At 33.3% G+C, this 72,089-nt stretch overlaps 7 protein-coding genes across 7 annotated transcripts in view; all 7 read left to right on the top strand.

Annotated features, from left to right (window-relative positions):
* The window catches only part of LOC128128086 (mannose/glucose-specific lectin-like), a 1,397-nt gene extending 359 nt beyond the window's left edge, over positions 1–1,038 (top strand). The window contains exons 2-3 of the mRNA XM_052766888.1: positions 23–472; positions 589–1,038. Of these exons, the coding sequence (XP_052622848.1) occupies positions 23–472; positions 589–840 (702 nt within the window). The 3' untranslated portion in view covers positions 841–1,038. The remainder of the gene's footprint in view (positions 1–22; positions 473–588) is intronic.
* A 10,292-nt stretch (positions 1,039–11,330) lies between these two features.
* Positions 11,331–12,728, top strand: LOC128128102 (mannose/glucose-specific lectin-like). Its single transcript, XM_052766922.1, has 3 exons — positions 11,331–11,620; positions 11,713–12,162; positions 12,279–12,728. The coding sequence occupies exons 1-3, from the start codon at positions 11,381–11,383 to the stop codon at positions 12,528–12,530; spliced, it is 942 nt and encodes a 313-aa protein (XP_052622882.1). The 5' UTR covers positions 11,331–11,380; the 3' UTR covers positions 12,531–12,728.
* Positions 12,729–23,014: 10,286 nt separating this feature from the next.
* Positions 23,015–24,412, top strand: LOC128128078 (mannose/glucose-specific lectin-like). The gene is made up of 3 exons (XM_052766879.1): positions 23,015–23,304; positions 23,397–23,846; positions 23,963–24,412. Exons 1-3 carry the CDS (start codon positions 23,065–23,067, stop codon positions 24,212–24,214), a joined length of 942 nt encoding a protein of 313 aa, XP_052622839.1. The 5' UTR covers positions 23,015–23,064; the 3' UTR covers positions 24,215–24,412.
* A 10,293-nt stretch (positions 24,413–34,705) lies between these two features.
* LOC111918592 (mannose/glucose-specific lectin) lies at positions 34,706–36,103 on the top strand. Its single transcript, XM_023914236.3, has 3 exons — positions 34,706–34,995; positions 35,088–35,537; positions 35,654–36,103. The coding sequence occupies exons 1-3, from the start codon at positions 34,756–34,758 to the stop codon at positions 35,903–35,905; spliced, it is 942 nt and encodes a 313-aa protein (XP_023770004.1). The 5' UTR covers positions 34,706–34,755; the 3' UTR covers positions 35,906–36,103.
* A 10,295-nt stretch (positions 36,104–46,398) lies between these two features.
* LOC128128085 (mannose/glucose-specific lectin-like) lies at positions 46,399–47,796 on the top strand. The gene is made up of 3 exons (XM_052766887.1): positions 46,399–46,688; positions 46,781–47,230; positions 47,347–47,796. The coding sequence occupies exons 1-3, from the start codon at positions 46,449–46,451 to the stop codon at positions 47,596–47,598; spliced, it is 942 nt and encodes a 313-aa protein (XP_052622847.1). The 5' UTR covers positions 46,399–46,448; the 3' UTR covers positions 47,599–47,796.
* A 10,291-nt stretch (positions 47,797–58,087) lies between these two features.
* LOC128128079 (mannose/glucose-specific lectin-like) lies at positions 58,088–59,485 on the top strand. The gene is made up of 3 exons (XM_052766881.1): positions 58,088–58,377; positions 58,470–58,919; positions 59,036–59,485. The coding sequence occupies exons 1-3, from the start codon at positions 58,138–58,140 to the stop codon at positions 59,285–59,287; spliced, it is 942 nt and encodes a 313-aa protein (XP_052622841.1). The 5' UTR covers positions 58,088–58,137; the 3' UTR covers positions 59,288–59,485.
* Positions 59,486–69,778: 10,293 nt separating this feature from the next.
* Positions 69,779–71,176, top strand: LOC128128083 (mannose/glucose-specific lectin-like). Its single transcript, XM_052766885.1, has 3 exons — positions 69,779–70,068; positions 70,161–70,610; positions 70,727–71,176. Exons 1-3 carry the CDS (start codon positions 69,829–69,831, stop codon positions 70,976–70,978), a joined length of 942 nt encoding a protein of 313 aa, XP_052622845.1. The 5' UTR covers positions 69,779–69,828; the 3' UTR covers positions 70,979–71,176.
* Positions 71,177–72,089: the final 913 nt, after the last annotated feature.

Here is a 72,089-nt window from a genome sequence, read left to right on the forward strand (position 1 = left end):
ATATTCTTGGTGGATTAATCAGGTACACTTTGAGGGTGATGAGGAAATAACTGAGGTTGGTGGAGCCATTGGTAATCGAGGGGGTAATCTAGTAATTTCATTACTATCTTTTAAGACAAACAAGAGGACATATGGACCTTTTGGTTGTGCAACTGAAAATGTTTTTTCTTTACCATGGCACAAAGGCTCATTAGTTGGGTTTTATGGGCTTGCTGGCTATTATATTGATGCCATTGGTGTGTATCTCAAAGCCTTTGAGAATATCATACAGGTTGGAACATGGGGAAAAACTGAACCTGGAAGTCCACAAAATGTTTGGTCATTCCAACTTGAGAAAAATCATCATTTGAAGAAGATAACCATTGATCATGGTGATCTTATATACTCTCTCATGTTCACCACACAATGTGGAAGCTTAACACAAACTACTGAAACCTTTGGTGGTTGGAACGGTGGAGACACAGTTTCTGAGGTAAACAATTCATAAATATATATTCTTCAACTTATTTTTTTATGATTGATATAACATGTCTTTTAATATTCTTAGTTATCTTTAATTGACATGTTTAATTTTTCATTCATGGTTAGATAATATTTGAAAGGGATGAGGAAATAACTGGCATTTGTGGAACAAGTGCATTATCAAGGGGAAGTGTTGCTGGATTGCCTATAATATCATCAATATCATTCACCACAAACAAGAAAACTCATGGACCTTTTGGTAATGTAAGAGGGACTCCTTTCCCTGTATCATGGGATGTTGGTTCTTTTGTTGGATTTTATGGGCTTGCTGGCTATTATATCGATAACATTGGTGTGTATTTGAAAGCCTGCAAGTGAGATAAGGACAAAATAACCTTTGAAATATGTATGTACTATGAAATAAGGAACATATAACCCTTTGAGGTTATGATGTCTATTCGAAGGTTACTGGCTATCACTACGTTTGTTATGTTGCTTTGTGTTTTATTGTTCGGAAAGGACACCATGTACTGATCATGATGATATCATATGGTCTATCATGCTATTTCAAATAAATATATGCAAATAAATTATCTATGAAGGATGCTTCCATCAAGACCCAATCCATATCATGCTACCACTTTGGTTTCCTTATATCATTGGTTACAATATAGTTTTTTTTCGATGAAAAATGAACGAGTATGTAACAATAAACATTTTTCTTAGTTAGAAGAGTTTGTAAAACCAGATCAAAGTGAAGTCACAACCAATCTAAATCTTTATATGATTTTATAATGTGAAATAACACCTCAAATTAAAGGAAATCAGAAATAACAATAATAAATAAAACAACCAATATTAGCGACAGACACACTGAGATTTATATGTAAAACCTAAAATACCATGGGCAGTAGATCTAGAATTCGATGGTATTGGAACATATAGTTTATTAACTGAATGTCTTGATCATAGAAACGTGATACACAATGATTAAATACCAAAGGACTTAACAAACTAAGCTAAAAATTAGGAATAAGATAAATACATATACTATCAATATCCTATCATATCTTGTATTTCCCCTTAAGACGAAACTTGCTCTTTATGCCCATCTTTCCAAGAAGAAACTTAAATTGATTCCTTCCAAGTCCTTTTCAAAACCTTTGGTTAACAGGTCAGCAACCTGCCTTTTGTTGTCGATCTTCATTAATGTGATTTCTTGAGAAGCAACCCTTTCACGAACAAAAAAAAAACAGTCCGTTTCAACATGTTTTATGCGTTCATAAAACATAGGGTTGTTACCAATATGACGGACAACCTAGTTGTCGCAAAACAAAACTGTTGGGCAGCTAATGACAATCTGGAGTCCTTAAGGATCCATCTAACCCACAAAATTTCACTCACAACAGATGCCATAACTCGATAACCAAAATGTACATCCTCTAACTCAAAACTAACCCATCTAAAGGCTTTGATGCTAAAGGATTTATCAAGTTGTGTCTTTGTTTCTTGAATCCGGTCTAGATTATTTCCAGCTATAATAACATCATCCATGTAAATTAAAATGACAGTTCACAAGAATGTGTACTCAATCCCTTAGTCCTTCACTTGACTTCACATATACATGTGAACAAGGAACTAGTCTTAATTTTCCAAAGATGAAAATTTCTCATTCATCATGCTGTACAACTTGCATGATTCCAAGTTTCGGTCCAATTGAAACTTGGATGATGAGGATCTTTCTTTATTTGGTAAATTTAGACATTACCACAAATGAAAGAATCAATTTCATATTTCCACTCTTCCTATTAATGGAATCATATAAGCAACAATTTTTTTTCCCTCAAATGCCATTGTAAGGATATTTTAAAATAAATAAAATCATCATTTTTTTCCTTTTATTTTAAAAACTTTGCGGAAAAACTATCCTTACAATGCAAAAGAGCATGAAAACTATGTTGTTATCTGTTCCTAAGAAATATATCAGAACTCCTAAGAAGTAGCTCAAGAATCCGATCTTCAAACTATGCGATAGAAATCCATCTACGCGATCAGATTCAACATATTCTTTCTTTAAGTTTCTTCATTTTTCTTTGATTCTTAAAACATCAACATGTGACCCAGTCACATCATGTATCAAGAATCTCAGAATAGAAACTTAGCAGAGTTAGATAGTGGACTTTACCTGAAGTAGAGTCGAACTTATTGACTTTAACATCCTTAGGTAAAATTTGGCAGCTTCGCAAGTAATACCCCTTCCTTTGGCAATATAAACATATCGAGCCTTTGGTAATGGTACCGGTACTATCACAGACTTATCTTTTCTCTTTACCATTTGGTCAACCAAGTTGACTATGGCCGATCCCTTTCCATTGGGAAGAGAATGTTTTTTCTGGAGTTCCAATGTCATCATTGTCAATGTCCATAAAGTTTTAGGAAGTTGATCTTAGCAAATAGATGAGATCATTAAGGGTCTTGTCATAGTCTGTTTCATAGGGGTCCCAAAGGAACTCACTATGTGACTTAGAAAGTGATTGAACATCCAACTTTCTTAAGACTTTGACACCCAACTCTCCCGACTTGTCAATATGTGACTTCATCTCGTAGATGTGATCACACCTAGACCTTGCGTTGCCAATAGGGCTTGAGTGACCTTGAACTTGTGGGTTAGGGAGAATAATTGGAGGAGGTGGAGAAAGTGAAGTTCCAAGAGATTTGGGAAGATCATAGATGTCTGAACTAGACATCTTTTGGGAGATATTCAAGATAGTTGATCTAAAGTCCTTAATATAACACCCAATATGAAATATTAAGGCTAGGACCCAACACAATATTTTATAACTCGGAAGAGGGATGCCGTAATCCAAGCTATAAAATATTTAAAGGTAGGTGAATGACGATTCACCAATTTCCACCATGAAAAACGAAATAATTATTAGGTTTTTAATTGGATTTGAAACTCCTAGATCTTTTAAGATTCATTGAACTGTGCAATGGCACGTTTCAATCTCGAGTGTGCCCTTCAGGTTTTGTGACTGGGATGCCGAGGATCACAAAACAAGGTGTGAATATCCATGCAAATATACTTGGTACCCTTAATATTTACCCCTCAATTGATGTGCCGGTTAACCACACACGCTCCATCGATACTATGATAAATATTAACTTACCCTTTTCCTACCTTGTTAAATAAGAGTTAGTGTTTCGGTTAACCACACACGCTCCACTAACCGACTTAAACAAAGTGCAAAGTGTAATTTCATGGATTAGCACCTTATTCACATTTTCCTAAAGTAACTAAGATTGGGAATTATAAAAAACATTTAGTTACTTTATATTTATCATTAATACTTTTAATGAAGGGAGAACTATAGTCCTTGTCCTACCCGTTCGGCTAACGACCCTCCACTGGTCAAGGAAGTGGTGGGTGAGAGTGGACACCCATTAAACTGCCATTTTATAGGCAGTAACCTTATACCCCCTTATAGACTGGCTTCGTGAATGAGGCCTACTAACGGTAAGACTGACTTGCTCTTATACATATATAAATATTATTAACTTATAATATTATAAAGTATAAGGGTTGAATTTTAACTCTTTAAAATTCTAAGGGCTTAACTTGGAATTAAAGTATTCATAAAAGCAAACTTTTCAAATTCCAAAACTTGAGGGCAAGTTTTGAAACTATCCAAAACTCTTGGATTTTTATAACTTATGATTTTTAATTAAAACTTTAAAACTTTTAATGAAGAGACTCTTGGACATCCATAACTTGAGGACAAGTTATGGAGCCATAAAAACTATTTATACGGAAAGACTCTTCATTTTTTTGTAACCTAAGGCATTTTTATGAGTTTTTAAGATTCATAAATGTGACTTTTCATATGACTTGAGGACAAGTTACAAAAACACATTTTATGAACAACTTTTAGATTAATTTGGATTGAAAACTACTAACACATATTTTTCATTAATCTAAAAAATAACTCATAAAACAAGGTAATCCAAAAAAAAACTTTTGGATTCCATAACTTATGGAGTTTAATGTTTCTTTTATGATGAAACTTTTCGTGTTCCATAACATAAGAACAAGTTATGGAATTCTTTAAAACATTAAGACCAAGTTTTGTAACTCTATAAAAAACTTTGAATCAATTTTTTTTAAAAACTTTTCATATCCATAACTTATGGAGGTTTCAAAAAACTCTTTATATCAAACTTTTAAAACTAATAAAATAATCATATAATTTTATCTTTTACTAAATTTGACCTAATTCAACTCATATAGCAAATGTTTCAAATTTTACAAATAATTAATTTTTCACAAAAACAAGTAATTATATTAAAAAATGACAAACGTCATGTTTTTTTTTTCCTTTTTTTTTCAACTTTGAATATAAAACATTTTCATTAATATAACAGAAAACAACTCATGGCTCTGATACCACTGTTGGGTTTTGAGCATTCTAACACTCCTAAGTGTACATGCAACCCTAAATACCTTGGATCTATGTTTTTTCTATTATACATGCAAATATGAATATTCCAAGGTATTACCCTAACTAGGATACAATCTTTTGATACTTGAATAATAAACTAGATAGAAATACATACCTTGTTGATGTAGCTTAACTTCATGAAGCTCGAGAGCCTAGTGCCCCAAGTGTGACACCTCAAATGGTTCACACAACATCATCAACACTTGTAATAACCATGAAAAGAAGATACTTCATGCTGAAATTGGCTAGCCCTCATATAAGTATCACTAGTGCCAATTTCTTGAGCTAAAGGGGTCTTTATATAGTGTGGCTATTAATGTTACACCATGTAACTCATGACTTTACCCATTCCTTATGCTCCATGGTTTTTAACCTCCATGGAGTATCCATGGGTCACCACATGGGTTAAACCCAACATAAGGAATCTTGGATCATAAGCCCACATATATAAGAATTAACGATTTTCACAATCAATCCCCATATATTTAATTAGTCTCTTTTGATCACTAAATTAAGTCAAAATTAATTCTTGATCAATACTAATTAAATAACATGATTTCATATTAATATATTAGAACTTATAATATATTAATATGTCACAAATGTCCTCTTGTCACAAACGGTCTATCCAAATGTTTCGATGCCATACAACCCAAATGGACCATGCCGAGTCAGGTCAAGTACATACCAATTATAATTATGGACTTAGACACTAATCCAACAATAAACTAACCCTATTAATCTTCAGCCTCCACCCCTCTAAACCCTAGAAATCGTCTTATACCATTCATAGGGGCATTTTGAGCTTATGAAGTCCATTTTTGGAGAGTTTGGCCCATTTTCAAGAAGGTGGAGTTAATGCAAAGATGGAGATCAAGAAGAAGCTTATGGATCTGGCTTTTATGACTCATTTTCAGCTTGATGAAGGTATAAAGCTCTGAACTTGACCATTGAATGCTTAGATCTATTATGTTGGGTTTTTGGATCTTTTGGTCCCAAGAATGGAGCTTTATGGTTCCAAATCTGTTTTTAGGTTTAGGGTTGCTACCCTTGGTGCTAACTAAGTCCCTAAGGCACAAAGTCGCCATCTTGGAGTTATTAATGGATTCATTCAAGAGTTATGGTCATTTTCATGGAAGTAGATTGTTATACTTTGATTTTCGGTTCATGTGGGTCATATAAGTCACCAAGTCAGTGACTTTATGGATTAAGACGTTAGGTACAACTTAGATCTGTAATATGGTCCCTTGGTTTGAAGCATTAAGCACTCAATGGATTTTGTGCATCAACTGTTTGTATGCTGGGCGTACAATGTAGTACGCCGCGCGTAGAACCCTTTTGCCCAGCACGCGAAGCATACAGAAAAGGTACGTTGGGCGTACGCTCTCAGGAGGTATTGGGCCTCTGTGGACTTCGGACCATTAGGACCTAATGGTTTTGGGCATGGATTTGCTGATAGTTGGGCCCATTGGCCCTTGTGGCCCAATATAGAAATGGACTTCGCATTATGGGCTTCAGTTTGGGCCAATTTGTGGACTAGGTTGTTTTGGGCCTTCATAGGCCAATTGGGTCAGGATTATTGACTAAGGAAAATATTGGGCTTTAGTATAAGGTCCATTAGAAAGGTTTAGGCCTAATTTGGAAAACTGGGCCATTGATGGTTTTATGGAAATTATAATGTTGGGCTTTTATTTTGGGTTTGGGCCTTAGTTTTGGATCATATTGGGTCATGGGTAAAATGGTCATTTTACCCCATGCATGGATTAAGGAGTATGGTATGGGGCCAATTGCTAATTTGGGCATATTGATTGAAGTGGTTGCTCGGGAAACTGGTAGGGCAGAAACTAAGGCATTCATGCAGTAAGCTTCTGCAGTGTGAGGTGAGTCTTTTCACCATACCAACGGGTCAAAGGCACGAAAGCCGACCCATTTTATGTTATGTGGTACACTAGCTATAGTAGAGATATGTGGTATGATAGTTAGCTTTATGCTAAGTGGTATGCTAGTGGTTATATGATATGTGTTATGCTAGTTGTCTTTGTGATACTTGCATGGAAGACCCCAGGGGGGAGCCCGTGGCATTAGATGTAAGACCATGTGGGGTAGCCCATGACATTGGATGTAAGACAATGTGGGGTAGCCCGTCGATGTAAGACCATGTGGGGTAGCCCATGGCATTCCTAGGTAAAGACCATGTTTGGTAGCCCATGGCATCCTTACAGGTTTATGTATGCATGACTTATGTGATATATGTAACTTTTATAGCTAATATGGTATGTGTTATTTGGATTGTGTATGGGGTATGCTCTGAGCGACTCACTAAGCTTTGTGCTTACGGTTTAGAGTTTTGGTTTCAGGTATCATCGATTTGGAAATGAAGAGTTCGGATTGATCGTAGTGCACACACCCATGATTTCCGCAATGAATGATTTTGAGATGACCTCTGATAAATGTTTTACTTAATGATGATTTGAAATGTTTGAAATAAATGGTATTAATGTTTTAGCTATATTAAAAATGAAATTTTTACCCTTGATTTTTGGGTCGTTACAAGTTGGTATCGGAGCCTTGGTTTGAGGGATTCGGGGATACCTTTGGGTGTGTCTGAACTCAAACTGAGGATCTGTAAGGTTTTAAAAAAATTTCAAAAATTTTCAAAAGAAAATGTTTTCAAGAAAAAGGTTTTCTAAGACTAGAAAGGGTGTAGTGCATGCAATCAACTGAGCTCAAGTAAATTTCCCCAGGATACCCACATTTTTTATCTGTTATGATTTGATTATGAATATGTGAATCGCATGCTAGTTAGGGCTAGGGGAGATGCCTGTATATGTTGTATGAGTTTGTAGACTTGCATGCTAGTGCTGAGTAATCAACAATAGGTTGGCCTGATATGTGATGCTTGTAGCCATGAGGATATTGGATGTCACGCTGGAATGAGAATGATAATTGGTATTTGTAACTGCAATATGTATGTTTTGAAAATTATATACGGTTAGGATCTTATAGCCATGAAGGATAAAACTCATGCACTTTTCTAGAATCCATATGGCCTCACCTAAACTACTATTGTATTGATTTGTTTGTCATCAGTCAATCATTTTTTATATGAACACAACAATTGGTTTTCCATTTACATACTTTTAAGTATACTGTAATAAGGTGTTCAACACGTAATTTGAATATCTTATAATACTTGTAACATAAATTTATATGAGATATGGACTACATGAACGGTGTTGAGTTCAAAATGATGTTAACATCATTGTTTTATGACAAATAATTGGTTATAGAGGACTTCGATCATTAGTTTTACGGAGTATAATGCATTTATTTCTATTCATAACTTGAACCAACAAAATTTCAAATTTTTAGTGAAATAGTAAAAAGAGTTGAAGTAAAAAAAATAGGAATTTTTTCATAATTTGAACGAAAATAATAAGATTTTTCTGGAGATAACAGGGTAAAGTATTTTACTATACTTACTTTACCGGTAAAAAAAGATTGATTTGAATTTTTTTGTCCGATAATCAAAATTTTTTTGTTAACAAAATAAAATTTGGAAGTTCTTCATTCTGAAGACTTCCCAAAAGATAGTATATGAATGATTTAACTTTAATTTGGTAGATTTTTCATAGTCCATTGATATAATGCTATAATGAGAACCAATGAAAGTAAGATTCTTTAAAAGAAAGTATAACCGATCCATTGTTTTTACATCGGTCAATCACATAAATATAACATGAGTTGATAAAGGTTATTGATAAGTCCCAAAAGGAACTTAATAGATGGGAAGCAAATTTCTTGTCAATGGTGGTAGACTCACACTTATCAAATCCGTCGACATATCTCTCACTTTCTACTTCGTCTTTTCATTTTAAGCCCCACTAAAATTTTTCAGCATCCTTGAAAGTATTAGACAAAATGTCTTTTGGGTTGTCGAAGATCATAGTAAAAAATGTGTGTTGGATTAAATGGAGCATTACTTTTGGCAAAAAATAATGATGGATCGAACAATTTGCACATTGATAGCCTTATTGGAGCGAACAATGATTTCCTTGCGACATGGAAATAGAGATTTTTGTGTGAAAGAAACTCAATGTATTACTTAGTGAATAACATAACGTGCAACGTGGCAGAAAAAGTCACATTCATATAGGTAAAATTTGGAGTAATCTGTTATCTGGTGGTTCCCTTCTAAATGAAAGCATCTATTTTGAGTATTCCATCATGAATCAATTATAAAATTTACATAGCACAAACATTAATATCAAAATCACATGTACGAAGATGTTGTTCAATAAAGCCAAAATCGAGTTATGATTCTGAATCGTTAGCACATTCATACTCTATTTTAAGGGTAAATAGCACAAAAAACACTCTTTTTACACAGATATTCGATTTTGACATCGTGTTTTTTTTTTGTGTCAATTTTGACACTGTATTTTCCAATTTGTTACAATTCTGACCACTTGACCGGTTAATCAGTTTACATGCTGACGTGGCATAATGACGTGTCAGTTTTGATGACGTGGCATGCTTACATGATATGCTGACGTGTCAAAATTGAATTTTTTTCTCACAAAAAACACTAAGTTTTCATTTTTTTTGATTTTGACACTAAGTTTATTTTTTTTTTCAACTTTGACACTATGTTTTTTTGTTCCACATCAAACATCATTTTTTCCAGTTTTGTTCAATGTTGACAATTTTCTATTTGAAACCATATAAATATTTTTTAATACATTTAAACCGTAGAAATATGTTTTTTTTTTCATTTAAAAACCATAGTTTTGTATAAATAATTTTTTTTAACGCTCAAACCATATTTTTATGTATAAATATGTATTAGTTATATAAAAATTGTATTTTATATTAAATATGAAACTTTAAAATGTGTTTGGATGCGTGTAATCGATCAAAACTCGGATATCAAGTTTGCAACCCATCAAATTTTTACATCTTATTAGAAGCTTATGGTTAGTTTGATTCTCATGATATAACTAATGTTTTGAATGTTAGAAAAAAAAACACCTTGTATTTAAATAAAAATGCCGTTTTTAAACGAAAAAAATATGTTTATACGGTTTAAAATGTAATAAAAAAATATATTTATACGGTTTCAAATGGAAAATAGACAAAATCGAACAAAATTTGATAAGCGATGTTCGATTGGAACAAAAAAAACATAGTGTCAAAATTGAAATAAAAAATTAAACTTAGTGTCAAAATCGAAAAAAAGTGAAAACTTCGTGTTTTTTGTGGAAAAAAAAATCAATTTTAACACGTCAGCATGTCACGTCATCAAAACTGACACGTTATCATGCCACGTGAGCATGTAACCTGGTTAACCGGTCAAGTGGTCAGAATTGTAACAAATTGGAAAACACAGTGTCAAAATTGACACAAAAAAAACACGGTGTCAAAATCGAATTTGTAAAAAAAATGTTTTGTGTGCCATATACCCCATTTTAATGCATGGCTTCATCTAATTGCATAGAAAGAAATCAACAATTATTCAAAAATTCTAGTATATCTCTCCCTCTTGATTGTTTATTATCGAAGTTCTGACATATCTTTATTGCATGAAAAATGCAAGGACGCTTAAACATTTTTAACTTTTAGTTAATTTTGATATAAACCATTAATTTATTTTAAACAATGAACTTAACGAAAACATGGTTGCTTTAATCTCTATTTCCATCTTAATTAATGATATTCAAATAACTAGAGCAAATTATAGAAATGGTCTCTGTGGTTATATAATATTTTTGAATCAAGTCCGATTGTTTCAATTGTAGCCCTCGTAGTACCTAAATCATTTTTTGTTGCCATTTGGTCCTTGAACCTAACTGACACTGACATTTAAATTTGGAAGTTAAAACCAAATAAAATTACTTTTATACACCTGATTTTATATTTAATCGTCCGTTATTAATTTTATTAATATGAAATGTTTGATCCTACAAGACCCACCAACTCAAGATGTCTATAACCACCACCTGTACATCTTCTTGAAGAAACATGTTTCTGTTTTCTATAATTTGTTCCAAATCGAAGAAACCTACAATGATGTAAGATGTAATAATCAACTATATATATACATGTTCAATTTAATAATAAATATAAAAGTAAGGCTACTACAGGAATTTCAGATGGTTTAAACGCCCTAAGCTAGATGCCAAATACCCAGATAAGTGACAAAAAATATTTTAGAGACGATTACTTTTACAATTATAAAAACTGGACTTGCTTCAAAAAACCATATAATCACCGGGACTATTTTTGTAATTTACTCAAATAGTTTTGGTTAACATGTATTTAAGGAGCCATTGGTCATTCATTTGACACACACATTGAGATCGAGGAGCTTGTTCCTTATTGCATTGCATTTATATAGTTAATTACGTATTGTGTTTCTCATGGAAGGGGTACAAAGTAGCAAAGTAGCAGGATGTATTCGAGTTGGAAAATGGGGAAAACAAAGTGGAGGTCCTCAGAATGAGTGGTCTTTTGCACTTGAGAAAGATCATAAACTGGTGAAGATAACCATTGACCATGGTGAACTAATATACTCTCTCATGTTCACAACTAAATGCGGAGGTGTTTTGCATAATTCCAACAAGTTTGGTGGTTGGAATGGTGGAGACACAGTTTCTGAGGTGAGTTGATCTCTTATTCTCTTTACTCCACTAATCATTAATCAATAGGCAGCGATATTTTTATTAATCAATATTCTTGGTGGATTAATCAGGTACACTTTGAGGGTGATGAGGAAATAACTGAGGTTGGTGGAGCCATTGGTAATCGAGGGGGTAATCTAGTAATTTCATTACTATCTTTTAAGACAAACAAGAGGACATATGGACCTTTTGGTTGTGCAACTGAAAATGTTTTTTCTTTACCATGGCACAAAGGCTCATTAGTTGGGTTTTATGGGCTTGCTGGCTATTATATTGATGCCATTGGTGTGTATCTCAAAGCCTTTGAGAATATCATACAGGTTGGAACATGGGGAAAAACTGAACCTGGAAGTCCACAAAATGTTTGGTCATTCCAACTTGAGAAAAATCATCATTTGAAGAAGATAACCATTGATCATGGTGATCTTATATACTCTCTCATCTTCACCACACAATATGGAAGCTTAACACAAACTACTGAAACCTTTGGTGGTTGGAACGGTGGAGACACAGTTTCTGAGGTAAACAATTCATAAATATATATTCTTCAACTTATTTTTTTATGATTGATATAACATGTCTTTTAATATTCTTAGTTATCTTTAATTGACATGTTTAATTTTTCATTCATGGTTAGATAATATTTGAAAGGGATGAGGAAATAACTGGCATTTGTGGAACAAGTGCATTATCAAGGGGAAGTGTTGTTGGATTGCCTATAATATCATCAATATCATTCATCACAAACAAGAAAACTCATGGACCTTTTGGTAATGTAAGAGGGACTCCTTTCCCTGTATCATGGGATGTTGGTTCTTTTGTTGGATTTTATGGGCTTGCTGGCTATTATATCGATAACATTGGTGTGTATTTGAAAGCCTGCAAGTGAGATAAGGACAAAATAACCTTTGAAATATGTATGTACTATGAAATAAGGAACATATAACCCTTTGAGGTTATGATGTCTATTCGAAGGTTACTGGCTATCACTACGTTTGTTATGTTGCTTTGTGTTTTATTGTTCGGAAAGGACACCATGTACTGATCATGATGATATCATATGGTCTATCATGCTATTTCAAATAAATATATGCAAATAAATTATCTATGAAGGATGCTTCCATCAAGACCCAATCCATATCATGCTACCACTTTGGTTTCCTTATATCATTGGTTACAATATAGTTTTTTTTCGATGAAAAATGAACGAGTATGTAACAATAAACATTTTTCTTAGTTAGAAGAGTTTGTTAAACCAGATCAAAGTGAAGTCACAACCAATCTAAATCTTTATATGATTTATAATGTGAAATAACACCTCAAATTAAAGGAAATCAGAAATAACAATAATAAATAAAACAACCAATATTAGCGACAGACACACTGAGATTTATATGTAAAACCTAAAATACCATGGGCAGTAGATCTAGAATTCGATGGTATTGGAACATATAGTTTATTAACTGAATGTCTTGATCATAGAAACGTGATACACAATGATTAAATACCAAAGGACTTAACAAACTAAGCTAAAAATTAGGAATAAGATAAATACATATACTATCAATATCCTATCATATCTTGTATTTCCCCTTAAGACGAAACTTGCTCTTTATGCCCATCTTTCCAAGAAGAAACTTAAATTGATTCCTTCCAAGTCCTTTTCAAAACCTTTGGTTAACAGGTCAGCAACCTGCCTTTTGTTGTCGATCTTCATTAATGTGATTTCTTGAGAAGCAACCCTTTCACGAACAAAAAAAAAACAGTCCGTTTCAACATGTTTTATGCGTTCATAAAACATAAGGTTGTTACCAATATGACGGACAACATAGTTGTCGCAAAACAAAACTGTTGGGCAGCTAATGACAATCTGGAGTCCTTAAGGATCCATCTAACCCACAAAATTTCACTCACAACAGATGCCATAACTCGATAACCAAAATGTACATCCTCTAACTCAAAACTAACCCATCTAAAGGCTTTGATGCTAAAGGATTTATCAAGTTGTATCTTTGTTTCTTGAATCCGGTCTAGATTATTTCCAGCTATAATAACATCATCCATGTAAATTAAAATGACAGTTCACAAGAATGTGTACTCAATCCCTTAGTCCTTCACTTGACTTCACATATACATATGAACAAGGAACTAGTCTTAATTTTCCAAAGATGAAAAATTTTCATTCATCATGCTGTACAACTTGCATGATTCCAAGTTTCGGTCCAATTGAAACTTGGATGATGAGGATCTTTCTTTATTTGGTAAATTTAGACATTACCACAAATGAAAGAATCAATTTCATATTTCCACTCTTCCTATTAATGGAATCATATAAGCAACAATTTTTTTCCCTCAAATGCCATTGTAAGGATATTTTAAAATAAATAAAATCATCATTTTTTTCCTTTTATTTTAAAAACTTTGCGGAAAAACTATCCTTACAATGCAAAAGAGCATGAAAACTATGTTGTTATCTGTTCCTAAGAAATATATCAGAACTCCTAAGAAGTAGCTCAAGAATCCGATCTTCAAACTATGCGATAGAAATCCATCTACGCGATCAGATTCAACATATTCTTTCTTTAAGTTTCTTCATTTTTCTTTGATTCTTAAAACATCAACATGTGACCCAGTCACATCATGTATCAAGAATCTCAGAATAGAAACTTAGCAGAGTTAGATAGTGGACTTTACCTGAAGTAGAGTCGAACTTATTGACTTTAACATCCTTAGGTAAAATTTGGCAGCTTCGCAAGTAATACCCCTTCCTTTGGCAATATAAACATATCGAGCCTTTGGTAATGGTACCGGTACTATCACAGACTTAGCTTTTCTCTTTACCATTTGGTCAACCAAGTTGACTATGGCCGATCCCTTTCCATTGGGAAGAGAATGTTTTTTCTGGATTTCCAATGTCATCATTGTCAATGTCCATAAAGTTTTAGGAAGTTGATCTTAGCAAATAGATGAGATCATTAAGGGTCTTGTCATAGTCTGTTTCATAGGGGTCCCAAAGGAACTCACTATGTGACTTAGAAAGTGATTGAACATCCAACTTTCTTAAGACTTTGACACCCAACTCTCCCGACTTGTCAATATGTGACTTCATCTCGTAGATGTGATCACACCTAGACCTTGCGTTGCCAATAGGGCTTGAGTGACCTTGAACTTGTGGGTTAGGGAGAATAATTGGAGGAGGTGGAGAAAGTGAAGTTCCAAGAGATTTGGGAAGATCATAGATGTCTGAACTAGACATCTTTTGGGAGATATTCAAGATAGTTGATCTAAAGTCCTTAATATAACACCCAATATGAAATATTAAGGCTAGGACCCAACACAATATTTTATAACTCGGAAGAGGGATGCCGTAATCCAAGCTATAAAATATTTAAAGGTAGGTGAATGACGATTCACCAATTTCCACCATGAAAAACGAAATAGTTATTAGGTTTTTAATTGGATTTGAAACTCCTAGATCTTTTAAGATTCATTGAACTATGCAATGGCACGTTTCAATCTCGAGTGTGCCCTTCAGGTTTTGTGACTGGGATGCCGAGGATCACAAAACAAGGTGTGAATATCCATGCAAATATACTTGGTACCCTTAATATTTACCCCTCAATTGATGTGCCGGTTAACCACACACGCTCCATCGATACTATGATAAATATTAACTTACCCTTTGCCTACCTTGTTAAATAAGAGTTAGTGTTTCGGTTAACCACACACGCTCCACTAACCGACTTAAACAAAGTGCAAAGTGTAATTTCATGGATTAGCACCTTATTCACATTTTCCTAAAGTAACTAAGATTGGGAATTATAAAAAACATTTAGTTACTTTATATTTATCATTAATACTTTTAATGAAGGGAGAACTATAGTCCTTGTCCTACCCGTTCGGCTAACGACCCTCCACTGGTCAAGGAAGTGGTGGGTGAGAGTGGACACCCATTAAACTGCCATTTTATAGGCAGTAACCTTATACCCCCTTATAGACTGGCTTCGTGAATGAGGCCTACTAACGGTAAGACTGACTTGCTCTTATACATATATAAATATTATTAACTTATAATATTATAAAGTATAAGGGTTGAATTTTAACTCTTTAAAATTCTAAGGGCTTAACTTGGAATTAAAGTATTCATAAAAGCAAACTTTTCAAATTCCAAAACTTGAGGGCAAGTTTTGAAACTATCCAAAACTCTTGGATTTTTATAACTTATGATTTTTAATTAAAACTTTAAAACTTTTAATGAAGAGACTCTTGGACATCCATAACTTGAGGACAAGTTATGGAGCCATAAAAACTATTTATACGGAAAGACTCTTCTTTTTTTTGTAACCTAAGGCATTTTTATGAGTTTTTAAGATTCATAAATGTGACTTTTCATATGACTTGAGGACAAGTTACAAAAACACATTTTATGAACAACTTTTAGATTAATTTGGATTGAAAACTACTAACACATATTTTTCATTAATCTAAAAAATAACTCATAAAACAAGGTAATCCAAAAAAAAACTTTTGGATTCCATAACTTATGGAGTTTAATGTTTCTTTTATGATGAAACTTTTCATGTTCCATAACATAAGAACAAGTTATGGAATTCTTTAAAACATTAAGACCAAGTTTTGTAACTCCATAAAAAACTTTGAATCAATTTTTTTTAAAAACTTTTCATATCCATAACTTATGGAGGTTTCAAAAAACTCTTTATATCAAACTTTTAAAACTAATAAAATAATCATATAATTTTATCTTTTACTAAATTTGACCTAATTCAACTCATATAGCAAATGTTTCAAATTTTACAAATAATTAATTTTTCACAAAAACAAGTAATTATATTAAAAAATGACAAACGTCATGTTTTTTTTCCTTTTTTTTCAACTTTGAAAATAAAACATTTTCATTAATATAATAGAAAACAACTCATGGCTCTGATACCACTGTTGGGTTTTGAGCATTCTAACACTCCTAAGTGTACATGCAACCCTAAATACCTTGGATCTATGTTTTTTCTATTATACATGCAAATATGAATATTCCAAGGTATTAACCTAACTAGCATACAATCTTTTGATACTTGAATAATAAACTAGATAGAAATACATACCTTGTTGATGTAGCTTAACTTCATGAAGCTCGAGAGCCTAGTGCCCCAAGTGTGACACCTCAAATGGTTCACACAACATCATCAACACTTGTAATAACCATGAAAAGAAGATACTTCATGCTGAAATTGGCTAGCCCTCATATAAGTATCACTAGTGCCAATTTCTTGAGCTAAAGGGGTCTTTATATAGTGTGGCTATTAATGTTACACCATGTAACTCATGACTTTACCCATTCCTTATGCTCCATGGGTTTTAACCTCCATGGAGTATCCATGGGTCACCACATGGGTTAAACCCAACATAAGGAATCTTGGATCATAAGCCCACATATATAAGAATTAACGATTTTCACAATCAATCCCCATATATTTAATTAGTCTCTTTTGATCACTAAATTAAGTCAAAATTAATTCTTGATCAATACTAATTAAATAACATGATTTCATATTAATATATTAGAACTTATAATATATTAATATGTCACAAATGTCCTCTTGTCACAAACGGTCTATCCAAATGTTTCGATGCCATGCAACCCAAATGGACCATGCCGAGTCAGGTCAAGTACATACCAATTATAATTATGGACTTAGACACTAATCCAACAATAACCTAACCCTATTAATCTTCAGCCTCCACCCCTCTAAACCCTAGAAATCGTCTTATACCATTCATAGGGGCATTTTGAGCTTATGAAGTCCATTTTTGGAGAGTTTGGCCCATTTTCAAGAAGGTGGAGTTAATGCAAAGATGGAGATCAAGAAGAAGCTTATGGATCTGGCTTTTATGACTCATTTTCAGCTTGATGAAGGTATAAAGCTCTGAACTTGACCATTGAATGCTTAGATCTATTATGTTGGGTTTTTGGATCTTTTGGTCCCAAGAATGGAGCTTTATGGTTCCAAATCTGTTTTTAGGTTTAGGGTTGCTACCCTTGGTGCTAACTAAGTCCCTAAGGCACAAAGTCGCCATCTTGGAGTTAGTAATGGATTCATTCAAGAGTTATGGTCATTTTCATGGAAGTAGATTGTTATACTTTGATTTTCGGTTCATGTGGGTCATATAAGTCACCAAGTCAGTGACTTTATGGATTAAGACGTTAGGTACAACTTAGATCTGTAATATGGTCCCTTGGTTTGAAGCATTAAGCACTCAATGGATTTTGTGCATCAACTGTTTGTATGCTGGGCGTACAATGTAGTACGCCGCGCGTAGAACCCTTTTGCCCAGCACGCGAAGCATACAGAAAAGGTACGTTGGGCGTATGCTCTCAGGAGGTATTGGGCCTCTGTGGACTTCGGACCATTAGGACCTAATGGTTTTGGGCATGGATTTGCTGATAGTTGGGCCCATTGGCCCTTGTGGCCCAATATAGAAATGGACTTTGCATTATGGGCTTCAGTTTGGGCCAATTTGTGGACTAGGTTGTTTTGGGCCTTCATAGGCCAATTGGGTCAGGATTATTGACTAAGGAAAATATTGGGCTTTAGTATAAGGTCCATTAGAAAGGTTTAGGCCTAATTTGGAAAACTGGGCCATTGATGGTTTTATGGAAATTATAATGTTGGGCTTTTATTTTGGGTTTGGGCCTTAGTTTTGGATCATATTGGGTCATGGGTAAAATGGTCATTTTACCCCATGCATGGATTAAGGAGTATGGTATGGGGCCAATTGCTAATTTGGGCATATTGATTGAAGTGGTTGCTCGGGAAACTGGTAGGGCAGAAACTAAGGCATTCATGCAATAAGCTTCTGCAGTGTGAGGTGAGTCTTTTCACCATACCAACGGGTCAAAGGCACTAAAGCCGACCCATTTTATGTTATGTGGTACACTAGCTATAGTAGAGATATGTGGTATGATAGTTAGCTTTATGCTAAGTGGTATGCTAGTTGTTATATGATATGTGTTATGCTAGTTGTCTTTGTGATACTTGCATGGAAGACCCCAGGGGGGAGCCCGTGGCATTAGATGTAAGACCATGTGGGGTAGCCCATGACATTGGATGTAAGACAATGTGGGGTAGCCCGTCGATGTAAGACCATGTGGGGTAGCCCATGGCATTCCTAGGTAAAGACCATGTTTGGTAGCCCATGGCATCCTTACAGGTTTATGTATGCATGACTTATGTGATATATGTAACTTTTATAGCTAATATGGTATGTGTTATTTGGATTGTGTATGGGGTATGCTCTGAGCGACTCACTAAGCTTTGTGCTTACGGTTTAGAGTTTTGGTTTCAGGTATCATCGATTTGGAAATGAAGAGTTCGGATTGATCGTAGTGCACACACCCATGATTTCCGCAATGAATGATTTTGAGATGACCTCTGATAAATGTTTTACTTAATGATGATTTGAAATGTTTGAAATAAATGGTATTAATGTTTTAGCTATATTAAAAATGAAATTTTTACCCTTGATTTTTGGGTCGTTACAAGTTGGTATCGGAGCCTTGGTTTGAGGGATTCGGGGATACCTTTGGGTGTGTCTGAACTCAAACTGAGGATCTGTAAGGTTTTAAAAAAATTTCAAAAATTTTCAAAAGAAAATGTTTTCAAGAAAAAGGTTTTCTAAGACTAGAAAGGGTGTAGTGCATGCAATCAACTGAGCTCAAGTAAATTTCCCCAGGATACCCACATTTTTTATCTGTTATGATTTGATTATGAATATGTGAATCGCATGCTAGTTAGGGCTAGGGGAGATGCCTGTATATGTTGTATGAGTTTGTAGACTTGCATGCTAGTGCTGAGTAGTCAACAATAGGTTGGCCTGATATGTGATGCTTGTAGCCATGAGGATATTGGATGTCATGCTGGAATGAGAATGATAATTGGTATTTGTAACTGCAATATGTATGTTTTGAAAATTATATACGGTTAGGATCTTATAGCCATGAAGGATAAAACTCATGCACTTTTCTAGAATCCATATGGCCTCACCTAAACTACTATTGTATTGATTTGTTTGTCATCAGTCAATGATTTTTTATATGAACACAACAATTGGTTTTCCATTTACATACTTTTAAGTATACTGTAATAAGGTGTTCAACACGTAATTTGAATATCTTATAATACTTGTAACATAAATTTATATGAGATATGGACTACATGAACGGTGTTGAGTTCAAAATGATGTTAACATCATTGTTTTATGACAAATAATTGGTTATAGAGGACTTCGATCATTAGTTTTACGGAGTACAATGCATTTATTTCTATTCATAACTTGAACCAACAAAATTTCAAATTTTTAGTGAAATAGTAAAAAGAGTTGAAGTAAAAAAATAGGAATTTTTTCATAATTTGAACGAAAATAATAAGATTTTTCTGGAGATAACAGGGTAAAGTATTTTACTATACTTACTTTACCGGTAAAAAAAGATTGATTTGAATTTTTTTGTCCGATAATCAAAAAATTTTTGTTAACAAAATAAAATTTGGAACTTCTTCATTCTGAAGACTTCCCAAAAGATAGTATATGAATGATTTAACTTTAATTTGGTAGATTTTTCATAGTCCATTGATATAATGCTATAATGAGAACCAATGAAAGTAAGATTCTTTAAAAGAAAGTATAACCGATCCATTGTTCTTACATCGGTCAATCACATAAATATAACATGAGTTGATAAAGGTTATTGATAAGTCCCAAAAGGAACTTAATAGATGGGAAGCAAATTTCTTGTCAATGGTGGTAGACTCACACTTATCAAATCCGTCGACATATCTCTCACTTTCTACTTCGTCTTTTCATTTTAAGCCCCACTAAAATTTTTCAGCATCCTTGAAAGTATTAGACAAAATGTCTTTTGGGTTGTCGAAGATCATAGTAAAAAATGTGTGTTGGATTAAATGGAGCATTACTTTTGGCAAAAAATAATGATGGATCGAACAATTTGCACATTGATAGCCTTATTGGAGCGAACAATGATTTCCTTGCGACATGGAAATAGAGATTTTTGTGTGAAAGAAACTCAATGTATTACTTAGTGAACAACATAACGTGCAACGTGGCAGAAAAAGTCACATTCATATAGGTAAAATTTGGAGTAATCTGTTATCTGGTGGTTCCCTTCTAAATGAAAGCATCTATTTTGAGTATTCCATCATGAATCAATTATAAAATTTACATAGCACAAACATTAATATTAAAATCACATGTACGAAGATGTTGTTCAATAAAGCCAAAATCGAGTTATGATTCTGAATCGTTAGCACATTCATACTCTATTTTAAGGGTAAATAGCACAAAAAACACTCTTTTTACACAGATATTCGATTTTGACATCGTGTTTTTTTTGTGTCAATTTTGACACTGTATTTTCCAATTTGTTACAATTCTGACCACTTGACCGGTTAATCAGTTTACATGCTGACGTGGCATAATGACGTGTCAGTTTTGATGACGTGGCATGCTTACATGATATGCTGACGTGTCAAAATTGAATTTTTTTCTCACAAAAAACACTAAGTTTTCATTTTTTTTGATTTTGACACTAAGTTTAATTTTTTTTTTCAACTTTGACACTATGTTTTTTTGTTCCACATCAAACATCATTTTTTCCAATTTTGTTCAATGTTGACAATTTTCTATTTGAAACCGTATAAATATTTTTTAATACATTTAAACCGTAGAAATATGTTTTTTTTTTTCATTTAAAAACCATAGTTTTGTATAAATAATTTTTTTTAACGCTCAAACCATATTTTTATGTATAAATATGTATTAGTTATATAAAAATTGTATTTTTTATTAAATATGAAACTTTAAAATGTGTTTGGATGCGTGTAATCGATCAAAACTCGGATATCAAGTTTGCAACCCATCAAATTTTTACATCTTATTAGAAGCTTATGGTTAGTTTGATTCTCATGATATAACTAATGTTTTGAATGTTAGAAAAAAAAACACCTTGTATTTAAATAAAAATGCCGTTTTTAAACGAAAAAAATATGTTTATACGGTTTAAAATGTAATAAAAAAATATATTTATACGGTTTCAAATGGAAAATAGACAAAATCGAACAAAATTTGATAAGCGATGTTCGATTGGAACAAAAAAAACATAGTGTCAAAATTGAAATAAAAAATTAAACTTAGTGTCAAAATCGAAAAAAAGTGAAAACTTCGTGTTTTTTGTGGAAAAAAAAATCAATTTTAACACGTCAGCATGTCACGTCATCAAAACTGACACGTTATCATGCCACGTGAGCATGTAACCTGGTTAACCGGTCAAGTGGTCAGAATTGTAACAAATTGGAAAACACAGTGTCAAAATTGACACAAAAAAAACACGGTGTCAAAATCGAATTTGTAAAAAAAATGTTTTGTGTGCCATATACCCCATTTTAATGCATGGCTTCATCTAATTGCATAGAAAGAAATCAACAATTATTCAAAAATTCTAGTATATCTCTCCCTCTTGATTGTTTATTATCGAAGTTCTGACATATCTTTATTGCATGAAAAATGCAAGGACGCTTAAACATTTTTAACTTTTAGTTAATTTTGATATAAACCATTAATTTATTTTAAACAATGAACTTAACGAAAACATGGTTGCTTTAATCTCTATTTCCATCTTAATTAATGATATTCAAATAACTAGAGCAAATTATAGAAATGGTCTCTGTGGTTATATAATATTTTTGAATCAAGTCCGATTGTTTCAATTGTAGCCCTCGTAGTACCTAAATCATTTTTTGTTGCCATTTGGTCCTTGAACCTAACTGACACTGGCATTTAAATTTGGAAGTTAAAACCAAATAAAATTACTTTTATACACCTGATTTTATATTTAATCGTCCGTTATTAATTTTATTAATATGAAATGTTTGATCCTACAAGACCCACCAACTCAAGATGTCTATAACCACCACCTGTACATCTTCTTGAAGAAACATGTTTCTGTTTTCTATAATTTGTTCCAAATCGAAGAAACCTACAATGATGTAAGATGTAATAATCAACTATATATATACATGTTCAATTTAATAATAAATATAAAAGTAAGGCTACTACAGGAATTTCAGATGGTTTAAACGCCCTAAGCTAGATGCCAAATACCCAGATAAGTGACAAAAAATATTTTAGAGACGATTACTTTTACAATTATAAAAACTGGACTTGCTTCAAAAAACCATATAATCACCGGGACTATTTTTGTAATTTACTCAAATAGTTTTGGTTAACATGTATTTAAGGAGCCATTGGTCATTCATTTGACACACACATTGAGATCGAGGAGCTTGTTCCTTATTGCATTGCATTTATATAGTTAATTACGTATTGTGTTTCTCATGGAAGGGGTACAAAGTAGCAAAGTAGCAGGATGTATTCGAGTTGGAAAATGGGGAAAACAAAGTGGAGGTCCTCAGAATGAGTGGTCTTTTGCACTTGAGAAAGATCATAAACTGGTGAAGATAACCATTGACCATGGTGAACTAATATACTCTCTCATGTTCACAACTAAATGCGGAGGTGTTTTGCATAATTCCAACAAGTTTGGTGGTTGGAATGGTGGAGACACAGTTTCTGAGGTGAGTTGATCTCTTATTCTCTTTACTCCACTAATCATTAATCAATATGCAGCGATATTTTTATTAATCAATATTCTTGGTGGATTAATCAGGTACACTTTGAGGGTGATGAGGAAATAACTGAGGTTGGTGGAGCCATTGGTAATCGAGGGGGTAATCTAGTAATTTCATTACTATCTTTTAAGACAAACAAGAGGACATATGGACCTTTTGGTTGTGCAACTGAAAATGTTTTTTCTTTACCATGGCACAAAGGCTCATTAGTTGGGTTTTATGGGCTTGCTGGCTATTATATTGATGCCATTGGTGTGTATCTCAAAGCCTTTGAGAATATCATACAGGTTGGAACATGGGGAAAAACTGAACCTGGAAGTCCACAAAATGTTTGGTCATTCCAACTTGAGAAAAATCATCATTTGAAGAAGATAACCATTGATCATGGTGATCTTATATACTCTCTCATGTTCACCACACAATGTGGAAGCTTAACACAAACTACTGAAACCTTTGGTGGTTGGAACGGTGGAGACACAGTTTCTGAGGTAAACAATTCATAAATATATATTCTTCAACTTATTTTTTTATGATTGATATAACATGTCTTTTAATATTCTTAGTTATCTTTAATTGACATGTTTAATTTTTCATTCATGGTTAGATAATATTTGAAAGGGATGAGGAAATAACTGGCATTTGTGGAACAAGTGCATTATCAAGGGGAAGTGTTGCTGGATTGCCTATAATATCATCAATATCATTCACCACAAACAAGAAAACTCATGGACCTTTTGGTAATGTAAGAGGGACTCCTTTCCCTGTATCATGGGATGTTGGTTCTTTTGTTGGATTTTATGGGCTTGCTGGCTATTATATCGATAACATTGGTGTGTATTTGAAAGCCTGCAAGTGAGATAAGGACAAAATAACCTTTGAAATATGTATGTACTATGAAATAAGGAACATATAACCCTTTGAGGTTATGATGTCTATTCGAAGGTTACTGGCTATCACTACGTTTGTTATGTTGCTTTGTGTTTTATTGTTCGGAAAGGACACCATGTACTGATCATGATGATATCATATGGTCTATCATGCTATTTCAAATAAATATATGCAAATAAATTATCTATGAAGGATGCTTCCATCAAGACCCAATCCATATCATGCTACCACTTTGGTTTCCTTATATCATTGGTTACAATATAGTTTTTTTTCGATGAAAAATGAACGAGTATGTAACAATAAACATTTTTCTTAGTTAGAAGAGTTTGTAAAACCAGATCAAAGTGAAGTCACAACTAATCTAAATCTTTATATGATTTTATAATGTGAAATAACACCTCAAATTAAAGGAAATCAGAAATAACAATAATAAATAAAACAACCAATATTAGCGACAGACACACTGAGATTTATATGTAAAACCTAAAATACCATGGGCAGTAGATCTAGAATTCGATGGTATTGGAACATATAGTTTATTAACTGAATGTCTTGATCATAGAAACGTGATACACAATGATTAAATACCAAAGGACTTAACAAACTAAGCTAAAAATTAGGAATAAGATAAATACATATACTATCAATATCCTATCATATCTTGTATTTCCCCTTAAGACGAAACTTGCTCTTTATGCCCATCTTTCCAAGAAGAAACTTAAATTGATTCCTTCCAAGTCCTTTTCAAAACCTTTGGTTAACAGGTCAGCAACCTGCCTTTTGTTGTCGATCTTCATTAATGTGATTTCTTGAGAAGCAACCCTTTCACGAACAAAAAAAAAAACAGTCCGTTTCAACATGTTTTATGCATTCATAAAACATAGGGTTGTTACCAATATGACGGACAACCTAGTTGTCGCAAAACAAAACTGTTGGGCAGCTAATGACAATCTGGAGTCCTTAAGGATCCATCTAACCCACAAAATTTCACTCACAACAGATGCCATAACTCGATAACCAAAATGTACATCCTCTAACTCAAAACTAACCCATCTAAAGGCTTTGATGCTAAAGGATTTATCAAGTTGTGTCTTTGTTTCTTGAATCCGGTCTAGATTATTTCCAGCTATAATAACATCATCCATGTAAATTAAAATGACAGTTCACAAGAATGTGTACTCAATCCCTTAGTCCTTCACTTGACTTCACATATACATGTGAACAAGGAACTAGTCTTAATTTTCCAAAGATGAAAATTTCTCATTCATCATGCTGTACAACTTGCATGATTCCAAGTTTCGGTCCAATTGAAACTTGGATGATGAGGATCTTTCTTTATTTGGTAAATTTAGACATTACCACAAATGAAAGAATCAATTTCATATTTCCACTCTTCCTATTAATGGAATCATATAAGCAACAATTTTTTTTTCCCTCAAATGCCATTGTAAGGATATTTTAAAATAAATAAAATCATCATTTTTTTCCTTTTATTTTAAAAACTTTGCGGAAAAACTATCCTTACAATGCAAAAGAGCATGAAAACTATGTTGTTATCTATTCCTAAGAAATATATCAGAACTCCTAAGAAGTAGCTCAAGAATCCGATCTTCAAACTATGCGATAGAAATCCATCTACGCGATCAGATTCAACATATTCTTTCTTTAAGTTTCTTCATTTTTCTTTGATTCTTAAAACATCAACATGTGACCCAGTCACATCATGTATCAAGAATCTCAGAATAGAAACTTAGCAGAGTTAGATAGTGGACTTTACCTGAAGTAGAGTCGAACTTATTGACTTTAACATCCTTAGGTAAAATTTGGCAGCTTCGCAAGTAATACCCCTTCCTTTGGCAATATAAACATATCGAGCCTTTGGTAATGGTACCGGTACTATCACAGACTTATCTTTTCTCTTTACCATTTGGTCAACCAAGTTGACTATGGCCGATCCCTTTCCATTGGGAAGAGAATGTTTTTTCTGGATTTCCAATGTCATCATTGTCAATGTCCATAAAGTTTTAGGAAGTTGATCTTAGCAAATAGATGAGATCATTAAGGGTCTTGTCATAGTCTGTTTCATAGGGGTCCCAAAGGAACTCACTATGTGACTTAGAAAGTGATTGAACATCCAACTTTCTTAAGACTTTGACACCCAACTCTCCCGACTTGTCAATATGTGACTTCATCTCGTAGATGTGATCACACCTAGACCTTGCGTTGCCAATAGGGCTTGAGTGACCTTGAACTTGTGGGTTAGGGAGAATAATTGGAGGAGGTGGAGAAAGTGAAGTTCCAAGAGATTTGGGAAGATCATAGATGTCTGAACTAGACATCTTTTGGGAGATATTCAAGATAGTTGATCTAAAGTCCTTAATATAACACCCAATATGAAATATTAAGGCTAGGACCCAACACAATATTTTATAACTCGGAAGAGGGATGCCGTAATCCAAGCTATAAAATATTTAAAGGTAGGTGAATGACGATTCACCAATTTCCACCATGAAAAACGAAATAATTATTAGGTTTTTAATTGGATTTGAAACTCCTAGATCTTTTAAGATTCATTGAACTGTGCAATGGCACGTTTCAATCTCGAGTGTGCCCTTCAGGTTTTGTGACTGGGATGCCGAGGATCACAAAACAAGGTGTGAATATCCATGCAAATATACTTGGTACCCTTAATATTTACCCCTCAATTGATGTGCCGGTTAACCACACACGCTCCATCGATACTATGATAAATATTAACTTACCCTTTTCCTACCTTGTTAAATAAGAGTTAGTGTTTCGGTTAACCACACACGCTCCACTAACCGACTTAAACAAAGTGCAAAGTGTAATTTCATGGATTAGCACCTTATTCACATTTTCCTAAAGTAACTAAGATTGGGAATTATAAAAAACATTTAGTTACTTTATATTTATCATTAATACTTTTAATGAAGGGAGAACTATAGTCCTTGTCCTACCCGTTCGGCTAACGACCCTCCACTGGTCAAGGAAGTGGTGGGTGAGAGTGGACACCCATTAAACTGCCATTTTATAGGCAGTAACCTTATACCCCCTTATAGACTGGCTTCGTGAATGAGGCCTACTAATGGTAAGACTGACTTGCTCTTATACATATATAAATATTATTAACTTATAATATTATAAAGTATAAGGGTTGAATTTTAACTCTTTAAAATTCTAAGGGCTTAACTTGGAATTAAAGTATTCATAAAAGCAAACTTTTCAAATTCCAAAACTTGAGGGCAAGTTTTGAAACTATCCAAAACTCTTGGATTTTTATAACTTATGATTTTTAATTAAAACTTTAAAACTTTTAATGAAGAGACTCTTGGACATCCATAACTTGAGGACAAGTTATGGAGCCATAAAAACTATTTATACGGAAAGACTCTTCATTTTTTTGTAACCTAAGGCATTTTTATGAGTTTTTAAGATTCATAAATGTGACTTTTCATATGACTTGAGGACAAGTTACAAAAACACATTTTATGAACAACTTTTAGATTAATTTGGATTGAAAACTACTAACACATATTTTTCATTAATCTAAAAAATAACTCATAAAACAAGGTAATCCAAAAAAAAACTTTTGGATTCCATAACTTATGGAGTTTAATGTTTCTTTTATGATGAAACTTTTCGTGTTCCATAACATAAGAACAAGTTATGGAATTCTTTAAAACATTAAGACCAAGTTTTGTAACTCCATAAAAAACTTTGAATCAATTTTTTTTAAAAACTTTTCATATCCATAACTTATGGAGGTTTCAAAAAACTCTTTATATCAAACTTTTAAAACTAATAAAATAATCATATAATTTTATCTTTTACTAAATTTGACCTAATTCAACTCATATAGCAAATGTTTCAAATTTTACAAATAATTAATTTTTCACAAAAACAAGTAATTATATTAAAAAATGACAAACGTCATGTTTTTTTTTCCTTTTTTTTTTCAACTTTGAAAATAAAACATTTTCATTAATATAACAGAAAACAACTCATGGCTCTGATACCACTGTTGGGTTTTGAGCATTCTAACACTCCTAAGTGTACATGCAACCCTAAATACCTTGGATCTATGTTTTTTCTATTATACATGCAAATATGAATATTCCAAGGTATTACCCTAACTAGCATACAATCTTTTGATACTTGAATAATAAACTAGATAGAAATACATACCTTGTTGATGTAGCTTAACTTCATGAAGCTCGAGAGCCTAGTGCCCCAAGTGTGACACCTCAAATGGTTCACACAACATCATCAACACTTGTAATAACCATGAAAAGAAGATACTTCATGCTGAAATTGGCTAGCCCTCATATAAGTATCACTAGTGCCAATTTCTTGAGCTAAAGGGGTCTTTATATAGTGTGGCTATTAATGTTACACCATGTAACTCATGACTTTACCCATTCCTTATGCTCCATGGGTTTTAACCTCCATGGAGTATCCATGGGTCACCACATGGGTTAAACCCAACATAAGGAATCTTGGATCATAAGCCCACATATATAAGAATTAACGATTTTCACAATCAATCCCCATATATTTAATTAGTCTCTTTTGATCACTAAATTAAGTCAAAATTAATTCTTGATCAATACTAATTAAATAACATGATTTCATATTAATATATTAGAACTTATAATATATTAATATGTCACAAATGTCCTCTTCTCACAAACGGTCTATCCAAATGTTTCGATGCCATGCAACCCAAATGGACCATGCCGAGTCAGGTCAAGTACATACCAATTATAATTATGGACTTAGACACTAAATTAACAATAAACTAACCCTATTAATCTTCAGCCTCCACCCCTCTAAACCCTAGAAATCGTCTTATACCATTCATAGGGGCATTTTGAGCTTATGAAGTCCATTTTTGGAGAGTTTGGCCCATTTTCAAGAAGGTGGAGTTAATGCAAAGATGGAGATCAAGAAGAAGCTTATGGATCTGGCTTTTATGACTCATTTTCAGCTTGATGAAGGTATAAAGCTCTGAACTTGACCATTGAATGCTTAGATCTATTATGTTGGGTTTTTGGATCTTTTGGTCCCAAGAATGGAGCTTTATGGTTCCAAATCTGTTTTTAGGTTTAGGGTTGCTACCCTTGGTGCTAACTAAGTCCCTAAGGCACAAAGTCGCCATCTTGGAGTTATTAATGGATTCATTCAAGAGTTATGGTCATTTTCATGGAAGTAGATTGTTATACTTTGATTTTCGGTTCATGTGGGTCATATAAGTCACCAAGTCAGTGACTTTATGGATTAAGACGTTAGGTACAACTTAGATCTGTAATATGGTCCCTTGGTTTGAAGCATTAAGCACTCAATGGATTTTGTGCATCAACTGTTTGTATGCTGGGCGTACAATGTAGTACGCCGCGCGTAGAACCCTTTTGCCCAGCACGCGAAGCATACAGAAAAGGTACGTTGGGCGTACGCTCTCAGGAGGTATTGGGCCTCTGTGGACTTCGGACCATTAGGACCTAATGGTTTTGGGCATGGATTTGCTGATAGTTGGGCCCATTGGCCCTTGTGGCCCAATATAGAAATGGACTTCGCATTATGGGCTTCAGTTTGGGCCAATTTGTGGACTAGGTTGTTTTGGGCCTTCATAGGCCAATTGGGTCAGGATTATTGACTAAGGAAAATATTGGGCTTTAGTATAAGGTCCATTAGAAAGGTTTAGGCCTAATTTGGAAAACTGGGCCATTGATGGTTTTATGGAAATTATAATGTTGGGCTTTTATTTTGGGTTTGGGCCTTAGTTTTGGATCATATTGGGTCATGGGTAAAATGGTCATTTTACCCCATGCATGGATTAAGGAGTATGGTATGGGGCCAATTGCTAATTTGGGCATATTGATTGAAGTGGTTGCTCGGGAAACTGGTAGGGCAGAAACTAAGGCATTCATGCAGTAAGCTTCTGCAGTGTGAGGTGAGTCTTTTCACCATACCAACGGGTCAAAGGCACTAAAGCCGACCCATTTTATGTTATGTGGTACACTAGCTATAGTAGAGATATGTGGTATGATAGTTAGCTTTATGCTAAGTGGTATGCTAGTGGTTATATGATATGTGTTATGCTAGTTGTCTTTGTGATACTTGCATGGAAGACCCCAGGGGGGAGCCCGTGGCATTAGATGTAAGACCATGTGGGGTAGCCCATGACATTGGATGTAAGACAATGTGGGGTAGCCCGTCGATGTAAGACCATGTGGGGTAGCCCATGGCATTCCTAGGTAAAGACCATGTTTGGTAGCCCATGGCATCCTTACAGGTTTATGTATGCATGACTTATGTGATATATGTAACTTTTATAGCTAATATGGTATGTGTTATTTGGATTGTGTATGGGGTATGCTCTGAGCGACTCACTAAGCTTTGTGCTTACGGTTTAGAGTTTTGGTTTCAGGTATCATCGATTTGGAAATGAAGAGTTCGGATTGATCGTAGTGCACACACCCATGATTTCCGCAATGAATGATTTTGAGATGACCTCTGATAAATGTTTTACTTAATGATGATTTGAAATGTTTGAAATAAATGGTATTAATGTTTTAGCTATATTAAAAATGAAATTTTTACCCTTGATTTTTGGGTCGTTACAAGTTGGTATCGGAGCCTTGGTTTGAGGGATTCGGGGATACCTTTGGGTGTGTCTGAACTCAAACTGAGGATCTGTAAGGTTTTAAAAAAATTTCAAAAATTTTCAAAAGAAAATGTTTTCAAGAAAAAGGTTTTCTAAGACTAGAAAGGGTGTAGTGCATGCAATCAACTGAGCTCAAGTAAATTTCCCCAGGATACCCACATTTTTTATCTGTTATGATTTGATTATGAATATGTGAATCGCATGCTAGTTAGGGCTAGGGGAGATGCCTGTATATGTTGTATGAGTTTGTAGACTTGCATGCTAGTGCTGAGTAGTCAACAATAGGTTGGCCTGATATGTGATGCTTGTAGCCATGAGGATATTGGATGTCATGCTGGAATGAGAATGATAATTGGTATTTGTAACTGCAATATGTATGTTTTGAAAATTATATACGGTTAGGATCTTATAGCCATGAAGGATAAAACTCATGCACTTTTCTAGAATCCATATGGCCTCACCTAAACTACTATTGTATTGATTTGTTTGTCATCAGTCAATGATTTTTTATATGAACACAACAATTGGTTTTCCATTTACATACTTTTAAGTATACTGTAATAAGGTGTTCAACACGTAATTTGAATATCTTATAATACTTGTAACATAAATTTATATGAGATATGGACTACATGAACGGTGTTGAGTTCAAAATGATGTTAACATCATTGTTTTATGACAAATAATTGGTTATAGAGGACTTCGATCATTAGTTTTACGGAGTACAATGCATTTATTTCTATTCATAACTTGAACCAACAAAATTTCAAATTTTTAGTGAAATAGTAAAAAGAGTTGAAGTAAAAAAATAGGAATTTTTTCATAATTTGAACGAAAATAATAAGATTTTTCTGGAGATAACAGGGTAGAGTATTTTACTATACTTACTTTACCGGTAAAAAAAGATTGATTTGAATTTTTTTGTCCGATAATCAAAAATTTTTTGTTAACAAAATAAAATTTGGAACTTCTTCATTCTGAAGACTTCCCAAAAGATAGTATATGAATGATTTAACTTTAATTTGGTAGATTTTTCATAGTCCATTGATATAATGCTATAATGAGAACCAATGAAAGTAAGATTCTTTAAAAGAAAGTATAACCGATCCATTGTTTTTACATCGGTCAATCACATAAATATAACATGAGTTGATAAAGGTTATTGATAAGTCCCAAAAGGAACTTAATAGATGGGAAGCAAATTTCTTGTCAATGGTGGTAGACTCACACTTATCAAATCCGTCGACATATCTCTCACTTTCTACTTCGTCTTTTCATTTTAAGCCCCACTAAAATTTTTCAGCATCCTTGAAAGTATTAGACAAAATGTCTTTTGGGTTGTCGAAGATCATAGTAAAAAATGTGTGTTGGATTAAATGGAGCATTACTTTTGGCAAAAAATAATGATGGATCGAACAATTTGCACATTGATAGCCTTATTGGAGCGAACAATGATTTCCTTGCGACATGGAAATAGAGATTTTTGTGTGAAAGAAACTCAATGTATTACTTAGTGAATAACATAACGTGCAACGTGGCAGAAAAAGTCACATTCATATAGGTAAAATTTGGAGTAATCTGTTATCTGGTGGTTCCCTTCTAAATGAAAGCATCTATTTTGAGTATTCCATCATGAATCAATTATAAAATTTACATAGCACAAACATTAATATCAAAATCACATGTACGAAGATGTTGTTCAATAAAGCCAAAATCGAGTTATGATTCTGAATCGTTAGCACATTCATACTCTATTTTAAGGGTAAATAGCACAAAAAACACTCTTTTTACACAGATATTCGATTTTGACATCGTGTTTTTTTTTGTGTCAATTTTGACACTGTATTTTCTAATTTGTTACAATTCTGACCACTTGACCGGTTAATCAGTTTACATGCTGACGTGGCATAATGACGTGTCAGTTTTGATGACGTGGCATGCTTACATGATATGCTGACGTGTCAAAATTGAATTTTTTTCTCACAAAAAACACTAAGTTTTCATTTTTTTTTATTTTGACACTAAGTTTAATTTTTTTTTTCAACTTTGACACTATGTTTTTTTGTTCCACATCAAACATCATTTTTTCCAGTTTTGTTCAATGTTGACAATTTTCTATTTGAAACCATATAAATATTTTTTAATACATTTAAACCGTAGAAATATGTTTTTTTTTTCATTTAAAAACCATAGTTTTGTATAAATAATTTTTTTTAACGCTCAAACCATATTTTTATGTATAAATATGTATTAGTTATATAAAAATTGTATTTTATATTAAATATGAAACTTTAAAATGTGTTTGGATGCGTGTAATCGATCAAAACTCGGATATCAAGTTTGCAACCCATCAAATTTTTACATCTTATTAGAAGCTTATGGTTAGTTTGATTCTCATGATATAACTAATGTTTTGAATGTTAGAAAAAAAAACACCTTGTATTTAAATAAAAATGCCGTTTTTAAACGAAAAAAATATGTTTATACGGTTTAAAATGTAATAAAAAAATATATTTATACGGTTTCAAATGGAAAATAGACAAAATCGAACAAAATTTGATAAGCGATGTTCGATTGGAACAAAAAAAACATAGTGTCAAAATTGAATAAAAAATTAAACTTAGTGTCAAAATCGAAAAAAAGTGAAAACTTCGTGTTTTTTGTGGAAAAAAAAATCAATTTTAACACGTCAGCATGTCACGTCATCAAAACTGACACGTTATCATGCCACGTGAGCATGTAACGTGGTTAACCGGTCAAGTGGTCAGAATTGTAACAAATTGGAAAACACAGTGTCAAAATTGACACAAAAAAAAACACGGTGTCAAAATCGAATTTGTAAAAAAAATGTTTTGTGTGCCATATACCCCATTTTAATGCATGGCTTCATCTAATTGCATAGAAAGAAATCAACAATTATTCAAAAATTCTAGTATATCTCTCCCTCTTGATTGTTTATTATCGAAGTTCTGACATATCTTTATTGCATGAAAAATGCAAGGACGCTTAAACATTTTTAACTTTTAGTTAATTTTGATATAAACCATTAATTTATTTTAAACAATGAACTTAACGAAAACATGGTTGCTTTAATCTCTATTTCCATCTTAATTAATGATATTCAAATAACTAGAGCAAATTATAGAAATGGTCTCTGTGGTTATATAATATTTTTGAATCAAGTCCGATTGTTTCAATTGTAGCCCTCGTAGTACCTAAATCATTTTTTGTTGCCATTTGGTCCTTGAACCTAACTGACACTGACATTTAAATTTGGAAGTTAAAACCAAATAAAATTACTTTTATACACCTGATTTTATATTTAATCGTCCGTTATTAATTTTATTAATATGAAATGTTTGATCCTACAAGACCCACCAACTCAAGATGTCTATAACCACCACCTGTACATCTTCTTGAAGAAACATGTTTCTGTTTTCTATAATTTGTTCCAAATCGAAGAAACCTACAATGATGTAAGATGTAATAATCAACTATATATATACATGTTCAATTTAATAATAAATATAAAAGTAAGGCTACTACAGGAATTTCAGATGGTTTAAACGCCCTAAGCTAGATGCCAAATACCCAGATAAGTGACAAAAAATATTTTAGAGACGATTACTTTTACAATTATAAAAACTGGACTTGCTTCAAAAAACCATATAATCACCGGGACTATTTTTGTAATTTACTCAAATAGTTTTGGTTAACATGTATTTAAGGAGCCATTGGTCATTCATTTGACACACACATTGAGATCGAGGAGCTTGTTCCTTATTGCATTGCATTTATATAGTTAATTACGTATTGTGTTTCTCATGGAAGGGGTACAAAGTAGCAAAGTAGCAGGATGTATTCGAGTTGGAAAATGGGGAAAACAAAGTGGAGGTCCTCAGAATGAGTGGTCTTTTGCACTTGAGAAAGATCATAAACTGGTGAAGATAACCATTGACCATGGTGAACTAATATACTCTCTCATGTTCACAACTAAATGCGGAGGTGTTTTGCATAATTCCAACAAGTTTGGTGGTTGGAATGGTGGAGACACAGTTTCTGAGGTGAGTTGATCTCTTATTCTCTTTACTCCACTAATCATTAATCAATATGCAGCGATATTTTTATTAATCAATATTCTTGGTGGATTAATCAGGTACACTTTGAGGGTGATGAGGAAATAACTGAGGTTGGTGGAGCCATTGGTAATCGAGGGGGTAATCTAGTAATTTCATTACTATCTTTTAAGACAAACAAGAGGACATATGGACCTTTTGGTTGTGCAACTGAAAATGTTTTTTCTTTACCATGGCACAAAGGCTCATTAGTTGGGTTTTATGGGCTTGCTGGCTATTATATTGATGCCATTGGTGTGTATCTCAAAGCCTTTGAGAATATCATACAGGTTGGAACATGGGGAAAAACTGAACCTGGAAGTCCACAAAATGTTTGGTCATTCCAACTTGAGAAAAATCATCATTTGAAGAAGATAACCATTGATCATGGTGATCTTATATACTCTCTCATGTTCACCACACAATGTGGAAGCTTAACACAAACTACTGAAACCTTTGGTGGTTGGAACGGTGGAGACACAGTTTCTGAGGTAAACAATTCATAAATATATATTCTTCAACTTATTTTTTTATGATTGATATAACATGTCTTTTAATATTCTTAGTTATCTTTAATTGACATGTTTAATTTTTCATTCATGGTTAGATAATATTTGAAAGGGATGAGGAAATAACTGGCATTTGTGGAACAAGTGCATTATCAAGGGGAAGTGTTGCTGGATTGCCTATAATATCATCAATATCATTCACCACAAACAAGAAAACTCATGGACCTTTTGGTAATGTAAGAGGGACTCCTTTCCCTGTATCATGGGATGTTGGTTCTTTTGTTGGATTTTATGGGCTTGCTGGCTATTATATCGATAACATTGGTGTGTATTTGAAAGCCTGCAAGTGAGATAAGGACAAAATAACCTTTGAAATATGTATGTACTATGAAATAAGGAACATATAACCCTTTGAGGTTATGATGTCTATTCGAAGGTTACTGGCTATCACTACGTTTGTTATGTTGCTTTGTGTTTTATTGTTCGGAAAGGACACCATGTACTGATCATGATGATATCATATGGTCTATCATGCTATTTCAAATAAATATATGCAAATAAATTATCTATGAAGGATGCTTCCATCAAGACCCAATCCATATCATGCTACCACTTTGGTTTCCTTATATCATTGGTTACAATATAGTTTTTTTTCGATGAAAAATGAACGAGTATGTAACAATAAACATTTTTCTTAGTTAGAAGAGTTTGTAAAACCAGATCAAAGTGAAGTCACAACCAATCTAAATCTTTATATGATTTTATAATGTGAAATAACACCTCAAATTAAAGGAAATCAGAAATAACAATAATAAATAAAACAACCAATATTAGCGACAGACACACTGAGATTTATATGTAAAACCTAAAATACCATGGGCAGTAGATCTAGAATTCGATGGTATTGGAACATATAGTTTATTAACTGAATGTCTTGATCATAGAAACGTGATACACAATGATTAAATACCAAAGGACTTAACAAACTAAGCTAAAAATTAGGAATAAGATAAATACATATACTATCAATATCCTATCATATCTTGTATTTCCCCTTAAGACGAAACTTGCTCTTTATGCCCATCTTTCCAAGAAGAAACTTAAATTGATTCCTTCCAAGTCCTTTTCAAAACCTTTGGTTAACAGGTCAGCAACCTGCCTTTTGTTGTCGATCTTCATTAATGTGATTTCTTGAGAAGCAACCCTTTCACGAACAAAAAAAAAACAGTCCGTTTCAACATGTTTTATGCGTTCATAAAACATAGGGTTGTTACCAATATGACGGACAACCTAGTTGTCGCAAAACAAAACTGTTGGGCAGCTAATGACAATCTGGAGTCCTTAAGGATCCATCTAACCCACAAAATTTCACTCACAACAGATGCCATAACTCGATAACCAAAATGTACATCCTCTAACTCAAAACTAACCCATCTAAAGGCTTTGATGCTAAAGGATTTATCAAGTTGTGTCTTTGTTTCTTGAATCCGGTCTAGATTATTTCCAGCTATAATAACATCATCCATGTAAATTAAAATGACAGTTCACAAGAATGTGTACTCAATCCCTTAGTCCTTCACTTGACTTCACATATACATGTGAACAAGGAACTAGTCTTAATTTTCCAAAGATGAAAATTTCTCATTCATCATGCTGTACAACTTGCATGATTCCAAGTTTCGGTCCAACTGAAACTTGGATGATGAGGATCTTTCTTTATTTGGTAAATTTAGACATTACCACAAATGAAAGAATCAATTTCATATTTCCACTCTTCCTATTAATGGAATCATATAAGCAACAATTTTTTTTCCCTCAAATGCCATTGTAAGGATATTTTAAAATAAATAAAATCATCATTTTTTTCCTTTTATTTTAAAAACTTTGCGGAAAAACTATCCTTACAATGCAAAAGAGCATGAAAACTATGTTGTTATCTGTTCCTAAGAAATATATCAGAACTCCTAAGAAGTAGCTCAAGAATCCGATCTTCAAACTATGCGATAGAAATCCATCTACGCGATCAGATTCAACATATTCTTTCTTTAAGTTTCTTCATTTTTCTTTGATTCTTAAAACATCAACATGTGACCCAGTCACATCATGTATCAAGAATCTCAGAATAGAAACTTAGCAGAGTTAGATAGTGGACTTTACCTGAAGTAGAGTCGAACTTATTGACTTTAACATCCTTAGGTAAAATTTGGCAGCTTCGCAAGTAATACCCCTTCCTTTGGCAATATAAACATATCGAGCCTTTGGTAATGGTACCGGTACTATCACAGACTTATCTTTTCTCTTTACCATTTGGTCAACCAAGTTGACTATGGCCGATCCCTTTCCATTGGGAAGAGAATGTTTTTTCTGGATTTCCAATGTCATCATTGTCAATGTCCATAAAGTTTTAGGAAGTTGATCTTAGCAAATAGATGAGATCATTAAGGGTCTTGTCATAGTCTGTTTCATAGGGGTCCCAAAGGAACTCACTATGTGACTTAGAAAGTGATTGAACATCCAACTTTCTTAAGACTTTGACACCCAACTCTCCCGACTTGTCAATATGTGACTTCATCTCGTAGATGTGATCACACCTAGACCTTGCGTTGCCAATAGGGCTTGAGTGACCTTGAACTTGTGGGTTAGGGAGAATAATTGGAGGAGGTGGAGAAAGTGAAGTTCCAAGAGATTTGGGAAGATCATAGATGTCTGAACTAGACATCTTTTGGGAGATATTCAAGATAGTTGATCTAAAGTCCTTAATATAACACCCAATATGAAATATTAAGGCTAGGACCCAACACAATATTTTATAACTCGGAAGAGGGATGCCGTAATCCAAGCTATAAAATATTTAAAGGTAGGTGAATGACGATTCACCAATTTCCACCATGAAAAACGAAATAATTATTAGGTTTTTAATTGGATTTGAAACTCCTAGATCTTTTAAGATTCATTGAACTGTGCAATGGCACGTTTCAATCTCGAGTGTGCCCTTCAGGTTTTGTGACTGGGATGCCGAGGATCACAAAACAAGGTGTGAATATCCATGCAAATATACTTGGTACCCTTAATATTTACCCCTCAATTGATGTGCCGGTTAACCACACACGCTCCATCGATACTATGATAAATATTAACTTACCCTTTTCCTACCTTGTTAAATAAGAGTTAGTGTTTCGGTTAACCACACACGCTCCACTAACCGACTTAAACAAAGTGCAAAGTGTAATTTCATGGATTAGCACCTTATTCACATTTTCCTAAAGTAACTAAGATTGGGAATTATAAAAAACATTTAGTTACTTTATATTTATCATTAATACTTTTAATGAAGGGAGAACTATAGTCCTTGTCCTACCCGTTCGGCTAACGACCCTCCACTGGTCAAGGAAGTGGTGGGTGAGAGTGGACACCCATTAAACTGCCATTTTATAGGCAGTAACCTTATACCCCCTTATAGACTGGCTTCGTGAATGAGGCCTACTAATGGTAAGACTGACTTGCTCTTATACATATATAAATATTATTAACTTATAATATTATAAAGTATAAGGGTTGAATTTTAACTCTTTAAAATTCTAAGGGCTTAACTTGGAATTAAAGTATTCATAAAAGCAAACTTTTCAAATTCCAAAACTTGAGGGCAAGTTTTGAAACTATCCAAAACTCTTGGATTTTTATAACTTATGATTTTTAATTAAAACTTTAAAACTTTTAATGAAGAGACTCTTGGACATCCATAACTTGAGGACAAGTTATGGAGCCATAAAAACTATTTATACGGAAAGACTCTTCATTTTTTTGTAACCTAAGGCATTTTTATGAGTTTTTAAGATTCATAAATGTGACTTTTCATATGACTTGAGGACAAGTTACAAAAACACATTTTATGAACAACTTTTAGATTAATTTGGATTGAAAACTACTAACACATATTTTTCATTAATCTAAAAAATAACTCATAAAACAAGGTAATCCAAAAAAAAACTTTTGGATTCCATAACTTATGGAGTTTAATGTTTCTTTTATGATGAAACTTTTCGTGTTCCATAACATAAGAACAAGTTATGGAATTCTTTAAAACATTAAGACCAAGTTTTGTAACTCTATAAAAAACTTTGAATCAATTTTTTTTAAAAACTTTTCATATCCATAACTTATGGAGGTTTCAAAAAACTCTTTATATCAAACTTTTAAAACTAATAAAATAATCATATAATTTTATCTTTTACTAAATTTGACCTAATTCAACTCATATAGCAAATGTTTCAAATTTTACAAATAATTAATTTTTCACAAAAACAAGTAATTATATTAAAAAATGACAAACGTCATGTTCTTTTTTTCCTTTTTTTTTCAACTTTGAAAATAAAACATTTTCATTAATATAACAGAAAACAACTCATGGCTCTGATACCACTGTTGGGTTTTGAGCATTCTAACACTCCTAAGTGTACATGCAACCCTAAATACCTTGGATCTATGTTTTTTCTATTATACATGCAAATATGAATATTCCAAGGTATTACCCTAACTAGCATACAATCTTTTGATACTTGAATAATAAACTAGATAGAAATACATACCTTGTTGATGTAGCTTAACTTCATGAAGCTCGAGAGCCTAGTGCCCCAAGTGTGACACCTCAAATGGTTCACACAACATCATCAACACTTGTAATAACCATGAAAAGAAGATACTTCATGCTGAAATTGGCTAGCCCTCATATAAGTATCACTAGTGCCAATTTCTTGAGCTAAAGGGGTCTTTATATAGTGTGGCTATTAATGTTACACCATGTAACTCATGACTTTACCCATTCCTTATGCTCCATGGGTTTTAACCTCCATGGAGTATCCATGGGTCACCACATGGGTTAAACCCAACATAAGGAATCTTGGATCATAAGCCCACATATATAAGAATTAACGATTTTCACAATCAATCCCCATATATTTAATTAGTCTCTTTTGATCACTAAATTAAGTCAAAATTAATTCTTGATCAATACTAATTAAATAACATGATTTCATATTAATATATTAGAACTTATAATATATTAATATGTCACAAATGTCCTCTTGTCACAAACGGTCTATCCAAATGTTTCGATGCCATACAACCCAAATGGACCATGCCGAGTCAGGTCAAGTACATACCAATTATAATTATGGACTTAGACACTAATCCAACAATAAACTAACCCTATTAATCTTCAGCCTCCACCCCTCTAAACCCTAGAAATCGTCTTATACCATTCATAGGGGCATTTTGAGCTTATGAAGTCCATTTTTGGAGAGTTTGGCCCATTTTCAAGAAGGTGGAGTTAATGCAAAGATGGAGATCAAGAAGAAGCTTATGGATCTGGCTTTTATGACTCATTTTCAGCTTGATGAAGGTATAAAGCTCTGAACTTGACCATTGAATGCTTAGATCTATTATGTTGGGTTTTTGGATCTTTTGGTCCCAAGAATGGAGCTTTATGGTTCCAAATCTGTTTTTAGGTTTAGGGTTGCTACCCTTGGTGCTAACTAAGTCCCTAAGGCACAAAGTCGCCATCTTGGAGTTATTAATGGATTCATTCAAGAGTTATGGTCATTTTCATGGAAGTAGATTGTTATACTTTGATTTTCGGTTCATGTGGGTCATATAAGTCACCAAGTCAGTGACTTTATGGATTAAGACGTTAGGTACAACTTAGATCTGTAATATGGTCCCTTGGTTTGAAGCATTAAGCACTCAATGGATTTTGTGCATCAACTGTTTGTATGCTGGGCGTACAATGTAGTACGCCGCGCGTAGAACCCTTTTGCCCAGCACGCGAAGCATACAGAAAAGGTACGTTGGGCGTACGCTCTCAGGAGGTATTGGGCCTCTGTGGACTTCGGACCATTAGGACCTAATGGTTTTGGGCATGGATTTGCTGATAGTTGGGCCCATTGGCCCTTGTGGCCCAATATAGAAATGGACTTCGCATTATGGGCTTCAGTTTGGGCCAATTTGTGGACTAGGTTGTTTTGGGCCTTCATAGGCCAATTGGGTCAGGATTATTGACTAAGGAAAATATTGGGCTTTAGTATAAGGTCCATTAGAAAGGTTTAGGCCTAATTTGGAAAACTGGGCCATTGATGGTTTTATGGAAATTATAATGTTGGGCTTTTATTTTGGGTTTGGGCCTTAGTTTTGGATCATATTGGGTCATGGGTAAAATGGTCATTTTACCCCATGCATGGATTAAGGAGTATGGTATGGGGCCAATTGCTAATTTGGGCATATTGATTGAAGTGGTTGCTCGGGAAACTGGTAGGGCAGAAACTAAGGCATTCATGCAGTAAGCTTCTGCAGTGTGAGGTGAGTCTTTTCACCATACCAACGGGTCAAAGGCACGAAAGCCGACCCATTTTATGTTATGTGGTACACTAGCTATAGTAGAGATATGTGGTATGATAGTTAGCTTTATGCTAAGTGGTATGCTAGTGGTTATATGATATGTGTTATGCTAGTTGTCTTTGTGATACTTGCATGGAAGACCCCAGGGGGGAGCCCGTGGCATTAGATGTAAGACCATGTGGGGTAGCCCATGACATTGGATGTAAGACAATGTGGGGTAGCCCGTCGATGTAAGACCATGTGGGGTAGCCCATGGCATTCCTAGGTAAAGACCATGTTTGGTAGCCCATGGCATCCTTACAGGTTTATGTATGCATGACTTATGTGATATATGTAACTTTTATAGCTAATATGGTATGTGTTATTTGGATTGTGTATGGGGTATGCTCTGAGCGACTCACTAAGCTTTGTGCTTACGGTTTAGAGTTTTGGTTTCAGGTATCATCGATTTGGAAATGAAGAGTTCGGATTGATCGTAGTGCACACACCCATGATTTCCGCAATGAATGATTTTGAGATGACCTCTGATAAATGTTTTACTTAATGATGATTTGAAATGTTTGAAATAAATGGTATTAATGTTTTAGCTATATTAAAAATGAAATTTTTACCCTTGATTTTTGGGTCGTTACAAGTTGGTATCGGAGCCTTGGTTTGAGGGATTCGGGGATACCTTTGGGTGTGTCTGAACTCAAACTGAGGATCTGTAAGGTTTTAAAAAAATTTCAAAAATTTTCAAAAGAAAATGTTTTCAAGAAAAAGGTTTTCTAAGACTAGAAAGGGTGTAGTGCATGCAATCAACTGAGCTCAAGTAAATTTCCCCAGGATACCCACATTTTTTATCTGTTATGATTTGATTATGAATATGTGAATCGCATGCTAGTTAGGGCTAGGGGAGATGCCTGTATATGTTGTATGAGTTTGTAGACTTGCATGCTAGTGCTGAGTAGTCAACAATAGGTTGGCCTGATATGTGATGCTTGTAGCCATGAGGATATTGGATGTCACGCTGGAATGAGAATGATAATTGGTATTTGTAACTGCAATATGTATGTTTTGAAAATTATATACGGTTAGGATCTTATAGCCATGAAGGATAAAACTCATGCACTTTTCTAGAATCCATATGGCCTCACCTAAACTACTATTGTATTGATTTGTTTGTCATCAGTCAATGATTTTTTATATGAACACAACAATTGGTTTTCCATTTACATACTTTTAAGTATACTGTAATAAGGTGTTCAACACGTAATTTGAATATCTTATAATACTTGTAACATAAATTTATATGAGATATGGACTACATGAACGGTGTTGAGTTCAAAATGATGTTAACATCATTGTTTTATGACAAATAATTGGTTATAGAGGACTTCGATCATTAGTTTTACGGAGTATAATGCATTTATTTCTATTCATAACTTGAACCAACAAAATTTCAAATTTTTAGTGAAATAGTAAAAAGAGTTGAAGTAAAAAAAATAGGAATTTTTTCATAATTTGAACGAAAATAATAAGATTTTTCTGGAGATAACAGGGTAAAGTATTTTACTATACTTACTTTACCGGTAAAAAAAGATTGATTTGAATTTTTTTGTCCGATAATCAAAATTTTTTTGTTAACAAAATAAAATTTGGAAGTTCTTCATTCTGAAGACTTCCCAAAAGATAGTATATGAATGATTTAACTTTAATTTGGTAGATTTTTCATAGTCCATTGATATAATGCTATAATGAGAACCAATGAAAGTAAGATTCTTTAAAAGAAAGTATAACCGATCCATTGTTTTTACATCGGTCAATCACATAAATATAACATGAGTTGATAAAGGTTATTGATAAGTCCCAAAAGGAACTTAATAGATGGGAAGCAAATTTCTTGTCAATGGTGGTAGACTCACACTTATCAAATCCGTCGACATATCTCTCACTTTCTACTTCGTCTTTTCATTTTAAGCCCCACTAAAATTTTTCAGCATCCTTGAAAGTATTAGACAAAATGTCTTTTGGGTTGTCGAAGATCATAGTAAAAAATGTGTGTTGGATTAAATGGAGCATTACTTTTGGCAAAAAATAATGATGGATCGAACAATTTGCACATTGATAGCCTTATTGGAGCGAACAATGATTTCCTTGCGACATGGAAATAGAGATTTTTGTGTGAAAGAAACTCAATGTATTACTTAGTGAATAACATAACGTGCAACGTGGCAGAAAAAGTCACATTCATATAGGTAAAATTTGGAGTAATCTGTTATCTGGTGGTTCCCTTCTAAATGAAAGCATCTATTTTGAGTATTCCATCATGAATCAATTATAAAATTTACATAGCACAAACATTAATATCAAAATCACATGTACGAAGATGTTGTTCAATAAAGCCAAAATCGAGTTATGATTCTGAATCGTTAGCACATTCATACTCTATTTTAAGGGTAAATAGCACAAAAAACACTCTTTTTACACAGATATTCGATTTTGACATCGTGTTTTTTTTTTTTGTGTCAATTTTGACACTGTATTTTCCAATTTGTTACAATTCTGACCACTTGACCGGTTAATCAGTTTACATGCTGACGTGACATAATGACGTGTCAGTTTTGATGACGTGGCATGCTTACATGATATGCTGACGTGTCAAAATTGAATTTTTTTCTCACAAAAAACACTAAGTTTTCATTTTTTTTGATTTTGACACTAAGTTTAATTTTTTTTTTCAACTTTGACACTATGTTTTTTTGTTCCACATCAAACATCATTTTTTCCAGTTTTGTTCAATGTTGACAATTTTCTATTTGAAACCATATAAATATTTTTTAATACATTTAAACCGTAGAAATATGTTTTTTTTTTCATTTAAAAACCATAGTTTTGTATAAATAATTTTTTTTAACGCTCAAACCATATTTTTATGTATAAATATGTATTAGTTATATAAAAATTGTATTTTATATTAAATATGAAACTTTAAAATGTGTTTGGATGCGTGTAATCGATCAAAACTCGGATATCAAGTTTGCAACCCATCAAATTTTTACATCTTATTAGAAGCTTATGGTTAGTTTGATTCTCATGATATAACTAATGTTTTGAATGTTAGAAAAAAAAACACCTTGTATTTAAATAAAAATGCCGTTTTTAAACGAAAAAAATATGTTTATACGGTTTAAAATGTAATAAAAAAATATATTTATACGGTTTCAAATGGAAAATAGACAAAATCGAACAAAATTTGATAAGCGATGTTCGATTGGAACAAAAAAAACATAGTGTCAAAATTGAAATAAAAAATTAAACTTAGTGTCAAAATCGAAAAAAAGTGAAAACTTCGTGTTTTTTGTGGAAAAAAAAATCAATTTTAACACGTCAGCATGTCACGTCATCAAAACTGACACGTTATCATGCCACGTGAGCATGTAACCTGGTTAACCGGTCAAGTGGTCAGAATTGTAACAAATTGGAAAACACAGTGTCAAAATTGACACAAAAAAAACACGGTGTCAAAATCGAATTTGTAAAAAAAATGTTTTGTGTGCCATATACCCCATTTTAATGCATGGCTTCATCTAATTGCATAGAAAGAAATCAACAATTATTCAAAAATTCTAGTATATCTCTCCCTCTTGATTGTTTATTATCGAAGTTCTGACATATCTTTATTGCATGAAAAATGCAAGGACGCTTAAACATTTTTAACTTTTAGTTAATTTTGATATAAACCATTAATTTATTTTAAACAATGAACTTAACGAAAACATGGTTGCTTTAATCTCTATTTCCATCTTAATTAATGATATTCAAATAACTAGAGCAAATTATAGAAATGGTCTCTGTGGTTATATAATATTTTTGAATCAAGTCCGATTGTTTCAATTGTAGCCCTCGTAGTACCTAAATCATTTTTTGTTGCCATTTGGTCCTTGAACCTAACTGACACTGACATTTAAATTTGGAAGTTAAAACCAAATAAAATTACTTTTATACACCTGATTTTATATTTAATCGTCCGTTATTAATTTTATTAATATGAAATGTTTGATCCTACAAGACCCACCAACTCAAGATGTCTATAACCACCACCTGTACATCTTCTTGAAGAAACATGTTTCTGTTTTCTATAATTTGTTCCAAATCGAAGAAACCTACAATGATGTAAGATGTAATAATCAACTATATATATACATGTTCAATTTAATAATAAATATAAAAGTAAGGCTACTACAGGAATTTCAGATGGTTTAAACGCCCTAAGCTAGATGCCAAATACCCAGATAAGTGACAAAAAATATTTTAGAGACGATTACTTTTACAATTATAAAAACTGGACTTGCTTCAAAAAACCATATAATCACCGGGACTATTTTTGTAATTTACTCAAATAGTTTTGGTTAACATGTATTTAAGGAGCCATTGGTCATTCATTTGACACACACATTGAGATCGAGGAGCTTGTTCCTTATTGCATTGCATTTATATAGTTAATTACGTATTGTGTTTCTCATGGAAGGGGTACAAAGTAGCAAAGTAGCAGGATGTATTCGAGTTGGAAAATGGGGAAAACAAAGTGGAGGTCCTCAGAATGAGTGGTCTTTTGCACTTGAGAAAGATCATAAACTGGTGAAGATAACCATTGACCATGGTGAACTAATATACTCTCTCATGTTCACAACTAAATGCGGAGGTGTTTTGCATAATTCCAACAAGTTTGGTGGTTGGAATGGTGGAGACACAGTTTCTGAGGTGAGTTGATCTCTTATTCTCTTTACTCCACTAATCATTAATCAATATGCAGCGATATTTTTATTAATCAATATTCTTGGTGGATTAATCAGGTACACTTTGAGGGTGATGAGGAAATAACTGAGGTTGGTGGAGCCATTGGTAATCGAGGGGGTAATCTAGTAATTTCATTACTATCTTTTAAGACAAACAAGAGGACATATGGACCTTTTGGTTGTGCAACTGAAAATGTTTTTTCTTTACCATGGCACAAAGGCTCATTAGTTGGGTTTTATGGGCTTGCTGGCTATTATATTGATGCCATTGGTGTGTATCTCAAAGCCTTTGAGAATATCATACAGGTTGGAACATGGGGAAAAACTGAACCTGGAAGTCCACAAAATGTTTGGTCATTCCAACTTGAGAAAAATCATCATTTGAAGAAGATAACCATTGATCATGGTGATCTTATATACTCTCTCATGTTCACCACACAATGTGGAAGCTTAACACAAACTACTGAAACCTTTGGTGGTTGGAACGGTGGAGACACAGTTTCTGAGGTAAACAATTCATAAATATATATTCTTCAACTTATTTTTTTATGATTGATATAACATGTCTTTTAATATTCTTAGTTATCTTTAATTGACATGTTTAATTTTTCATTCATGGTTAGATAATATTTGAAAGGGATGAGGAAATAACTGGCATTTGTGGAACAAGTGCATTATCAAGGGGAAGTGTTGCTGGATTGCCTATAATATCATCAATATCATTCACCACAAACAAGAAAACTCATGGACCTTTTGGTAATGTAAGAGGGACTCCTTTCCCTGTATCATGGGATGTTGGTTCTTTTGTTGGATTTTATGGGCTTGCTGGCTATTATATCGATAACATTGGTGTGTATTTGAAAGCCTGCAAGTGAGATAAGGACAAAATAACCTTTGAAATATGTATGTACTATGAAATAAGGAACATATAACCCTTTGAGGTTATGATGTCTATTCGAAGGTTACTGGCTATCACTACGTTTGTTATGTTGCTTTGTGTTTTATTGTTCGGAAAGGACACCATGTACTGATCATGATGATATCATATGGTCTATCATGCTATTTCAAATAAATATATGCAAATAAATTATCTATGAAGGATGCTTCCATCAAGACCCAATCCATATCATGCTACCACTTTGGTTTCCTTATATCATTGGTTACAATATAGTTTTTTTTTGATGAAAAATGAACGAGTATGTAACAATAAACATTTTTCTTAGTTAGAAGAGTTTGTAAAACCAGATCAAAGTGAAGTCACAACCAATCTAAATCTTTATATGATTTTATAATGTGAAATAACACCTCAAATTAAAGGAAATCAGAAATAACAATAATAAATAAAACAACCAATATTAGCGATAGACACACTGAGATTTATATGTAAAACCTAAAATACCATGGGCAGTAGATCTAGAATTCGATGGTATTGGAACATATAGTTTATTAACTGAATGTCTTGATCATAGAAACGTGATACACAATGATTAAATACCAAAGGACTTAACAAACTAAGCTAAAAATTAGGACTAAGATAAATACATATACTATCAATATCCTATCATATCTTGTATTTCCCCTTAAGACGAAACTTGCTCTTTATGCCCATCTTTCCAAGAAGAAACTTAAATTGATTCCTTCCAAGTCCTTTTCAAAACCTTTGGTTAACAGGTCAGCAACCTGCCTTTTGTTGTCGATCTTCATTAATGTGATTTCTTGAGAAGCAACCCTTTCACGAACAAAAAAAAAACAGTCCGTTTCAACATGTTTTATGCGTTCATAAAACATAGGGTTGTTACCAATATGACGGACAACCTAGTTGTCGCAAAACAAAACTGTTGGGCAGCTAATGACAATCTGGAGTCCTTAAGGATCCATCTAACCCACAAAATTTCACTCACAACAGATGCCATAACTCGATAACCAAAATGTACTTCCTCTAACTCAAAACTAACCCATCTAAAGGCTTTGATGCTAAAGGATTTATCAAGTTGTGTCTTTGTTTCTTGAATCCGGTCTAGATTATTTCCAGCTATAATAACATCATCCATGTAAATTAAAATGACAGTTCACAAGAATGTGTACTCAATCCCTTAGTCCTTCACTTGACTTCACATATACATGTGAACAAGGAACTAGTCTTAATTTTCCAAAGATGAAAATTTCTCATTCATCATGCTGTACAACTTGCATGATTCCAAGTTTCGGTCCAATTGAAACTTGGATGATGAGGATCTTTCTTTATTTGGTAAATTTAGACATTACCACAAATGAAAGAATCAATTTCATATTTCCACTCTTCCTATTAATGGAATCATATAAGCAACAATTTTTTTTCCCTCAAATGCCATTGTAAGGATATTTTAAAATAAATAAAATCATCATTTTTTTCCTTTTATTTTAAAAACTTTGCGGAAAAACTATCCTTACAATGCAAAAGAGCATGAAAACTATGTTGTTATCTGTTCCTAAGAAATATATCAGAACTCCTAAGAAGTAGCTCAAGAATCCGATCTTCAAACTATGCGATAGAAATCCATCTACGCGATCAGATTCAACGTATTCTTTCTTTAAGTTTCTTCATTTTTCTTTGATTCTTAAAACATCAACATGTGACCCAGTCACATCATGTATCAAGAATCTCAGAATAGAAACTTAGCAGAGTTAGATAGTGGACTTTACCTGAAGTAGAGTCGAACTTATTGACTTTAACATCCTTAGGTAAAATTTGGCAGCTTCGCAAGTAATACCCCTTCCTTTGGCAATATAAACATATCGAGCCTTTGGTAATGGTACCGGTACTATCACAGACTTAGCTTTTCTCTTTACCATTTGGTCAACCAAGTTGACTATGGCCGATCCCTTTCCATTGGGAAGAGAATGTTTTTTCTGGATTTCCAATGTCATCATTGTCAATGTCCATAAAGTTTTAGGAAGTTGATCTTAGCAAATAGATGAGATCATTAAGGGTCTTGTCATAGTCTGTTTCATAGGGGTCCCAAAGGAACTCACTATGTGACTTAGAAAGTGATTGAACATCCAACTTTCTTAAGACTTTGACACCCAACTCTCCCGACTTGTCAATATGTGACTTCATCTCGTAGATGTGATCACACCTAGACCTTGCATTGCCAATAGGGCTTGAGTGACCTTGAACTTGTGGGTTAGGGAGAATAATTGGAGGAGGTGGAGAAAGTGAAGTTCCAAGAGATTTGGGAAGATCATAGATGTCTGAACTAGACATCTTTTGGGAGATATTCAAGATAGTTGATCTAAAGTCCTTAATATAACACCCAATATGAAATATTAAGGCTAGGACCCAACACAATATTTTATAACTCGGAAGAGGGATGCCGTAATCCAAGCTATAAAATATTTAAAGGTAGGTGAATGACGATTCACCAATTTCCACCATGAAAAACGAAATAATTATTAGGTTTTTAATTGGATTTGAAACTCCTAGATCTTTTAAGATTCATTGAACTGTGCAATGGCACGTTTCAATCTCGAGTGTGCCCTTCAGGTTTTGTGACTGGGATGCCGAGGATCACAAAACAAGGTGTGAATATCCATGCAAATATACTTGGTACCCTTAATATTTACCCCTCAATTGATGTGCCGGTTAACGACACACGCTCCATCGATACTATGATAAATATTAACTTACCCTTTGCCTACCTTGTTAAATAAGAGTTAGTGTTTCGGTTAACCACACACGCTCCACTAACCGACTTAAACAAAGTGCAAAGTGTAATTTCATGGATTAGCACCTTATTCACATTTTCCTAAAGTAACTAAGATTGGGAATTATAAAAAACATTTAGTTACTTTATATTTATCATTAATACTTTTAATGAAGGGAGAACTATAGTCCTTGTCCTACCCGTTCGGCTAACGACCCTCCACTGGTCAAGGAAGTGGTGGGTGAGAGTGGACACCCATTAAACTGCCATTTTATAGGCAGTAACCTTATACCCCCTTATAGACTGGCTTCGTGAATGAGGCCTACTAACGGTAAGACTGACTTGCTCTTATACATATATAAATATTATTAACTTATAATATTATAATTTATAAGGGTTGAATTTTAACTCTTTAAAATTCTAAGGGCTTAACTTGGAATTAAAGTATTCATAAAAGCAAACTTTTCAAATTCCAAAACTTGAGGGCAAGTTTTGAAACTATCCAAAACTCTTGGATTTTTATAACTTATGATTTTTAATTAAAACTTTAAAACTTTTAATGAAGAGACTCTTGGACATCCATAACTTGAGGACAAGTTATGGAGCCATAAAAACTATTTATACGGAAAGACTCTTCTTTTTTTTGTAACCTAAGGCATTTTTATGAGTTTTTAAGATTCATAAATGTGACTTTTCATATGACTTGAGGACAAGTTACAAAAACACATTTTATGAACAACTTTTAGATTAATTTGGATTGAAAACTACTAACACATATTTTTCATTAATCTAAAAAATAACTCATAAAACAAGGTAATCCAAAAAAAAACTTTTGGATTCCATAACTTATGGAGTTTAATGTTTCTTTTATGATGAAACTTTTCATGTTCCATAACATAAGAACAAGTTATGGAATTCTTTAAAACATTAAGACCAAGTTTTGTAACTCCATAAAAAACTTTGAATCAATTTTTTTTAAAAACTTTTCATATCCATAACTTATGGAGGTTTCAAAAAACTCTTTATATCAAACTTTTAAAACTAATAAAATAATCATATAATTTTATCTTTTACTAAATTTGACCTAATTCAACTCATATAGCAAATGTTTCAAATTTTACAAATAATTAATTTTTCACAAAAACAAGTAATTATATTAAAAAATGACAAACGTCATGTTTTTTTTTCCTTTTTTTTCAACTTTGAAAATAAAACATTTTCATTAATATAATAGAAAACAACTCATGGCTCTGATACCACTGTTGGGTTTTGAGCATTCTAACACTCCTAAGTGTACATGCAACCCTAAATACCTTGGATCTATGTTTTTTCTATTATACATGCAAATATGAATATTCCAAGGTATTAACCTAACTAGCATACAATCTTTTGATACTTGAATAATAAACTAGATAGAAATACATACCTTGTTGATGTAGCTTAACTTCATGAAGCTCGAGAGCCTAGTGCCCCAAGTGTGACACCTCAAATGGTTCACACAACATCATCAACACTTGTAATAACCATGAAAAGAAGATACTTCATGCTGAAATTGGATAGCCCTCATATAAGTATCACTAGTGCCAATTTCTTGAGCTAAAGGGGTCTTTATATAGTGTGGCTATTAATGTTACACCATGTAACTCATGACTTTACCCATTCCTTATGCTCCATGGGTTTTAACCTCCATGGAGTATCCATGGGTCACCACATGGGTTAAACCCAACATAAGGAATCTTGGATCATAAGCCCACATATATAAGAATTAACGATTTTCACAATCAATCCCCATATATTTAATTAGTCTCTTTTGATCACTAAATTAAGTCAAAATTAATTCTTGATCAATACTAATTAAATAACATGATTTCATATTAATATATTAGAACTTATAATATATTAATATGTCACAAATGTCCTCTTGTCACAAACGGTCTATCCAAATGTTTCGATGCCATGCAACCCAAATGGACCATGCCGAGTCAGGTCAAGTACATACCAATTATAATTATGGACTTAGACACTAATCCAACAATAACCTAACCCTATTAATCTTCAGCCTCCACCCCTCTAAACCCTAGAAATCGTCTTATACCATTCATAGGGGCATTTTGAGCTTATGAAGTCCATTTTTGGAGAGTTTGGCCCATTTTCAAGAAGGTGGAGTTAATGCAAAGATGGAGATCAAGAAGAAGCTTATGGATCTGGCTTTTATGACTCATTTTCAGCTTGATGAAGGTATAAAGCTCTGAACTTGACCATTGAATGCTTAGATCTATTATGTTGGGTTTTTGGATCTTTTGGTCCCAAGAATGGAGCTTTATGGTTCCAAATCTGTTTTTAGGTTTAGGGTTGCTACCCTTGGTGCTAACTAAGTCCCTAAGGCACAAAGTCGCCATCTTGGAGTTATTAATGGATTCATTCAAGAGTTATGGTCATTTTCATGGAAGTAGATTGTTATACTTTGATTTTCGGTTCATGTGGGTCATATAAGTCACCAAGTCAGTGACTTTATGGATTAAGACGTTAGGTACAACTTAGATCTGTAATATGGTCCCTTGGTTTGAAGCATTAAGCACTCAATGGATTTTGTGCATCAACTGTTTGTATGCTGGGCGTACAATGTAGTACGCCGCGCGTAGAACCCTTTTGCCCAGCACGCGAAGCATACAGAAAAGGTACGTTGGGCGTACGCTCTCAGGAGGTATTGGGCCTCTGTGGACTTCGGACCATTAGGACCTAATGGTTTTGGGCATGGATTTGCTGATAGTTGGGCCCATTGGCCCTTGTGGCCCAATATAGAAATGGACTTCGCATTATGGGCTTCAGTTTGGGCCAATTTGTGGACTAGGTTGTTTTGGGCCTTCATAGGCCAATTGGGTCAGGATTATTGACTAAGGAAAATATTGGGCTTTAGTATAAGGTCCATTAGAAAGGTTTAGGCCTAATTTGGAAAACTGGGCCATTGATGGTTTTATGGAAATTATAATGTTGGGCTTTTATTTTGGGTTTGGGCCTTAGTTTTGGATCATATTGGGTCATGGGTAAAATGGTCATTTTACCCCATGCATGGATTAAGGAGTATGGTATGGGGCCAATTGCTAATTTGGGCATATTGATTGAAGTGGTTGCTCGGGAAACTGGTAGGGCAGAAACTAAGGCATTCATGCAGTAAGCTTCTGCAGTGTGAGGTGAGTCTTTTCACCATACCAACGGGTCAAAGGCACCAAAGCCGACCCATTTTATGTTATGTGGTACACTAGCTATAGTAGAGATATGTGGTATGATAGTTAGCTTTATGCTAAGTGGTATGCTAGTGGTTATATGATATGTGTTATGCTAGTTGTCTTTGTGATACTTGCATGGAAGACCCCAGGGGGGAGCCCGTGGCATTAGATGTAAGACCATGTGGGGTAGCCCATGACATTGGATGTAAGACAATGTGGGGTAGCCCGTCGATGTAAGACCATGTGGGGTAGCCCATGGCATTCCTAGGTAAAGACCATGTTTGGTAGCCCATGGCATCCTTACAGGTTTATGTATGCATGACTTATGTGATATATGTAACTTTTATAGCTAATATGGTATGTGTTATTTGGATTGTGTATGGGGTATGCTCTGAGCGACTCACTAAGCTTTGTGCTTACGGTTTAGAGTTTTGGTTTCAGGTATCATCGATTTGGAAATGAAGAGTTCGGATTGATCGTAGTGCACACACCCATGATTTCCGCAATGAATGATTTTGAGATGACCTCTGATAAATGTTTTACTTAATGATGATTTGAAATGTTTGAAATAAATGGTATTAATGTTTTAGCTATATTAAAAATGAAATTTTTACCCTTGATTTTTGGGTCGTTACAAGTTGGTATCGGAGCCTTGGTTTGAGGGATTCGGGGATACCTTTGGGTGTGTCTGAACTCAAACTGAGGATCTGTAAGGTTTTAAAAAAATTTCAAAAATTTTCAAAAGAAAATGTTTTCAAGAAAAAGGTTTTCTAAGACTAGAAAGGGTGTAGTGCATGCAATCAACTGAGCTCAAGTAAATTTCCCCAGGATACCCACATTTTTTATCTGTTATGATTTGATTATGAATATGTGAATCGCATGCTAGTTAGGGCTAGGGGAGATGCCTGTATATGTTGTATGAGTTTGTAGACTTGCATGCTAGTGCTGAGTAGTCAACAATAGGTTGGCCTGATATGTGATGCTTGTAGCCATGAGGATATTGGATGTCATGCTGGAATGAGAATGATAATTGGTATTTGTAACTGCAATATGTATGTTTTGAAAATTATATACGGTTAGGATCTTATAGCCATGAAGGATAAAACTCATGCACTTTTCTAGAATCCATATGGCCTCACCTAAACTACTATTGTATTGATTTGTTTGTCATCAGTCAATGATTTTTTATATGAACACAACAATTGGTTTTCCATTTACATACTTTTAAGTATACTGTAATAAGGTGTTCAACACGTAATTTGAATATCTTATAATACTTGTAACATAAATTTATATGAGATATGGACTACATGAACGGTGTTGAGTTCAAAATGATGTTAACATCATTGTTTTATGACAAATAATTGGTTATAGAGGACTTCGATCATTAGTTTTACGGAGTACAATGCATTTATTTCTATTCATAACTTGAACCAACAAAATTTCAAATTTTTAGTGAAATAGTAAAAAGAGTTGAAGTAAAAAAATAGGAATTTTTTCATAATTTGAACGAAAATAATAAGATTTTTCTGGAGATAACAGGGTAGAGTATTTTACTATACTTACTTTACCGGTAAAAAAAGATTGATTTGAATTTTTTTGTCCGATAATCAAAAAATTTTTGTTAACAAAATAAAATTTGGAACTTCTTCATTCTGAAGACTTCCCAAAAGATAGTATATGAATGATTTAACTTTAATTTGGTAGATTTTTCATAGTCCATTGATATAATGCTATAATGAGAACCAATGAAAGTAAGATTCTTTAAAAGAAAGTATAACCGATCCATTGTTTTTACATCGGTCAATCACATAAATATAACATGAGTTGATAAAGGTTATTGATAAGTCCCAAAAGGAACTTAATAGATGGGAAGCAAATTTCTTGTCAATGGTGGTAGACTCACACTTATCAAATCCGTCGACATATCTCTCACTTTCTACTTCGTCTTTTCATTTTAAGCCCCACTAAAATTTTTCAGCATCCTTGAAAGTATTAGACAAAATGTCTTTTGGGTTGTCGAAGATCATAGTAAAAAATGTGTGTTGGATTAAATGGAGCATTACTTTTGGCAAAAAATAATGATGGATCGAACAATTTGCACATTGATAGCCTTATTGGAGCGAACAATGATTTCCTTGCGACATGGAAATAGAGATTTTTGTGTGAAAGAAACTCAATGTATTACTTAGTGAACAACATAACGTGCAACGTGGCAGAAAAAGTCACATTCATATAGGTAAAATTTGGAGTAATCTGTTATCTGGTGGTTCCCTTCTAAATGAAAGCATCTATTTTGAGTATTCCATCATGAATCAATTATAAAATTTACATAGCACAAACATTAATATCAAAATCACATGTACGAAGATGTTGTTCAATAAAGCCAAAATCGAGTTATGATGCTGAATCGTTAGCACATTCATACTCTATTTTAAGGGTAAATAGCACAAAAAACACTCTTTTTACACAGATATTCGATTTTGACATCGTGTTTTTTTTTTGTGTCAATTTTGACACTGTATTTTCCAATTTGTTACAATTCTAACCACTTGACCGGTTAATCAGTTTACATGCTGACGTGGCATAATGACGTGTCAGTTTTGATGACGTGGCATGCTTACATGATATGCTGACGTGTCAAAATTGAATTTTTTTCTCACAAAAAACACTAAGTTTTCATTTTTTTTTATTTTGACACTAAGTTTAATTTTTTTTTTCAACTTTGACACTATGTTTTTTTGTTCCACATCAAACATCATTTTTTCCAATTTTGTTCAATGTTGACAATTTTCTATTTGAAACCGTATAAATATTTTTTAATACATTTAAACCGTAGAAATATGTTTTTTTTTTTCATTTAAAAACCATAGTTTTGTATAAATAATTTTTTTTAACGCTCAAACCATATTTTTATGTATAAATATGTATTAGTTATATAAAAATTGTATTTTTTATTAAATATGAAACTTTAAAATGTGTTTGGATGCGTGTAATCGATCAAAACTCGGATATCAAGTTTGCAACCCATCAAATTTTTACATCTTATTAGAAGCTTATGGTTAGTTTGATTCTCATGATATAACTAATGTTTTGAATGTTAGAAAAAAAAACACCTTGTATTTAAATAAAAATGCCGTTTTTAAACGAAAAAAATATGTTTATACGGTTTAAAATGTAATAAAAAAATATATTTATACGGTTTCAAATGGAAAATAGACAAAATCGAACAAAATTTGATAAGCGATGTTCGATTGGAACAAAAAAAACATAGTGTCAAAATTGAAATAAAAAATTAAACTTAGTGTCAAAATCGAAAAAAAGTGAAAACTTCGTGTTTTTTGTGGAAAAAAAAATCAATTTTAACACGTCAGCATGTCACGTCATCAAAACTGACACGTTATCATGCCACGTGAGCATGTAACCTGGTTAACCGGTCAAGTGGTCAGAATTGTAACAAATTGGAAAACACAGTGTCAAAATTGACACAAAAAAAACACGGTGTCAAAATCGAATTTGTAAAAAAAATGTTTTGTGTGCCATATACCCCATTTTAATGCATGGCTTCATCTAATTGCATAGAAAGAAATCAACAATTATTCAAAAATTCTAGTATATCTCTCCCTCTTGATTGTTTATTATCGAAGTTCTGACATATCTTTATTGCATGAAAAATGCAAGGACGCTTAAACATTTTTAACTTTTAGTTAATTTTGATATAAACCATTAATTTATTTTAAACAATGAACTTAACGAAAACATGGTTGCTTTAATCTCTATTTCCATCTTAATTAATGATATTCAAATAACTAGAGCAAATTATAGAAATGGTCTCTGTGGTTATATAATATTTTTGAATCAAGTCCGATTGTTTCAATTGTAGCCCTCGTAGTACCTAAATCATTTTTTGTTGCCATTTGGTCCTTGAACCTAACTGACACTGACATTTAAATTTGGAAGTTAAAACCAAATAAAATTACTTTTATACACCTGATTTTATATTTAATCGTCCGTTATTAATTTTATTAATATGAAATGTTTGATCCTACAAGACCCACCAACTCAAGATGTCTATAACCACCACCTGTACATCTTCTTGAAGAAACATGTTTCTGTTTTCTATAATTTGTTCCAAATCGAAGAAACCTACAATGATGTAAGATGTAATAATCAACTATATATATACATGTTCAATTTAATAATAAATATAAAAGTAAGGCTACTACAGGAATTTCAGATGGTTTAAACGCCCTAAGCTAGATGCCAAATACCCAGATAAGTGACAAAAAATATTTTAGAGACGATTACTTTTACAATTATAAAAACTGGACTTGCTTCAAAAAACCATATAATCACCGGGACTATTTTTGTAATTTACTCAAATAGTTTTGGTTAACATGTATTTAAGGAGCCATTGGTCATTCATTTGACACACACATTGAGATCGAGGAGCTTGTTCCTTATTGCATTGCATTTATATAGTTAATTACGTATTGTGTTTCTCATGGAAGGGGTACAAAGTAGCAAAGTAGCAGGATGTATTCGAGTTGGAAAATGGGGAAAACAAAGTGGAGGTCCTCAGAATGAGTGGTCTTTTGCACTTGAGAAAGATCATAAACTGGTGAAGATAACCATTGACCATGGTGAACTAATATACTCTCTCATGTTCACAACTAAATGCGGAGGTGTTTTGCATAATTCCAACAAGTTTGGTGGTTGGAATGGTGGAGACACAGTTTCTGAGGTGAGTTGATCTCTTATTCTCTTTACTCCACTAATCATTAATCAATATGCAGCGATATTTTTATTAATCAATATTCTTGGTGGATTAATCAGGTACACTTTGAGGGTGATGAGGAAATAACTGAGGTTGGTGGAGCCATTGGTAATCGAGGGGGTAATCTAGTAATTTCATTACTATCTTTTAAGACAAACAAGAGGACATATGGACCTTTTGGTTGTGCAACTGAAAATGTTTTTTCTTTACCATGGCACAAAGGCTCATTAGTTGGGTTTTATGGGCTTGCTGGCTATTATATTGATGCCATTGGTGTGTATCTCAAAGCCTTTGAGAATATCATACAGGTTGGAACATGGGGAAAAACTGAACCTGGAAGTCCACAAAATGTTTGGTCATTCCAACTTGAGAAAAATCATCATTTGAAGAAGATAACCATTGATCATGGTGATCTTATATACTCTCTCATGTTCACCACACAATGTGGAAGCTTAACACAAACTACTGAAACCTTTGGTGGTTGGAACGGTGGAGACACAGTTTCTGAGGTAAACAATTCATAAATATATATTCTTCAACTTATTTTTTTATGATTGATATAACATGTCTTTTAATATTCTTAGTTATCTTTAATTGACATGTTTAATTTTTCATTCATGGTTAGATAATATTTGAAAGGGATGAGGAAATAACTGGCATTTGTGGAACAAGTGCATTATCAAGGGGAAGTGTTGCTGGATTGCCTATAATATCATCAATATCATTCACCACAAACAAGAAAACTCATGGACCTTTTGGTAATGTAAGAGGGACTCCTTTCCCTGTATCATGGGATGTTGGTTCTTTTGTTGGATTTTATGGGCTTGCTGGCTATTATATCGATAACATTGGTGTGTATTTGAAAGCCTGCAAGTGAGATAAGGACAAAATAACCTTTGAAATATGTATGTACTATGAAATAAGGAACATATAACCCTTTGAGGTTATGATGTCTATTCGAAGGTTACTGGCTATCACTACGTTTGTTATGTTGCTTTGTGTTTTATTGTTCGGAAAGGACACCATGTACTGATCATGATGATATCATATGGTCTATCATGCTATTTCAAATAAATATATGCAAATAAATTATCTATGAAGGATGCTTCCATCAAGACCCAATCCATATCATGCTACCACTTTGGTTTCCTTATATCATTGGTTACAATATAGTTTTTTTTCGATGAAAAATGAACGAGTATGTAACAATAAACATTTTTCTTAGTTAGAAGAGTTTGTAAAACCAGATCAAAGTGAAGTCACAACCAATCTAAATCTTTATATGATTTTATAATGTGAAATAACACCTCAAATTAAAGGAAATCAGAAATAACAATAATAAATAAAACAACCAATATTAGCGACAGACACACTGAGATTTATATGTAAAACCTAAAATACCATGGGCAGTAGATCTAGAATTCGATGGTATTGGAACATATAGTTTATTAACTGAATGTCTTGATCATAGAAACATGATACACAATGATTAAATACCAAAGGACTTAACAAACTAAGCTAAAAATTAGGAATAAGATAAATACATATACTATCAATATCCTATCATATCTTGTATTTCCCCTTAAGACGAAACTTGCTCTTTATGCCCATCTTTCCAAGAAGAAACTTAAATTGATTCCTTCCAAGTCCTTTTCAAAACCTTTGGTTAACAGGTCAGCAACCTGCCTTTTGTTGTCGATCTTCATTAATGTGATTTCTTGAGAAGCAACCCTTTCACGAACAAAAAAAAAACAGTCCGTTTCAACATGTTTTATGCGTTCATAAAACATAGGGTTGTTACCAATATGACGGACAACCTAGTTGTCGCAAAACAAAACTGTTGGGCAGCTAATGACAATCTGGAGTCCTTAAGGATCCATCTAACCCACAAAATTTCACTCACAACAGATGCCATAACTCGATAACCAAAATGTACATCCTCTAACTCAAAACTAACCCATCTAAAGGCTTTGATGCTAAAGGATTTATCAAGTTGTGTCTTTGTTTCTTGAATCCGGTCTAGATTATTTCCAGCTATAATAACATCATCCATGTAAATTAAAATGACAGTTCACAAGAATGTGTACTCAATCCCTTAGTCCTTCACTTGACTTCACATATACATGTGAACAAGGAACTAGTCTTAATTTTCCAAAGATGAAAATTTCTCATTCATCATGCTGTACAACTTGCATGATTCCAAGTTTCGGTCCAATTGAAACTTGGATGATGAGGATCTTTCTTTATTTGGTAAATTTAGACATTACCACAAATGAAAGAATCAATTTCATATTTCCACTCTTCCTATTAATGGAATCATATAAGCAACAATTTTTTTTTTCCCTCAAATGCCATTGTAAGGATATTTTAAAATAAATAAAATCATCATTTTTTTCCTTTTATTTTAAAAACTTTGCGGAAAAACTATCCTTACAATGCAAAAGAGCATGAAAACTATGTTGTTATCTGTTCCTAAGAAATATATCAGAACTCCTAAGAAGTAGCTCAAGAATCCGATCTTCAAACTATGCGATAGAAATCCATCTACGCGATCAGATTCAACATAGTCTTTCTTTAAGTTTCTTCATTTTTCTTTGATTCTTAAAACATCAACATGTGACCCAGTCACATCATGTATCAAGAATCTCAGAATAGAAACTTAGCAGAGTTAGATAGTGGACTTTACCTGAAGTAGAGTCGAACTTATTGACTTTAACATCCTTAGGTAAAATTTGGCAGCTTCGCAAGTAATACCCCTTCCTTTGGCAATATAAACATATCGAGCCTTTGGTAATGGTACCGGTACTATCACAGACTTATCTTTTCTCTTTACCATTTGGTCAACCAAGTTGACTATGGCCGATCCCTTTCCATTGGGAAGAGAATGTTTTTTCTGGATTTCCAATGTCATCATTGTCAATGTCCATAAAGTTTTAGGAAGTTGATCTTAGCAAATAGATGAGATCATTAAGGGTCTTGTCATAGTCTGTTTCATAGGGGTCCCAAAGGAACTCACTATGTGACTTAGAAAGTGATTGAACATCCAACTTTCTTAAGACTTTGACACCCAACTCTCCCGACTTGTCAATATGTGACTTCATCTCGTAGATGTGATCACACCTAGACCTTGCGTTGCCAATAGGGCTTGAGTGACCTTGAACTTGTGGGTTAGGGAGAATAATTGGAGGAGGTGGAGAAAGTGAAGTTCCAAGAGATTTGGGAAGATCATAGATGTCTGAACTAGACATCTTTTGGGAGATATTCAAGATAGTTGATCTAAAGTCCTTAATATAACACCCAATATGAAATATTAAGGCTAGGACCCAACACAATATTTTATAACTCGGAAGAGGGATGCCGTAATCCAAGCTATAAAATATTTAAAGGTAGGTGAATGACGATTCACCAATTTCCACCATGAAAAACGAAATAATTATTAGGTTTTTAATTGGATTTGAAACTCCTAGATCTTTTAAGATTCATTGAACTGTGCAATGGCACGTTTCAATCTCGAGTGTGCCCTTCAGGTTTTGTGACTGGGATGCCGAGGATCACAAAACAAGGTGTGAATATCCATGCAAATATACTTGGTACCCTTAATATTTACCCCTCAATTGATGTGCCGGTTAACCACACACGCTCCATCGATACTATGATAAATATTAACTTACCCTTTTCCTACCTTGTTAAATAAGAGTTAGTGTTTCGGTTAACCACACACGCTCCACTAACCGACTTAAACAAAGTGCAAAGTGTAATTTCATGGATTAGCACCTTATTCACATTTTCCTAAAGTAACTAAGATTGGGAATTATAAAAAACATTTAGTTACTTTATATTTATCATTAATACTTTTAATGAAGGGAGAACTATAGTCCTTGTCCTACCCGTTCGGCTAACGACCCTCCACTGGTCAAGGAAGTGGTGGGTGAGAGTGGACACCCATTAAACTGCCATTTTATAGGCAGTAACCTTATACCCCCTTATAGACTGGCTTCGTGAATGAGGCCTACTAACGGTAAGACTGACTTGCTCTTATACATATATAAATATTATTAACTTATAATATTATAAAGTATAAGGGTTGAATTTTAACTCTTTAAAATTCTAAGGGCTTAACTTGGAATTAAAGTATTCATAAAAGCAAACTTTTCAAATTCCAAAACTTGAGGGCAAGTTTTGAAACTATCCAAAACTCTTGGATTTTTATAACTTATGATTTTTAATTAAAACTTTAAAACTTTTAATGAAGAGACTCTTGGACATCCATAACTTGAGGACAAGTTATGGAGCCATAAAAACTATTTATACGGAAAGACTCTTCATTTTTTTGTAACCTAAGGCATTTTTATGAGTTTTTAAGATTCATAAATGTGACTTTTCATATGACTTGAGGACAAGTTACAAAACCACATTTTATGAACAACTTTTAGATTAATTTGGATTGAAAACTACTAACACATATTTTTCATTAATCTAAAAAATAACTCATAAAACAAGGTAATCCAAAAAAAAACTTTTGGATTCCATAACTTATGGAGTTTAATGTTTCTTTTATGATGAAACTTTTCGTGTTCCATAACATAAGAACAAGTTATGGAATTCTTTAAAACATTAAGACCAAGTTTTGTAACTCCATAAAAAACTTTGAATCAATTTTTTTTAAAAACTTTTCATATCCATAACTTATGGAGGTTTCAAAAAACTCTTTATATCAAACTTTTAAAACTAATAAAATAATCATATAATTTTATCTTTTACTAAATTTGACCTAATTCAACTCATATAGCAAATGTTTCAAATTTTACAAATAATTAATTTTTCACAAAAACAAGTAATTATATTAAAAAATGACAAACGTCATGTTTTTTTTTCCTTTTTTTTTCAACTTTGAAAATAAAACATTTTCATTAATATAATAGAAAACAACTCATGGCTCTGATACCACTATTGGGTTTTGAGCATTCTAACACTCCTAAGTGTACATCCAACCCTAAATACCTTGGATCTATGTTTTTTCTATTATACATGCAAATATGAATATTCCAAGGTATTACCCTAACTAGCATACAATCTTTTGATACTTGAATAATAAACTAGATAGAAATACATACCTTGTTGATGTAGCTTAACTTCATGAAGCTCGAGAGCCTAGTGCCCCAAGTGTGACACCTCAAATGGTTCACACAACATCATCAACACTTGTAATAACCATGAAAAGAAGATACTTCATGCTGAAATTGGCTAGCCCTCATATAAGTATCACTAGTGCCAATTTCTTGAGCTAAAGGGGTCTTTATATAGTGTGGCTATTAATGTTACACCATGTAACTCATGACTTTACCCATTCCTTATGCTCCATGGGTTTTAACCTCCATGGAGTATCCATGGGTCACCACATGGGTTAAACCCAACATAAGGAATCTTGGATCATAAGCCCACATATATAAGAATTAACGATTTTCACAATCAATCCCCATATATTTAATTAGTCTCTTTTGATCACTAAATTAAGTCAAAATTAATTCTTGATCAATACTAATTAAATAACATGATTTCATATTAATATATTAGAACTTATAATATATTAATATGTCACAAATGTCCTCTTGTCACAAACGGTCTATCCAAATGTTTCGATGCCATGCAACCCAAATGGACCATGCCGAGTCAGGTCAAGTACATACCAATTATAATTATGGACTTAGACACTAATCCAACAATAAACTAACCCTATTAATCTTCAGCCTCCACCCCTCTAAACCCTAGAAATCGTCTTATACCATTCATAGGGGCATTTTGAGCTTATGAAGTCCATTTTTGGAGAGTTTGGCCCATTTTCAAGAAGGTGGAGTTAATGCAAAGATGGAGATCAAGAAGAAGCTTATGGATCTGGCTTTTATGACTCATTTTCAGCTTGATGAAGGTATAAAGCTCTGAACTTGACCATTGAATGCTTAGATCTATTATGTTGGGTTTTTGGATCTTTTGGTCCCAAGAATGGAGCTTTATGGTTCCAAATCTGTTTTTAGGTTTAGGGTTGCTACCCTTGGTGCTAACTAAGTCCCTAAGGCACAAAGTCGCCATCTTGGAGTTATTAATGGATTCATTCAAGAGTTATGGTCATTTTCATGGAAGTAGATTGTTATACTTTGATTTTCGGTTCATGTGGGTCATATAAGTCACCAAGTCAGTGACTTTATGGATTAAGACGTTAGGTACAACTTAGATCTGTAATATGGTCCCTTGGTTTGAAGCATTAAGCACTCAATGGATTTTGTGCATCAACTGTTTGTATGCTGGGCGTACAATGTAGTACGCCGCGCGTAGAACCCTTTTGCCCAGCACGCGAAGCATACAGAAAAGGTACGTTGGGCGTACGCTCTCAGGAGGTATTGGGCCTCTGTGGACTTCGGACCATTAGGACCTAATGGTTTTGGGCATGGATTTGCTGATAGTTGGGCCCATTGGCCCTTGTGGCCCAATATAGAAATGGACTTCGCATTATGGGCTTCAGTTTGGGCCAATTTGTGGACTAGGTTGTTTTGGGCCTTCATAGGCCAATTGGGTCAGGATTATTGACTAAGGAAAATATTGGGCTTTAGTATAAGGTCCATTAGAAAGGTTTAGGCCTAATTTGGAAAACTGGGCCATTGATGGTTTTATGGAAATTATAATGTTGGGCTTTTATTTTGGGTTTGGGCCTTAGTTTTGGATCATATTGGGTCATGGGTAAAATGCTCATTTTACCCCATGCATGGATTAAGGAGTATGGTATGGGGCCAATTGCTAATTTGGGCATATTGATTGAAGTGGTTGCTCGGGAAACTGGTAGGGCAGAAACTAAGGCATTCATGCAGTAAGCTTCTGCAGTGTGAGGTGAGTCTTTTCACCATACCAACGGGTCAAAGGCACTAAAGCCGACCCATTTTATGTTATGTGGTACACTAGCTATAGTAGAGATATGTGGTATGATAGTTAGCTTTATGCTAAGTGGTATGCTAGTGGTTATATGATATGTGTTATGCTAGTTGTCTTTGTGATACTTGCATGGAAGACCCCAGGGGGGAGCCCGTGGCATTAGATGTAAGACCATGTGGGGTAGCCCATGACATTGGATGTAAGACAATGTGGGGTAGCCCGTCGATGTAAGACCATGTGGGGTAGCCCATGGCATTCCTAGGTAAAGACCATGTTTGGTAGCCCATGGCATCCTTACAGGTTTATGTATGCATGACTTATGTGATATATGTAACTTTTATAGCTAATATGGTATGTGTTATTTGGATTGTGTATGGGGTATGCTCTGAGCGACTCACTAAGCTTTGTGCTTACGGTTTAGAGTTTTGGTTTCAGGTATCATCGATTTGGAAATGAAGAGTTCGGATTGATCGTAGTGCACACACCCATGATTTCCGCAATGAATGATTTTGAGATGACCTCTGATAAATGTTTTACTTAATGATGATTTGAAATGTTTGAAATAAATGGTATTAATGTTTTAGCTATATTAAAAATGAAATTTTTACCCTTGATTTTTGGGTCGTTACAAGTTGGTATCGGAGCCTTGGTTTGAGGGATTCGGGGATACCTTTGGGTGTGTCTGAACTCAAACTGAGGATCTGTAAGGTTTTAAAAAAATTTCAAAAATTTTCAAAAGAAAATGTTTTCAAGAAAAAGGTTTTCTAAGACTAGAAAGGGTGTAGTGCATGCAATCAACTGAGCTCAAGTAAATTTCCCCAGGATACCCACATTTTTTATCTGTTATGATTTGATTATGAATATTTGAATCGCATGCTAGTTAGGGCTAGGGGAGATGCCTGTATATGTTGTATGAGTTTGTAGACTTGCATGCTAGTGCTGAGTAGTCAACAATAGGTTGGCCTGATATGTGATGCTTGTAGCCATGAGGATATTGGATGTCATGCTGGAATGAGAATGATAATTGGTATTTGTAACTGCAATATGTATGTTTTGAAAATTATATACGGTTAGGATCTTATAGCCATGAAGGATAAAACTCATGCACTTTTCTAGAATCCATATGGCCTCACCTAAACTACTATTGTATTGATTTGTTTGTCATCAGTCAATGATTTTTTATATGAACACAACAATTGGTTTTCCATTTACATACTTTTAAGTATACTGTAATAAGGTGTTCAACACGTAATTTGAATATCTTATAATACTTGTAACATAAATTTATATGAGATATGGACTACATGAACGGTGTTGAGTTCAAAATGATGTTAACATCATTGTTTTATGACAAATAATTGGTTATAGAGGACTTCGATCATTAGTTTTACGGAGTACAATGCATTTATTTCTATTCATAACTTGAACCAACAAAATTTCAAATTTTTAGTGAAATAGTAAAAAGAGTTGAAGTAAAAAAATAGGAATTTTTTCATAATTTGAACGAAAATAATAAGATTTTTCTGGAGATAACAGGGTAGAGTATTTTACTATACTTACTTTACCGGTAAAAAAAGATTGATTTGAATTTTTTTGTCCGATAATCAAAAAATTTTTGTTAACAAAATAAAATTTGGAACTTCTTCATTCTGAAGACTTCCCAAAAGATAGTATATGAATGATTTAACTTTAATTTGGTAGATTTTTCATAGTCCATTGATATAATGCTATAATGAGAACCAATGAAAGTAAGATTCTTTAAAAGAAAGTATAACCGATCCATTGTTTTTACATCGGTCAATCACATAAATATAACATGAGTTGATAAAGGTTATTGATAAGTCCCAAAAGGAACTTAATAGATGGGAAGCAAATTTCTTGTCAATGGTGGTAGACTCACACTTATCAAATCCGTCGACATATCTCTCACTTTCTACTTCGTCTTTTCATTTTAAGCCCCACTAAAATTTTTCAGCATCCTTGAAAGTATTAGACAAAATGTCTTTTGGGTTGTCGAAGATCATAGTAAAAAATGTGTGTTGGATTAAATGGAGCATTACTTTTGGCAAAAAATAATGATGGATCGAACAATTTGCACATTGATAGCCTTATTGGAGCGAACAATGATTTCCTTGCGACATGGAAATAGAGATTTTTGTGTGAAAGAAACTCAATGTATTACTTAGTGAATAACATAACGTGCAACGTGGCAGAAAAAGTCACATTCATATAGGTAAAATTTGGAGTAATCTGTTATCTGGTGGTTCCCTTCTAAATGAAAGCATCTATTTTGAGTATTCCATCATGAATCAATTATAAAATTTACATAGCACAAACATTAATATCAAAATCACATGTACGAAGATGTTGTTCAATAAAGCCAAAATCGAGTTATGATTCTGAATCGTTAGCACATTCATACTCTATTTTAAGGGTAAATAGCACAAAAAACACTCTTTTTACACAGATATTCGATTTTGACATCGTGTTTTTTTTGGTGTCAATTTTGACACTGTATTTTCCAATTTGTTACAATTCTGACCACTTGACCGGTTAATCAGTTTACATGCTGACGTGGCATAATGACGTGTCAGTTTTGATGACGTGGCATGCTTACATGATATGCTGACGTGTCAAAATTGAATTTTTTTCTCACAAAAAACACTAAGTTTTCATTTTTTTTTATTTTGACACTAAGTTTAATTTTTTTTTTCAACTTTGACACTATGTTTTTTTGTTCCACATCAAACATCATTTTTTCCAGTTTTGTTCAATGTTGACAATTTTCTATTTGAAACCATATAAATATTTTTTAATACATTTAAACCGTAGAAATATGTTTTTTTTTTCATTTAAAAACCATAGTTTTGTATAAATAATTTTTTTTAACGCTCAAACCATATTTTTATGTATAAATATGTATTAGTTATATAAAAATTGTATTTTATATTAAATATGAAACTTTAAAATGTGTTTGGATGCGTGTAATCGATCAAAACTCGGATATCAAGTTTGCAACCCATCAAATTTTTACATCTTATTAGAAGCTTATGGTTAGTTTGATTCTCATGATATAACTAATGTTTTGAATGTTAGAAAAAAAAACACCTTGTATTTAAATAAAAATGCCGTTTTTAAACGAAAAAAATATGTTTATACGGTTTAAAATGTAATAAAAAAATATATTTATACGGTTTCAAATGGAAAATAGACAAAATCGAACAAAATTTGATAAGCGATGTTCGATTGGAACAAAAAAAACATAGTGTCAAAATTGAATAAAAAATTAAACTTAGTGTCAAAATCGAAAAAAAGTGAAAACTTCGTGTTTTTTGTGGAAAAAAAAAATCAATTTTAACACGTCAGCATGTCACGTCATCAAAACTGACACGTTATCATGCCACGTGAGCATGTAACCTGGTTAACCGGTCAAGTGGTCAGAATTGTAACAAATTGGAAAACACAGTGTCAAAATTGACACAAAAAAAAACACGGTGTCAAAATCGAATTTGTAAAAAAAATGTTTTGTGTGCCATATACCCCATTTTAATGCATGGCTTCATCTAATTGCATAGAAAGAAATCAACAATTATTCAAAAATTCTAGTATATCTCTCCCTCTTGATTGTTTATTATCGAAGTTCTGACATATCTTTATTGCATGAAAAATGCAAGGACGCTTAAACATTTTTAACTTTTAGTTAATTTTGATATAAACCATTAATTTATTTTAAACAATGAACTTAACGAAAACATGGTTGCTTTAATCTCTATTTCCATCTTAATTAATGATATTCAAATAACTAGAGCAAATTATAGAAATGGTCTCTGTGGTTATATAATATTTTTGAATCAAGTCCGATTGTTTCAATTGTAGCCCTCGTAGTACCTAAATCATTTTTTGTTGCCATTTGGTCCTTGAACCTAACTGATACTGACATTTAAATTTGGAAGTTAAAACCAAATAAAATTACTTTTATACACCTGATTTTATATTTAATCGTCCGTTATTAATTTTATTAATATGAAATGTTTGATCCTACAAGACCCACCAACTCAAGATGTCTATAACCACCACCTGTACATCTTCTTGAAGAAACATGTTTCTGTTTTCTATAATTTGTTCCAAATCGAAGAAACCTACAATGATGTAAGATGTAATAATCAACTATATATATACATGTTCAATTTAATAATAAATATAAAAGTAAGGCTACTACAGGAATTTCAGATGGTTTAAACGCCCTAAGCTAGATGCCAAATACCCAGATAAGTGACAAAAAATATTTTAGAGACGATTACTTTTACAATTATAAAAACTGGACTTGCTTCAAAAAACCATATAATCACCGGGACTATTTTTGTAATTTACTCAAATAGTTTTGGTTAACATGTATTTAAGGAGCCATTGGTCATTCATTTGACACACACATTGAGATCGAGGAGCTTGTTCCTTATTGCATTGCATTTATATAGTTAATTACGTATTGTGTTTCTCATGGAAGGGGTACAAAGTAGCAAAGTAGCAGGATGTATTCGAGTTGGAAAATGGGGAAAACAAAGTGGAGGTCCTCAGAATGAGTGGTCTTTTGCACTTGAGAAAGATCATAAACTGGTGAAGATAACCATTGACCATGGTGAACTAATATACTCTCTCATGTTCACAACTAAATGCGGAGGTGTTTTGCATAATTCCAACAAGTTTGGTGGTTGGAATGGTGGAGACACAGTTTCTGAGGTGAGTTGATCTCTTATTCTCTTTACTCCACTAATCATTAATCAATATGCAGCGATATTTTTATTAATCAATATTCTTGGTGGATTAATCAGGTACACTTTGAGGGTGATGAGGAAATAACTGAGGTTGGTGGAGCCATTGGTAATCGAGGGGGTAATCTAGTAATTTCATTACTATCTTTTAAGACAAACAAGAGGACATATGGACCTTTTGGTTGTGCAACTGAAAATGTTTTTTCTTTACCATGGCACAAAGGCTCATTAGTTGGGTTTTATGGGCTTGCTGGCTATTATATTGATGCCATTGGTGTGTATCTCAAAGCCTTTGAGAATATCATACAGGTTGGAACATGGGGAAAAACTGAACCTGGAAGTCCACAAAATGTTTGGTCATTCCAACTTGAGAAAAATCATCATTTGAAGAAGATAACCATTGATCATGGTGATCTTATATACTCTCTCATGTTCACCACACAATGTGGAAGCTTAACACAAACTACTGAAACCTTTGGTGGTTGGAACGGTGGAGACACAGTTTCTGAGGTAAACAATTCATAAATATATATTCTTCAACTTATTTTTTTATGATTGATATAACATGTCTTTTAATATTCTTAGTTATCTTTAATTGACATGTTTAATTTTTCATTCATGGTTAGATAATATTTGAAAGGGATGAGGAAATAACTGGCATTTGTGGAACAAGTGCATTATCAAGGGGAAGTGTTGCTGGATTGCCTATAATATCATCAATATCATTCACCACAAACAAGAAAACTCATGGACCTTTTGGTAATGTAAGAGGGACTCCTTTCCCTGTATCATGGGATGTTGGTTCTTTTGTTGGATTTTATGGGCTTGCTGGCTATTATATCGATAACATTGGTGTGTATTTGAAAGCCTGCAAGTGAGATAAGGACAAAATAACCTTTGAAATATGTATGTACTATGAAATAAGGAACATATAACCCTTTGAGGTTATGATGTCTATTCGAAGGTTACTGGCTATCACTACGTTTGTTATGTTGCTTTGTGTTTTATTGTTCGGAAAGGACACCATGTACTGATCATGATGATATCATATGGTCTATCATGCTATTTCAAATAAATATATGCAAATAAATTATCTATGAAGGATGCTTCCATCAAGACCCAATCCATATCATGCTACCACTTTGGTTTCCTTATATCATTGGTTACAATATAGTTTTTTTTCGATGAAAAATGAACGAGTATGTAACAATAAACATTTTTCTTAGTTAGAAGAGTTTGTAAAACCAGATCAAAGTGAAGTCACAACCAATCTAAATCTTTATATGATTTTATAATGTGAAATAACACCTCAAATTAAAGGAAATCAGAAATAACAATAATAAATAAAACAACCAATATTAGCGACAGACACACTGAGATTTATATGTAAAACCTAAAATACCATGGGCAGTAGATCTAGAATTCGATGGTATTGGAACATATAGTTTATTAACTGAATGTCTTGATCATAGAAACGTGATACACAATGATTAAATACCAAAGGACTTAACAAACTAAGCTAAAAATTAGGAATAAGATAAATACATATACTATCAATATCCTATCATATCTTGTATTTCCCCTTAAGACGAAACTTGCTCTTTATGCCCATCTTTCCAAGAAGAAACTTAAATTGATTCCTTCCAAGTCCTTTTCAAAACCTTTGGTTAACAGGTCAGCAACCTGCCTTTTGTTGTCGATCTTCATTAATGTGATTTCTTGAGAAGCAACCCTTTCACGAACAAAAAAAAAACAGTCCGTTTCAACATGTTTTATGCGTTCATAAAACATAGGGTTGTTACCAATATGACGGACAACCTAGTTGTCGCAAAACAAAACTGTTGGGCAGCTAATGACAATCTGGAGTCCTTAAGGATCCATCTAACCCACAAAATTTCACTCACAACAGATGCCATAACTCGATAACCAAAATGTACATCCTCTAACTCAAAACTAACCCATCTAAAGGCTTTGATGCTAAAGGATTTA

This window comes from Lactuca sativa, chromosome 8 (assembly GCF_002870075.4).
Source record: "Lactuca sativa cultivar Salinas chromosome 8, Lsat_Salinas_v11, whole genome shotgun sequence".
Classification (NCBI taxonomy): domain Eukaryota; kingdom Viridiplantae; phylum Streptophyta; class Magnoliopsida; order Asterales; family Asteraceae; genus Lactuca; species Lactuca sativa.

Bases quoted from the DNA above. Each gene is read 5' to 3' on its own strand.
- LOC111918592 (XM_023914236.3), top strand. From the start codon at position 34,756: ATGGAAGGGGTACAAAGTAGCAAAGTAGCAGGATGTATTCGAGTTGGA. The intron at 34,996-35,087 runs GTGAGTTGATCT...TGGATTAATCAG, and splicing joins GTGGAGACACAGTTTCTGAG to GTACACTTTGAGGGTGATGA. The intron at 35,538-35,653 runs GTAAACAATTCA...ATTCATGGTTAG, and splicing joins GTGGAGACACAGTTTCTGAG to ATAATATTTGAAAGGGATGA.
- LOC128128083 (XM_052766885.1), top strand. From the start codon at position 69,829: ATGGAAGGGGTACAAAGTAGCAAAGTAGCAGGATGTATTCGAGTTGGA. The intron at 70,069-70,160 runs GTGAGTTGATCT...TGGATTAATCAG, and splicing joins GTGGAGACACAGTTTCTGAG to GTACACTTTGAGGGTGATGA. The intron at 70,611-70,726 runs GTAAACAATTCA...ATTCATGGTTAG, and splicing joins GTGGAGACACAGTTTCTGAG to ATAATATTTGAAAGGGATGA.
- LOC128128085 (XM_052766887.1), top strand. From the start codon at position 46,449: ATGGAAGGGGTACAAAGTAGCAAAGTAGCAGGATGTATTCGAGTTGGA. The intron at 46,689-46,780 runs GTGAGTTGATCT...TGGATTAATCAG, and splicing joins GTGGAGACACAGTTTCTGAG to GTACACTTTGAGGGTGATGA. The intron at 47,231-47,346 runs GTAAACAATTCA...ATTCATGGTTAG, and splicing joins GTGGAGACACAGTTTCTGAG to ATAATATTTGAAAGGGATGA.
- LOC128128079 (XM_052766881.1), top strand. From the start codon at position 58,138: ATGGAAGGGGTACAAAGTAGCAAAGTAGCAGGATGTATTCGAGTTGGA. The intron at 58,378-58,469 runs GTGAGTTGATCT...TGGATTAATCAG, and splicing joins GTGGAGACACAGTTTCTGAG to GTACACTTTGAGGGTGATGA. The intron at 58,920-59,035 runs GTAAACAATTCA...ATTCATGGTTAG, and splicing joins GTGGAGACACAGTTTCTGAG to ATAATATTTGAAAGGGATGA.
- LOC128128102 (XM_052766922.1), top strand. From the start codon at position 11,381: ATGGAAGGGGTACAAAGTAGCAAAGTAGCAGGATGTATTCGAGTTGGA. The intron at 11,621-11,712 runs GTGAGTTGATCT...TGGATTAATCAG, and splicing joins GTGGAGACACAGTTTCTGAG to GTACACTTTGAGGGTGATGA. The intron at 12,163-12,278 runs GTAAACAATTCA...ATTCATGGTTAG, and splicing joins GTGGAGACACAGTTTCTGAG to ATAATATTTGAAAGGGATGA.
- LOC128128078 (XM_052766879.1), top strand. From the start codon at position 23,065: ATGGAAGGGGTACAAAGTAGCAAAGTAGCAGGATGTATTCGAGTTGGA. The intron at 23,305-23,396 runs GTGAGTTGATCT...TGGATTAATCAG, and splicing joins GTGGAGACACAGTTTCTGAG to GTACACTTTGAGGGTGATGA. The intron at 23,847-23,962 runs GTAAACAATTCA...ATTCATGGTTAG, and splicing joins GTGGAGACACAGTTTCTGAG to ATAATATTTGAAAGGGATGA.